The sequence below is a fragment of the Erigeron canadensis genome, chromosome 2 (assembly GCF_010389155.1).
Source record: "Erigeron canadensis isolate Cc75 chromosome 2, C_canadensis_v1, whole genome shotgun sequence".
Lineage (NCBI taxonomy): Eukaryota > Viridiplantae > Streptophyta > Magnoliopsida > Asterales > Asteraceae > Erigeron > Erigeron canadensis.
In genome coordinates, this window is record NC_057762.1 from 20,113,453 (window position 1) to 20,185,541 (window position 72,089).

The following is a 72,089-nucleotide window of genomic DNA, read 5'->3' on the forward strand; positions in this document are numbered from 1 at the left end:
CCATCAATGTTCACCCAGAAACAAACATCATGTGTATATACTTCGTACGATACTACTTTTGAAAGGCCTTTGATGCTTATATATAGGGTCACCCGCAGCCTTTCCACCACATCTCCAACCTTTCGAAGGTATTATCGTCTTCCATATATACACAACTAACCTAAAAGTCAACCAAACATGTACATTCAATAATCATATAACAACCACGTATTTACACGTTAACAATTCCATCAATCAAACAATGTCATCACTCAAAACACTCAACATATGCACAATCAAGTCATGTCATCATCAAGGAAATCAAACGTATGCTCAATTGAATTATGTCATCAATCAAGGCAACACATAATTGCATAAACAACAAGTTAACACACCAAGGTTGTACACTTTTCAGCCCGAATATCAAATGAGTAGGGAGTTACGGAACTCACCTTGATCGGCAATAGCAAGTTAATATCAAGCTACCAATGCCCAATGGTCGTCAAAAGTCCACAATCTAACAATATATGTCACAATACAAGACATGGTCAATACTAGTTATACTATACCACAATTTCCCCTAAAGATATTTTATAAGTCATTCGAGAACTTTTAAATGACAAATGAAGAGTTTTGGTTAGACACAGTTCAATGACTTAGCACCAAAATTCCACTTGAAAATCAAAGTGTTTAGAAATGTGTTTAACCAATTTTGTTAACCTTTGTATGTTAATATAAGACCAATAAAGAAGTTTTGGATCATTAAAAGTCGACCGATAATCGAACCGAAAACGTTGAGGAAGGACCAAAAGAGTGCGGTCGCTTGCATGGTCGGCCGTGTGAGCGTCTGCAGTACGGGAAGAACTGGGCACGTAGCACGACCATAAGCATGGTGCGTCTGTCTGAGCGGTCGTGCTCCAACTAGGCAGATTCTTGACTTCATGATCGACTAAGGAAGCTCCAAGACACATTTTTATGCATAAGTCAACATATTTAAACATCATTACACATAACTCACATCATAATCTTGATTCATAACATCAATCTTGACTCAAATCGTTTGTTTGACCTAATTTATCCACCTCAAAACCCTAATTTCGATCCAAACCGTTTTTGACCCAAAATTTAACCCAATAACACTTATATTTGACTAGGAACATGATTACAAACATAAAATGATGATTATAGGATGAGTTTCACTTACCAATCTTACCCCAAAGCTCAAACCCGAATTTGACCCGATTAGAAGTTTCCTTGCACTTTCAAGACTCAATCTTTTGATATGTTATTAAGATGATGATGATGATGGTGAAAACCTCCAACAAAACTTGCTTAATTTTCCATTAAGAGGTAGAAATCTAGAGGGAGGGAGATATATGTGTTTGTGTGTGTTTTTCCTGGAAGAGAAAAGAAAGAGAGGAAGATAAGAAATGAAATGGGTGGAGGAGTTGGAATGGGCCGGCTTAGATTCCAAAAAGGGTAGGCTCCCGCTCCGCCAAATTCGACAAATAGCTAATCGTTAACCCTTCAAATGCCAAAACAAACCCACAACATAACTTAACTTAACGATCTCGACTAACACATACGTCCCAAATTGCACGACAAATTGATCTATCTGTACCATTGCACTTAATGAACTTCAAATTGCAATTGAACTATATTCGCCAACTCGATAGTTAGTTAAATTGTACATATGGTCAAAAGGTCAGGAACCACGATTGTTACATCATTCCCCCGTTAAAGGAATTTCGTTCCGAAATTCGATAGTACCCTAGTTAATGAACAAATGTGGTTACTTAGATCTCATATGGTCCTCTTGTTCACAACGGAACTCGGTTTCACGTCTTGCACTCCATCTAACTTTGACAATTGTGTGATATTTGTTCTTTAGCCTCTTGGTCCTCGGTCTAAAATCTCTACCGGCTCTTCAACAAAATTGACCTTTTTGTCTACTTGAATCTCGTTCATAAGCACATGTAATGTAGGACCCGTCAAGCACTTCCCTAGGTTACAATTATGGAACACGTCATGCGCACCGTTATGTTCTCGAGGTAGCCACAATTGGTAAGCCACTTGCCCACTCGTTCAATGATCTCAAGGGTCCAATGTACCTTGATCTAAGTTTGCCTCTCTTTACAAAACGAATGACACCTTCCGACGGGAAGACTTTCAAAAGCACATAACCACCCACATTGAACTCCAATGGTCTACGCCTCGCATAGGCGTATTTCCTTTGTCTCTCACAACCAATTGTAATCTCTCTTTGATTTGAGAAATCGCCTTTGTTGTCTCGACTACTATTATTGGCCTGATAAGTTGGCTTCCCTTAATCTCCACTCAAGCAAGTGGAGAACGACACTTTCTACCATAAAGTGCCCTAGATGGAGCCATTTGAACACTCGCATGTTAAATATCATTATACAAGACCCCAATTAAAGTAAATGATCTTCCCAAGTTCCACCAATGTCAATAGTACAAGCCCTCAACATGTCTTCAAGCATTTGAATGGTCCTCTCGGTTTGTCCATCCGTTCGAGAAGGAAATGCCATACTCATGTCAAATTGAGTACCCATTGCTCGTCGAAAGGCTTTCCAAAAATTTGAGTTATACCGGATATTTCCTTCAACAACAATAGGACCCGTACTCCTTACTTAGACACCACTTCTTTAATGTACAAATGCGCCATGGTGTCAAATTTATCGGTCTCGCGAATGGCTAAGAAATGAGCCGACTTCTACAACCGATCCATAATCACCCGAATAGTATCATGAACCTTGCTTGTCTTCGGTAATTTCTTGATGAAGTTCATTGAAATTCTTGCCCATTTTCTCAAACGAGTTTTATGTCATCTCCAAGTATTCATTTTGTTCAACCAGTCATATCGCGGTTAAGTCTTTCCCACTCGGATTAATATTAGGTTCTATTAGTTGTAGACATGTAACACTTATTATGACGATTTGACATATAGTCAGCGCACTCGTGACGTGTTGCACCCGTTGTTTGGCAGCTCATTCACTGAAGCTAACTGTTTGCTCTCATTTCCGGTCTTCCCTTTGACAATGGAAGGGTTCATGTCCACGGCATCCAATCCTGACGGTACCCCATTCGTGTGATAGACAACGATATAGCAATCCATTTAAATTTCGAGAAGTTTTGAGAATCGCACACTATAAGGACTCGAGCTTCCCGCATCTCACGTATGGCTCGCACTATGGCACTTAATTGGCTCATCGTTCCCCTGTTTATGTGCTCTCGATTGCGCATTAAGCTAGGCGTTCAGTTAGATCAACATTAATTCCATCTTTGCTCACCACATGACCGAGGAAATGAGCTTCTTCTAGCCAACTCGCATTTAGAGAACTTCGCCTACAAATTCTCTTTTCTAAGCAATTCTAGCACTTCGCGTAAATGTTCGACAAGATATTCCTTCATCCTCGATTAAACAAGTATATCATTACTAAAGGGCAATGACAAACTTATCCAAGTTGGGCCGCTACACCCACTTCACCAAGCCCATGAACACCGTCGTTGCATTAGTCAACCCAAACGGCACACAACGGTGTATTCTAAATGCACATACCTTGTAGGAAACGTCGTCTTGAGATGTCATCTTTATGGACGCGCAATTGGCTCTAACCTGAACGAAGGTAAATCTTGGAGGAGGGATTAACACCTTCTAGTTGATCAAATAAGTTCTCATTTATCGAAAATGGATACTGGTTCTTCATCGCGAGCATGTTCAATACCCAGTAATCAATACACATCATAAAAGACTCATCCTTCTTCCTGGAAATAGAATAGGGGCTCCTCATGGCGAGTTATAAGGAGCTTTGGCTACCGATGCGACGTTAGGAGTTAGTTCGATATAGACATCGAGTTGTCGAGACGGTGTAAACCAGATAAATCATCTAGAAGCACATCGGGAAGGTCATGAACGATATGAAATGGTCTTCAACTCAACTATTGTAGCGGTAGCACTAAGTACTTTTGAACTAGAAGGATCCGATGTTTCACCTTAAACTCTTAAGACCTTACCATTAGACAATGGTATCTTGACCACTTTTTCATCACAATCAGTAACCGCATTAATCGTCAACATCCAATCTAAACCCGTAATGACGCCGAAACTTCCCATATCGAATGACACAGAATCAATGAATAAATCAAAGTCGTTTAAAGTCAAGATACAATCACGAAGTACTTGACTAAGTCTAGTTAGAGCACCATTGACCATTTCAATATCAAGCACAAGGTTTAAGGCACGAGGATGAATATCTATTGAATGAATGAAGCTATGCCCAACATCAGGAATCAAATAACACCGTGGCGTAATTATTGTTAAGAGTAAATGTACGCGATACCACATTAGGATCGTTGCGAACTTCAGTAGTACCCGCCTCAAAAGTTCACTTAACCCCCTTTCCTCTGGTTTTGTCATTTTGCACAACATGCCGCTTGTCATCATAATTGCTTGGCAACACCCACCGGTACGTTTAATTGTATCCACCATAGTAATGATCTTAAAGTTTATGACCCGAAGGTTAGTCTCAAATCTCTTACATGTTAGTCACACTAGTAGTCAATGCTCTCATACCGACATGTCACACATAAATCATATGTTTACACTAAGGCAAAAGTACTAATGTTCTAGGGGAATCGTTATGTATCATGCCATCATACCAAGTTAACAATAATTGTATCTCATCAAGCCACATACTTATGTTCAATACAGCACACAACTGCACAACTAAAACAAGTGGTCCAAGGTATAATCCGAATTCAATATGCTCTCTAGTTATCGTCCTGGTATGTATACAGGGTGTACCAGCGGCTAACCCTCCACCCATCCAACTCCCATTAAGCATATCGGTTCCTTATTATACTCTAGGCCAACATGTGCAATCCGTGATGTCATTAACTTTTTATAACACCAGGTAACCATAAAATAGTTGATCAGGCTCTTTTAGGGTTGCCACAATGTTACATCAAGTTAACGCCATAACTTCATTTTGCCCTAAATCATCAAACAACATCAATTTAAATCATCTCAATCCAACAATATGCACATGACCTCATTGACTTCAAATAACCACATTGACCTCATGCACTTGACCATCACACAATAAAACATTGTCCGCATCAACCAAGTTGTACCCATGTTATCACATTCATCACACTGTACTTGCCACAACATAACACGTTGTTCATATTGTACCCGTCACAAAACAACACATTGATCACATAGTACTCATCTCAAATCAACACAATGGTCACATAGTATCCATCTCAAAACAACACATTGTCTAATTGTACTCATATCATTACGTATATGATCCTGCCTACGAACTTTTAGTGTACACTTACAAGGTTCATACAATTCACATTGCATTCAAAATTCCTAACCATGCATGCTATATGAAAAGTTTTAACTTAAGCCGTAGTCTAGGTCAAACCGCCTAATTCTCTACGACCTACATGGGCCACCATTCTGTAACACCCCGAGCTAGGCTCGAAATAGTACCGAAAAGATATAGCGTATACATGGATTATCGTAGAACATGAACTATATGAAAATAAAGGGATTCGGTGAATCCATCATCAATAAACAAGTACATAAAGCACAATGCAAATAGGGGCAAATGAATCTTTGATCCATGTAAGACTAAACCCAAACTCTAGCGCAAGCATCCATCAACCATCACGTCTTGGATTCACAAGGTTACCTGAAAAGTGTACTAAACAAGGTCAACACTAGGTTGGTGAGTTCGTAGTGGCGAATGACGAGGATCTAATGCCAAAGCCATTCACAATATGAACAAAGCTAATGAACAAGGAACACACTTACAGTAAGCCCTTAAAAGGCACAAGTACTCAATATAGGTTGGCTCGTAGCGCAACCTGGACCCACATGTATCCATTTCACAATTATACCATAGCTAGAACACATATAATGCACAAGAACACAGAATGTCGACATCAACAAATATCCATCAAGTTCTAAAATGTCAAACGTGTCCATCAATGTCCCTCAATTGTTCTCATGTCATCCAATTGTCATCAAGACGTATAGCACCCGTTTATTGCACATGCACACATTGTCCCTCTATTGTCATCGATATTGTCATCAAGTACATAAGTACCCGTTTAATGTCATCAAGTACGTAAGTACCCGTTTAATGTCATCAAATCCATCATGTCCATCAACTCAACCATGCACAATGCACATACATTTCATACGACTTTACATTTAAGGAATCTTAGATGTTTGTATTCAGGGTCACCCGCAGCCTTCCCACCACATCTGCAACTCATTAAATGTATCATCGTCTTCCATGTATGTACAACTATCCTAATCATAGATAAATCAATCATACTCGAACAATCCATAATCAATCAATGTCCATCAATGACCCTTACATATGTATTCACATAATGAACTACGCAAGGTATTTAGAATACGCCTAGTAAACAAGAACAACTAATAATGATATCGATAAGTATCTAACAAGTTCTATAATGCCAAACATGACTATCAATGTCCCTCAATTTCACTTAATTGCACGTAATGTACCTTATTGCACTCAATTGCACGTAATGTACTTCATTGTACTCAATTGTACATGACCATCAATGTTCACCCAGAAAAAAACATCATGTGTATATACTTCGTACGATACTACTTATTAAAGGCCTTTGATGCTTATATATAGGGTCACCCGCAGCCTTCCCACCACATCTCGAACCTTTCAAAGGTATTATCTTCTTCCATATATACACAACTAACCTAAAAGTCAACCAAACATGTACATACAATAATCATATAACAACCACGTATTTACACATTAACAATTCCATCAATCAAACAATGTCATCACTCAAAACACTCAACATATGCACAATCAAGTCATGTCATCATTAAGGGAATCAAACGTATGCTCAATTGAACTATGTCATCAATCAAGGCAACACATAATTGCATAAACAACAAGTTAACACACCATGGTTGTACACTTTCCAGCCCGAATCTCAAACGAGTAGGGAGTTACGGAACTCACCTTGATCGGCAATAGCAAGTTAATATCAAGCTACCAATTCCCAATGGTCGTCAAAAGTCCTCAATCTAACAATATATGTCACAATACAAGACATGGTCAATACTAGTTGTAACAACCGTCTTAGAAATGTTCTAAATAAGTTCCTTGAATCGTACTTTCGCCATTAGAACGGCTAGACAGTCCAATTTATTTAAGTTCTTGACGTACTTTAGACCCAATTATGTGCTTATATGAAGGTTAATTTGACCTTAAATCTTGATTTATATGACGGGTTTATGATTAAATACGATGAAATACTAAAGTTCGGTTCGTAAACGTTCGTGTTCATATAAGTTCTAGTCCTTGCATTTATTAAGTTCATTTATTATGGGAAGACTATAAATAGAAGAGTTTAGAGAGAGAAAACCCTATTCATCATCTTCTCCATCTCTCCACTCTCTCACTAAAACACACACCAGAACACCATAAAACACAGACTAGAGCATCTCTTGATTTTGAAACGTTTAATCGAAATCGTTTGTACTTTTAGCATCCTTGTGATAATCAAAACACACATTTTTGAATCATTTCTCAGGTATCAACAACATTTGATGGGTTTTTGAGCAAATTAAAAATGTACTTTTTCAAGTTCATGTTCTTGATGATTTGGTTCAATTTTTGAATGAATATCGTGTTAAATGTTAATGGGTTTGGGTCTAAATGTGTTTAATAACAGGTGTATGAACAAATTTGGGTCATAACATGCTTTAATCTACAAAACCCATTTTTGAAAATGAAGGTACAACTTGTTTTTGAAGGTCATGACTTGTTCACGTAATATTTGATCTTGAAATCGTTATAAGTGTTATTAGATAATGTTATTGAGTATAATTGTACTAGTGCTATGTCCAAACAAGTCCTGAAAATCGATCTAGACATTCATTATTGTGCTCGTGCATGTTCAGCTTGTTCTTGGCCTAAAACGATCCTTACAAGATCGTATTGAGGCTGCTAGCTAGGACGATCTCCCCAAGATCGTCTCAGGTTTGTGGTGTTTTTGTTTGTTCATTCGAGGTTGTTGTGATTGGGAATCACACACTTCTTGGGTAGCTAATCTTGTAGATTGGTTTTGCTCAAACAATTGTTCTTGAACTAGAAATGATCGTGTACCCTTTGTTCTTGCTCTTCAACCATGAAGCCATCCTCCCAAAGTCGTCCCATTTCCCTGAGTTCAAAACAACCTTGTCCCTATGACGATCTTGTCCCTAGGACGATCTAGTCCCTGGGACGATCTTGTCCCTAGACGATCTTGTCACTTAAACGATTATGTCATTTGTTCCTAATACGACTATCTCCATATTCGTACCATTTCATGTACTATAATACGATCTTGTGCATTCAGAAAATAAAACGATCATGTTCCTATAATATGGCATACTGGAACTTAAATCGACTAGATCTTGGAATTAACCACTAGACCAGTACATTAAAGTCATGATTCATCTTAACCATTAAAGTGCAAGTTCTATGAACAACCAAGCTAAGTTCTTAAGGCTAAAGATCATTATTAAAGACATGTTCAACTAATTAACATTATAATGACATGTGTGTGAGTTCAAAGACGTTCAGATCGAGTCCAGTTCAAGTACCTAAGTTCATTAAAACTATTTTGAGTCAAAACGTTCAAGGATCATCAAGGGCCAAATCATCAGTTCATCAAGGACATTCCAATTATTAATTAATCACATGAACTAATATGTGTGCTTATTATGATCAATGATTTGTACTTAGGCTTCCATCAAGTCGTGCTTGGATTTAGATAGATATAACTTATCTATCTCAGTGCTTGCCCTCTGTGCTTATAAACTGTGCTTGTACCGAATCACTGTGAGTTCACTAATCCCCCTTTCATACATTATGTTCAAGTTCTTTTATCGGGGACTGAAAAGCATGAAAACTATTTTGTATTCATATATATGTTCTTGAACTATTTTACGTACTAATTTATGATCTTATAAAATACTTATGATATGCTTCTTAATTAATTAAAAAGTGTATTTAAGTCTTGAATGGGCAAGATCCTTAAATACATTTATACTACTATACTTGTTCTTTACCATGTTCTAGTTCTTACTTGTTCTTGTTCAGTTTTTATTCACTGCTATCAATTCATATCCCACAGTTCAGGGATTGAACCGTAGGTAATTATGGACAGCGCTGTTTAGGGTAGGCCCACCCTCATTCTCCGTAGTCCTGGAGGATTCATATTATCTGTTCTTGTTATGATCTAGATCTTACTTGACTTACTTGATTATTATGAGCATATTTCCACATTACAATTCAGTTCTGGCCAATCGGGTTAGCAGTGACTATACATTTACAGCTCATTACTTGTTCTTGTACTGTTCTTACTATTACAAAGTACTTTTGTTAATCGTACAGATCTTATGACCTTGTTCTTACTCTTCATATTATTTATATGTATACTAAATAGTACTTTATGTGAATCTTACCAACTACCTCCGTAGTTGACCTTTTGAACTTGCATGCTTTTCAGGCTAGGCTACTAGAACTCTCATAATAGGAGTCTTCCTCTTTTAAGCTCATCTCATTTGACGACTGTTCAAGCATTCAAGACCAGGAGTTGTAAAGACTTTCCTTTGCTATTTCAATTTAAGACTTCTGTACTTTAAGACAATTGTTCTGTCTTTTGAATATTAACTATTCTGGGTATACCCCATGTTCTGTAATAACCATTATACTTCTCCTCTTATTAATGTTATTGGCTGTGTTGGAACTTGTACTGTGTGTAATTGTGCTTATCTGTACATCCCGTATATTTCGCTTTAGCGGGGTGTTACAGTTGGTATCAGGAGCCATGGTTATAGTGAACACCGAGCTTTTTCCTAAGGAAAACTCGAGCTATAACTTGAATCCACTCTGAGGTGATCCTTTATACGACCGGTTTGAGTAGTATGTACTCTTGCCCTAATTAGATGTAACCTGATCAACTACATCTAATTACGGATGGAGTACCCAGGACTCAAAGTGTGTCATTAAAGGCGTCATCCATTTCTTAGAGCTCTACTAAGAACTTCGTGCAATCTAGTTCTTCGGTCATATTAGTTCACTCGTTCTCTTAAGACATACGTTCTGGTGTTTCGATTATAGGCCTTAGAGCTTATACGACCATAGATCCTTATCGTGCGATCGACGACTGTTCTTGTTCATATATTATGCTAACGACGACCATTTATTAACGTACTACGTACTTGGAGCTATAGACTTGTGCGAAACGTAATCGCGTTCATATTTCTATCTTACTAGGGGCATAAGGAAGAATACCGCCTAAACGTGGACGAAAAGCTAAGGCTGCACCAGCTGTTGAACCTACTGAACCTGGTGCTAATGCTAATGTCAACTTTACCTTGGAAGATGTAGCAAACCTCATCACTGACCGCATGAATGCGATGGTGCCAAATCTTGCTACTCAAGTTGCTCAAATTCTGGAAATCCCACTAACTGAAGGTACTAGAACTACCAGAGCCACCAGAGTCACTCAGAATAGGAGGACTCAAGAAGAACCTGAACAGAACCCAGAAGTGAATAGTGATTCTGATGGAGCTAGTCAGATCAACACTCGAGCTACCACTGAAGGCAGAGTCACCCGAAGCAGAGGGTGTCTATTCAAGACCTTTACTCAGTGCAAACCCCCAATCTACACAGGGGAGAAAGGAGCTGCAGAACTGTTGATGTGGTTCGAGAATATGGAAGAGGCCCTGTACCACACTGAAACTTCTGAAGATAAGATGGTAGAGCACGCGACCAGCCAATTCGATGGAGCTGCTAGGTCCTGGTGGACTGGCATCGTTACCACTATTGGCAGGAAGTTCGCTTATGCTTACACCTGGGAAGAACTTCAGAAAATGATGAGAGCTGAATTCTGTACTAAGGATGCATTGCAAGAATTTGAACAAGAGTTTTGGGATCTGAAAATGGAAGGTTTGGAGATTGAGAAGTATATTTTGAGGTTCAATGAGCTTGCCAGACTTGTACCACATTTGGCTTCTACTGAAGAGAAGAGAATCAATCGTTTCATTTGGGGCTTGATTCCGGAGATTTGCCTTGACCTCACTAGTAAAGGCCCTAAGACCATGTCAAGAGCAACTGTACTGGCTAAGACCTTGACCAAAGATATAATCAAGTCAGGAGGTTTGACTGAAAATGCTAATAAGGGGAAAAGGAAGGCTGAAGAAGAAAATTGAACCCCCAAGCAAGAAGGGGAAGACCTTGAAGAACTATGCGGTGACCACAGCAACTGAACCGATAAGGTACTCTGGAGCTTATCCTAAGTGCACTCGCTGCAATATGCATCACGCTGGTGCTTGTCCTGTCTGCTATAAGTGCCAAGGAATTGGACACATGGCCAAATACTGTAATGCTATCGCAGCAAGTCTGATCAGGAACAACCCACCACCAGTCAACAGGAATCCACCAGTCAGAGATGCCAGACCTCCACTACCACCTACTTCCCCAGTTCAAAGGAACCAGAACCAGAACGCCCAAGTTCAGCGTGTTGCTTATCCACGCGGGCCAAGGAACCAGAACTAGCATAACAATTAGCAACAACAAAACCAGCTATCGCCCGTGTTTTCGCTTTGAATGCTGAGGAAGCTCGTCAGAACCCTCGGGTTGTGACAGGTACTTTTCTTCTGAACGATCATTATGCTTCCATACTATTTGACTCCGGTGCTGAACGTAGCTTTATTGCATTAGACTTTAATGCTAAGACTGACATGATAACTGGTAAACTAAATGACAAATATGTGGTAGAGTATGCAAATGGCCAATGGTACGGTACCAATGAAATTGCTCTAGATTGTCCTTTGACCTTAGCAGACAAGAACTTTACAATTGATCTAATCCTTGTCGAGATTAGTAGCTTTGACGTTATCGTGGGAATGGATTGGCTATCCAAACACCATGCGACTATTTGTTGCCACGAGAAATCAGTTCATATACCGCTCCAGAACGGCGAGATCTTAACTGTGCAAGGCGACAAGTCCACGAACGAACTTAAGATCATCACAGCCATGAAATTCCGTAAGTACTTGGACAAGAAAGATCATCTAGTGTACCTAGCTCACCTCATCGATAATAGTGCTAAAGAAAAGAAAGTTCAAGACATCCCCATTGTACGGGACTTTCCAGATGTCTTTCCTGATGACTTACCAGGTATCCCACCTGTTAGACAAGTTGAGTTCAATATTGATGTAGTTCTCAGTGCAGCACCAGTCGCTAAAGCACCGTATCGTTTAGCTCCTCCTGAACTGCAAGAACTGTCCAATCAATTACAAGAACTTTTGAGCAAAGGCTTTATTCGTCCTAGTTCATCTCCTTGGGGAGCACCAATCTTATTCGTCAAGAAGAAAGATGGCTCCATGAGAATGTGCATAGACTATCGTGAACTAAACAAATTAACCGTTAAGAACCGGTATCCCCTACCTCGCATAGACGATCTGTTTGATCAATTTCAAGGTGCTTCGTACTTCTCTAAAATCGATCTACGTTCGGGTTATCACCAGATCCGTGTTCAGGATGGTGACGTCCCAAAGACAGCTTTTCGTACTCGTTATGGTCATTGCGAATTTCTCGTTATGCCATTTAGACTGACTAATGCTTCAGCGATCTTTATGGACTTAATGAACCGTCTCTGTCGTCCATTCTTAGACAAATTTGTCATAGTGTTCATCGACGACATACTCGTCTACTCTCGAAACAAGACTGATCATGAACAACATTTACGATCCATTTTTCAGCTCCTTCGCGATGAGAAGTTGTACGCTAAGTTCTCTAAGTGCGAGTTCTGGCTTCACCAAGTACAGTTCCTCGGCCACGTCGTAAACGAACAAGGCATTCATGTCGACCCAGCCAAGATTGAAGCAATTAAAAAGTGGGAGGCTCCACAAGCTCCTACTGAAGTTCGTAGTTTCCTTGGACTAGCTGGCTATTATCGTCGTTTTATTGAGAACTTCTCTAAAATCGCACTACCCTTGACTCAACTGACTCAAAAGACCAAAGACTTTAATTGGGGTGAACAACAAGGACGAGCGTTCCAAACCCTAAAGGATAGATTGTGTGAAGCACCCGTTCTAACTTTACCTGAAGGCACCGAAGACTTCGTCGTGTACTGTGACGTTTCACATCAAGGACTAGGCTGTGTACTGATGCAAAGAGGCAAAGTAATCGCCTACGCATCCAGACAACTCAAAGTGCATGAAAAGAATTATACCACCCACGATCTAGAACTTGGAGCAGTTGTTTTTGCCCTAAAGATTTGGAGGCACTACTTGTACGGGACTAAATGTATTATCTTCACCGATCATAAGAGCTTGCAACACGTGTATAATCAGAAAGAGCTGAACATGAGACAAAGGCGTTGGGTGGAGTTTCTAAGTGATTACGATTGTGACATCAAGTACCATCCTAGAAAGGCGAATGTAGTAGTTGATGCTCTAAGCAGAAAAGAATGAGTCAAAATCTTATCTATCCAAGGAACAGATCGTACAGACTTAAGACAACGTGTGATCACAGATCAAGAGATCGGATTGAGGCCAGAAAACCTAAAGGCAGAGCAGTTAGGCCCAATCTCTCAAGAATTTGAAGTTGATGATGAAGGAGTCAAGAAGTTCAAGAACCGAGTTTGGATCCCTGCAGTTAATGGTGTTAGAGAGATCATCATGCAGGAAGCTCACAGTTCAAGGTACTCGATCCATCTGGGTGCAGACAAGATGTACAAGAACCTGAAACTAGACTATTGGTGGCCTGGGATGAAAAGAGAGATCTATGAGTACGTCAGCAAATGCCTGACATGTTCTAAAGTTAAGATCGAACATCATAAACCTTCCGGTTTATTGAAGCAATTAAGAGTCCCGGTGTGGAAGTGGGAAGATATTACCATGGATTTCATCTTGAAACTACCTCGTACAAAAGACAACCATAACTCCATTTTGGTGATAGTAGACAGACTGATGAAATCAGCTCGTTTTCTTCCAATTTGTGATGACTACTCATTGGAGAGACTCGCTGAGATTTACATAAAAGATATTGTTACCAAGTACGGCGTCCCTTTGTTAATCGTGTCAGATCAAGATCCTCGCTTCACTTCTGACTTCTGGCAGTCACTTCATGAAGCTTTAGGTACTAGACTTCACTTGAGCACCGCTTATCATCCTCAGACAGACAGACAAAGCGAACGTACTATCCAGACCTTGGAGGAATGCTCCGTGCTTGTGCATTAGAGTTCAGAGGAATTTGGGATAAACATCTTCCATTGATCGAGTTCTCGTACAACAACAGCTATCACACTAGCATACAGTGTGAACCGTTCGAGGCCTTATATGGGCGTAAGTGCAGATCACCACTTTGTTGGCTAGATGCCAGCGAAAAAAGCTGGATGAAGCTCCCAGTCATGCAGTTCACTATTGACAAAATCGCTGTTATCAAAGAAAAGCTTAAAGCTGCCCAAGACAGACAAAAGTCTTATGCTGACAAACGCCGTAAACCTTTAGAGTTCCAAGTAGGCGATAAAGTCCTATTAAAAGTTTCCCCATGGAAAGGTACTGCCCGTTTTGGCAAGAAAGGCAAATTGGCGTCTCGGTACATCGAACCTTATAAGATCGTTAAACGTATTGGACCAGTTGCGTACAGACTGGAACTACCCCTAGGACTTGGCAATGTTCATGACACATTTCACGTGTCTAATTTAAAGAAGTGCTTGGCTGAGGACCCGACCGTCATTCCTGTTAAGGATGTTCATATTGACGAAGGCCTTGAGTTCACTGAAGAGCCCATCGAGATCATTGACAGAGATGCTAAATAAACTAGACAGAGCAGAGTACCACTAGTTCGTGTACGTTGGAGTGCTAGACATGGATATAATGACACCTGGGAACGCGAGGACTTCATTAAGAAGAAGTACCCTCATCTTCTTGATCGACAAGACTCTTAATTTCGAGGACGAAATCCTCTAAGTAGGGGAGAATGTAACAACCGTCTTAGAAATGTTCTAGATAAGTTCCTCGAATCGTACTTTCGCCATTAGAACGGCTAGACAGTCCAATTTATTTAAGTTCTTGACGTACTTTAGACCCAATTATGTGCTTATATGAAGGTCATTCGCCATTAGAACGGCTAGACAGACCAATTTATTTAAGTTCTTGACGTACTTTAGACCCAATTATGTGCTTATATGATGGTCAATTTGACCTTAAATCTTGATTTATATGACGAGTTTATGATTAATTACGATGAAATACTAAAGTTCGGTTCGTAAACGTTCGTGTTCATATAAGTTCTAGTCCTTGCATTTATTAAGTTCATTTATTATGGGAAGACTATAAATAGAAGAGTTTAGAGAGAGAAAACCCTATTCATCATATTCTCCATCTCTCCACTCTCTTACTAAAACACACACCAAAACACCATAAAACACACACTAGAGCATCTCCTGAATTTGAAACGTTTAATCGAAACCGTTTGTACTTCTAGCATCCTTGTGATAATCAAAACACACTTCTTGAATCATTTCTCAGGTAACAACAACATTTGATGGGTTTTTGAGCAAATTAAAAATGTACTTTTTCAAGTTCATGTTTTTGATGATTTGGTCCAATTTTTGAATGAAAATCGTGTTAAATGTTAATGGGTTTGAGTCTAAATGTGTTTAATAACAGGTGTATGAACAAATTTGGGTCATAACATGCTTTAATCTACAAAACCCATTTTTGAAAATGAAGGTACAACTTGTTCTTGAAGGTCACGACTTGTTCACGTAATATTTGATCTTGAAATCGTTATAAGCGTTATTAGATAATGTTATTGAGTATAATTGTACTAGTGCTATGTCCAAACAAGTCCTGAAAATCGATCTAGACATTCATTATTGTGCTCGTGCGTGTTCAGCTTGTTCTTGGCCTAAAACGATCCTTACAAGATCGTATTGAGGCTGCTAGCTAGGATGATCTCCCCAAGATCGTCTCCGGTTTGTGGTGTGTTTGTTTGTTCATTCGAGGTTGTTGTGATTGGGAATCACACACTTCTTGGGTAGCTAATCTTCTAGATTGGTTTTGCTCAAACAATTGTTCTTGAACTAGAAATGATCGTGTACCCTTTGTTCTTGCTCTTCAACCATGAAGCCATCCTCCCAAAGTCGTCCCATTTCCCTGAGTTCAAAAGGACCTTGTCCCTATGACGATCTTGTCCCTAGGACGATCGAGACCCTAGGACGATCTTGTCCCTAGACGATCTTGTCACTTAGACGATTACGTCATTTGTTCCTAATACGACTATCTCCATATTCGTACCATTTCATGTACTATAATACGATCCTGTGCATTCAGAAAATAAAACGATCATGTTCCTATACTATGGCATACTGGAACTTAAATCGACTAGATCTTAGAATTAACCACTAGACCAGTACATTAAAGTCATGATTCATCTTAACCATTAAAGTGCAAGTTCTATGAACAACCAAGCTAAGTTCTTAAGGCTAAAGATCATTATTAAAGACATGTTCAACTAATTAACATTATAATGACATGTGTGTGAGTTCAAAGACGTTCAGATCGAGTCCAGTTCAAGTACCTAAGTTCATTCAAACTTATTTTGAGTCAAAACGTTCAAGGATCATCAAGGGCCAAATCATCAGTTCATCAAGGGCATTCCAATTATTAATTAATCACATGAACTAATATGTGTGCTTATTATGATCAATGATTTGTACTTAGGCTTCCATCAAGTCGTGCTTGGATTTAGATAGATATAATTTATCTATCTCGGTGCTTGCTCTCTATGCTTATAAACTGTGCTTGTACCGGATCACTGTGAGTTCACTAATCCCCTTTTCGTACATTATGTTCAAGTTCTTTTATCGGGGACTGAAAAGCATGAAAACTATTTTGTATTCATATATATGTTCTTGAACTATTTTACGTACTAATTTATGATCTTATAAAATACTTATGATATGCTTCTTAATTAATTAAAAAGGGTATTTAAGTCTTGAATGGGCAAGATCCTTAAATACATTTATACTACTGTACTTGTTCTTTACCATGTTCTAGTTCTTACTTGTTCTTGTTCAGTTTTTATTCACTGCTATCAATTCATATCCCACAGTTCAGGGATTGAACCGTAGGTAATTTTGGACAGCGTTGTTTAGGGTAGGCCCACCCTCATTCTCCATAGTCCTGGAGGATGCATATTATCTGTTCTTGTTATGATCTAGATCTTACTTGACTTACTTGATTATTATGAGCATATTTCCACATTATAGTTCAGTTCTGGCCAATCGGGTTAGCAGTGATAATACATTTACAGTTCATTACTTGTTCTTGTACTGTTCTTACTATTACAAAGTACTTTTGTTAATCGTACAGATCTTATGACCTTGTTCTTACTCTTCATATTATTTATATATATACTAAATAGTACTTTATGTGAATCTCACCAACTACCTTCGTAGTTGACCTTTTGAACTTGCATGCTTTTCAGGCTAGGCTAGTAGAACTCTTAGCGTAGGAGTCTTCCTCTTTTAAGCTCATCTCATTTGACGACTGTTCGAGCATTCAAGACCAGGAGTTGTAAAGACTTTCCTTTGCTATTTCAATTTAAGACTTCAGTACTTTAAGACAATTGTTCTGTCTTTTGAATATTAACTATTCTGGGTATACCCCATGTTCTGTAATAACCATTATACTTCTCCTCTTATTAATGTTATTGGTTGTGTTGGAACTTGTACTGTGTGCAATTGTGCTTAGCTGTACATCCCGTATATTCCGCTTTAGCGGGGTGTTACACTAGTTATACTATACCACAATTTCCCCTAAATATGTTTTATAAGTCATTCGAGAACTTTTAAATGACAAATGAAGAGTTTTGGTTAGACACGGTTCAATGACTTAGCACCAAAATTCCACTTGAAAATCAAAGTGTTTAGAAATGTGTTTAACCAATTTTGTTAACCTTAGTATGTTAATATAAGATCATTCAACAAGTTTTGGATCATTAAAAGTCGACCGATAATCGAACCAAAAACGTTGAGGAAGGACAGAAAGAGTGCAGCTGCTTGCACGGTCTGCCGTGTGAGCGTCTGCAGTACGGGAAGAACTGGGCACGTAGCACGGCCATAAGCACGGTGCGTCTGTCTGAGCGGCCGTGATCCGACCGTGCTCCATCACTTAGAAATGCCACTTTCATTATGTTGTCATCAATTGTGGGATCCAAGTATATTGCTAATATTCGCATCATTTTGGTTGTAGAGATTGATGGTGTAAAGGTTACTTTCATTATATACGCAGTTATAAATCATTATAATTTCGGTAACTTGGCTTCATTTGTGGTTTCACTTGACGTCTTAGGTTATCTTATATAAATGCCATATTAAGCTATATTATCCTTATTCATAATTTGATGTGTAACCAATTTTAGCACGAATTAGCATTTGTGATATCAATATATAGTTTGGTTAACATAATTACTTATGTCTATCTCACTTAATTATCCTTGTTTTATTTTGATTATACTTATCTTCAATTCGTATATTTCTCGATTTGTCTTGCGATTACTTGGTTCATGAAATTCGTTTAAGTGTTACGGGACATCATCAATTGGGCCAAAGTGTCATGGGCTTTTAAATTTTTTGGGCTTACATTAGTTGTTAGGCTTTACCTTATTTGGGTTATGTGCTTAATGGGTTAAATTGGTTATTGGGCTATATACCTTATTGGGCTAGGTGGGCCTACTGATTTATGGTCTTATGGGTTGGTTATTTGGGCCGGGTTAGCCCATTATGGTTCTTAGTTCATTACATAGCCCATTACACAAACTATCAGTTTACTTCAAAATTTTCTGTTTTAATTCACATTTTTATGAAATATTGGCTACTATTTTGGGGTCAAGACGAATTATTTGGACCTTCATGATTTTTACACAGTGACTTATATGTATCTATTATTTTTGTGAATTTTTGGTGAAGTTTTAAGCATCGTTTACTATTTATAAAAATTCCATGAACTCAACCACTCAAGATTGTTGTTGTTTGCGCAACCAAAAGTTTTATAAAAGTTCAAGGTCTAACATAGCTTTCAAAAATCCCATGATTTTATTTTAGCTTCTCAACACATCAAATATGATCCCCATAAAGTGAAAAGTTCTGAACCTTTACGGATTGAAATCTAAAAATCCATGAACATGACCCATTTTAAAGAATAAAAATCAGTTTGACCACTGTGCACTTAAAAATTCGTAACTTGAGTTTACTTCGTCTTTTAATCTGATTCCAGTGGGAGGTGAAGTTTAACTCAGGAGGCTTCATTTCAAATTTTGAGTTTCACCCAGTTCGTCTTTTTTGAACCACTTTTACACGCTCCAAGTTCAGATACAGATTCTGTGAACTTTCTTGATAACACAAAAGCATATTTGCTTTATTTTAAATTACCCAACCACTTATTTTGGTATCCCCAATGCATTTTATTCATCCTCACTCATCCATTAACATTTCATTAGTGTATTTCCAGATTTTCTTTGTATTTTTCTTGAATAGATTGCTTGATTGATATGGTTGGATGCATATATGTGTTGTTGGTGATTTTCGGTTGTGATTTTGGACATAGTTTTGGTTGAATTCTTATAAAATCCTTATTTCTTGTACTAACTTCATAAATACCAGATTATTAACATGTATTTTAACATCAAAAGATATATGAAATCATTAATTAAAGATCCATCTCAAATCCCAAATCAAAAACAACTTAAACTAGTGCAAATCTAAACATGTATGTAATCATCTCATCATTTTAACAACAAATCTTTATCCATCTTCAATTCAACAACTTAAAAACATATTTTTATGAAAAAACTCCAGAAATATATTCATCAAAATATATAAAAATATGACCATATTTCAAAGGAAAAATCACTTTAAAATCTACTTAATCTATGACAACACCTTTGGGTCTTAAAATATGACCATTTTTCTTCATAGATTTGACATTCATGAGCATAGGAAGAAAGATCCTATCAACTTTGCCCTCATCAAGTGTTTATTTGAAAGAAAACATGAACTTTTGATAAAAATCCTTGAATATATACAAGAACAAGATAGATTAAACTAAGAGATGAAGATTTATACCCTTGATGAACTCGGATTTGAGAGTGGTTTTGGGCAGAAAATTCGTGACCTATTAAGCTTCAAATAAACCTTATTCCAAGCCTTAAACAACCCATAATCCTTGCTTGAATCAACCCTTATTTAATCTTTTGTAAACCCTTATTATTATTATTGTTTAGATTTGATTTACTCTTGTTTTTCTTGGTTATTTGTGGCTGGTCAAAATGGATGAAGGAGGGGAGAAAATGCAGATTTTCTTTCAGAGAAATGAGAGAGAGAAGTGTGTTTTTGAGAGAGAAGTGTGTGTGTGTGTGTTGTGTGGGAAAGTGTAGAGAAAAGATGGTAAAGTGAAAGGTTATAGTGTAGGAGTATCCAATATGCCTTGGAAGTGTAAGAAGCAAGTCTCTAGTTGAATTTTGATTGGACAAATGGTTATGGAGCATGGGGGCCTGAAATTTTGGGTTTAAAATTTGAAAAGTGGGTGATTAATTTTGTTAGTTAATTTGTGTATATGTATTTGTTGTATGCATATGTTCTTGCATAAGTATTTACTAAATATGTAACATTTTTAAGGCAAACATATGAGCTTATATGTATATACGTATGTACACATTTATCTTTTTGTGTTCATATATTTGTTACTTAATTATCAATTATAACTTGTGTACATAAGTATTTATATGTGTGGTCGTGTATATATATGTATGTGTATATAGTTTTTGTGTCTCAAATTTGTTATTTAACTCTTCAGTTATAATCTTGCATTTTTATTAGACATAGATACATTTACTTATTATTATTCAATACTTTTATATCCATAATAGTTTATAAATATGTTTTAAGATGGTCATCGTATATATAGATATATATATATTTGGGTTTACATACACTTTAATTCGCTTGATGATTAATCTGTTGGATATATATATATAAGATTTTTAATTGTTATCACGGCTTGTGAGTCTTACATTATTGATTATATAACTTGATTGATTCACAATAAAATTTTTGTTCCATGGTATTTTATCAAGTTCATTTAGAACTAATTTATTGCTTGAGATTGTCTTGAATGATTAGTTATTGTTTATGGCAAATCTAAGATAGCTAGTCATCTAAGGTATTTTCTAAGGCATTGGGCAATTATCGCTATGCTTTGAATATCTCAAAGGTCAATTCTCTTATCAAACCTCTAGAGATCGATACCTAGATAAATATAAGTAAGTAATCTTAATTGAAAATTGAGGGTTGTTACAATAATAATAAGAGTAACCCTTGCCTCCAAGATTCAAACCTGGTTCTGTCCAGACCCATAACCCTTATGAGAAGATTGAGGTTCCATTAACCTTTTGCCTTATTGATTTAACATACATTGAATAAATAGTAGATGTTTTAATATGTATTATATTTAAAGTTTTTTGAGTTATTTTTAACATTGTGTTTTTTTTAATTTTTTTTTATATATTTTTTTTAACAGCAAGTCAAATTATCCATGAAATAAAACTCAAAATTTTCGAGTACAATCTCTCAATGCGGGCTTTAGTGGTGTACAACAACTAGTTTTTACTCAACTGACTCAAAGCCAACCTGGCTTTTGGTCAACGGGACCTAAACCGGTTTTGACCCGCAACCCAACCCGGTTTGAAACCGGTTTTGGGTCAAACTTTGATCAGGTACTGACCAGGTTTTATTTTACCAAAAACTGAACCCAACTCAATCTCAGGTTTCAACCCGATAAAAAAAACCAAAAACCCAAACCGATTAATAACTGTCAGGTTGGATCAAACCCGAAGAAAGTTGAGTCAAATACAGTTGTTGACCGGTTTCGGGTTCGGGTTCCAACCCGGTTTTCTTTTACACCTCTAGCTGGCCTTGCAAACCTCTTGTTAAAATCACCTCAAAGAGATGTTTTAATCATGTATAGCTGTATTCACTATTTTTTTATTAGATTAATTATTAATATACCTATAATCAGCATAAATGTGTTTAATTTTCTTAAACATTGTTTAACTATGGACACAAAATAGTAGAGTTTAGATCGAAAAGATATTTTGGTGCATGTATGTATTTGTTGACTATGTATGATTATACGGATGGGAATAGTAATTTATGTAACCGAAGGAAGTAGAGAGTGAATCCCAGATGTGTTAGGTTTCATAAAACACGTACCCACATCACATTTCCAAGTGTCACCTTCTGCCTCTTCCCTTTTCTTTAGTTGCCTTCATCCTATTGGCTTTCTTCCACCCTTAAACTACACAAACCACCACTCCACCTCTCACCATTCTTCTTCATAAACCCCCCTCTCACAACACACTTTCACACACACTAATTCACCACAACTACCACCACCGACAAGATGCTTCAAACCTTGAATCATCCCTACACCACCACGGCTAAAACAGCCGAAATCATGGCTAGATATAGGCCAATTGCACCAAGACCACAAACCACTCAAACTTCCAATGGTGCTACCATTGTTATTGATGTTGACAACACGAGTTCTGGCTCGGGTTCTGATCCACCTTCTTTGTCATTGACACCATCTATTCGCCAATCTGCTTACCTTAGGAACGTATGGCCTTACATGCAGTCAAGACCAACACGAACAAGAAAAAGAGGACGGATAGGACCATCACTATCCGCCTTTAAAAGACCAAGAAGTCTTCTTCAAGGCCTGTCTCCGCCGTACAACATCGCCGCTTCACCGCTACAAAGGCTCCAAATTCAAGTGTTTGCACCACCACCGACCACCAGTACCACCTTGGTCACCCTCCCACTACTCCCTGGTTCATCATCCAAGAACATGCAAGTGCAAATTCAACCAAGATCATCAACAGTCATTGATCTCAACAACATTCCTGAAGAGAAAGATCTACTTGCACAACTACAAAATCCACCATCACCAAATATCTTCACACCAACTGCAATGAGGCTCAGACCATCAACTGTCATGATTCGGGCCATTAAAAACAATGCATTTTTAGTCGTTTGCTCAAGAAACATGAGAAAACCAAGCTATATCGAAAAAGATCTAGAGTCACAAGGCCTGCCAGGGTTTGTGACCGATTCGAAAAACCGAGTGAGGCTAGTGAATCCAGCTTATGAGAAAATGGTGGGTCAGCCTGAATGTGCATGGATTGGGTCAATGGTTAATGGTAATGGGTCGGAAGTGGCATGCAAGTCCATTTGTGGTGATGTGGCGTTGAAGTTTGCCGAAGATGGTCAAACCTACATGGTTTCAACGAGTGGGTTCTCGTGTTGGGCTCGGATCGAATGGGAGGTTAATGGAAAGAGGACTTATGTGAATGCTTTTGGTGAAGCAAGGAGGTTGGCTTGTAAAACTACAGATTACAAGTACACTTGGAGGTTTCATACCAAAGAACCCTCAGAAGCTGCTTTAAATGTTTAGGATTTCAAGCTATGCGCTTAAAAAAAAATTTGAAATGTGTCTATGTAGCATGTTAATTAATCATATTGCATGAAAGTAGATACAAGTAATGTAGGAGAAGATGATGGTTTAGTTTCTTTGTTACAAGCAGCATGCATGAACATTAGGAACTTTATGTTTTTTATTTAGATGTATGCCTATCAAAGGCAGTGTTTTTCAAGTTTTTCCATTAATAAAACAAGTGTGCTTTTAGGGTTACAAGAAACCAGAAATGGTGAGTAATTTGATTTGCATGTTTTGGAAACTTAACTTTCTTCAGTCTTTGGTGGCCCTTTCCATTTGAAATTGTCTGCATATGATTTAGCCTACAATTTGAGGATTCAAAATAAAGTAAGCCACTCATCCAATGGTAAGTGAGTAACACATGTGAACCAACAAAAAAAAAAAAGGAAAAAATACAGTCATTATAATAGGCTGAAACTTCATTTACTGCAACACCAATACTGATGAAGAAAGCTGTAACTTTTAGAGGTGGAATTGATACGTGTATCTATATGCTTTATGAGTGGTTTGATTTTGGTAATTTTACTCCCAAATGGGTAGATAGGTCAAGCTATTAAAGAAAGAAACAAAAAAAGAAAAGAAAAGGAGCTACATATGTAACAAGATGGGCCAGATGAGCTTAAAATATACATTTATGCATTTTACCCGAAATGTGTTTTATATGGTTTTAATTTGATTTGCTAATATTTAAGCATAAAGGGATTGGAGCTATGATCAGCAACCTTATAGTTTTCTTAACTATTTTTTTCTTATCTATAGGTCTTAACCATATGATTATTACTCCCATGCATTCTTATCGGAGGTCAATCTGGAAGTGGTGGTTGTGTTTTCGGGCAGGGGTATGAATATCTACATTTTACATCTAATGCCTCGTCCATAGCCGGATTGGATATTATTGTTAACTACGTGCCTTTAGCTTTGGCTTATGATTAACAAAACCATAGTTTTTAACCATAGGCTACAACAGAAGAAAATTGGTCAGGAACAAATAGGTACCTTGAGAATAGGAGTGTGATGCTTCTTGACCTGTGTGAACAATACAAGATATGTCAACAACCAATATAACAATGAATGCATTTACTGTAAAATCATGTACGGGAGATCATATTTTCCCATTTCAACATTTTCCTCAAGCAAAATGTTCATGTCTGTTGCTATCAACAATTTGCTACGTTTCTTAGCAAAAGATTAGTATAGTATGAAATGAACTTGAATCTTAAAAATATGTATCAAAATAAACAATATCCAACCTTTTGATGGAGCTATAGCAACTTCATGTGAAGATCCCATGTTCCCCTCATTTTTATCATATGACTTACCATCTTATATGTGTATGAGAACGCAAAGATGCATGAGCAAACATCATGCAAAATTACAATCACACCATCTAAAACACTGCAACCTTACTGAAAACAAACGGATTGCAGCGATGAACACAATTAAGCATTATGAAATAGTATAATGGTTATTGAGGTTACTTTATGGTCTTCAAAGCTACATCCCCATAAGGTAGCTTGTTACCAAGTTTTCTCAAGGATAAAGTATCACACATGGTTAATCAAGTCAGGATCCACACATGATGATGCTTAAGTAAAGTAGAGAGAGAAAATGAGTCACATCAAAGCAGGCAAGTCAGGTTGACCCGACCCACACACTTACTTTGTCAAAAACATTGTGTAAAACATGTTGATGCGTTAAATATAATTAGAATAACTATTTGATGACAATGATAGTTGCTTTTTGATAAACACAAATTATAACGGCAATAATTATCAAATATTAATAATTTAGGAAAAATTATGCATCGAAATACACCTCAAACGGTGCTTTGCCTGTTTTCCTTGAGCAAAATCTTTTACCCTACCCCTTAGTATCATTAAAGATAATCATACCCAAATCGGCCCATTTGTAAGTAAATGAAACAAAATGGCAACCTCCAGGTTTTAAATATGACAAACTATATTGTAGTGCCTGATACTCAACAAACATCTTTGAAGCAAAACGAAAATGGTAGCAGAATACCTCATATTCCCAGCCATGTTTCTCAGCAAATGCCTTTGCTGCCTCTGCACTATTAAAACTGAGTCCTGCATCACCAACATTAGCATATGGGTCTCCTGTCGATGTCCATCCCATTAATGGATTTTCCCACCTAAAATATCAGGTAAAGCCTAATTATAAACTCAAATTAAAACTTTGTTAAGATTGATTTAAGCCATCAAGTTACCGTATGTCTTACAAGTACCAAATGACCAACAGAAAGAGTAACTTACATGTGTCAAATAAGTAGTGCATTGCATTTGATTATCTCAACTAAGATCGTCAATTGTATTCATCATGAAAACAATATTTCTTTACAATTACAGTTTCTGGATTGTAAATCCCTGAAGAACAGGGATTCACAATTAAGCATTATGAAAACAAGCTAGAAAATGCGATCCAAAAACTTCCAATGGCTTAATCCCTTGGATTATAGGGTTTGGTATGGGATTTCTAGAACTTTTAAAGCAGTTAGCCAATAACCTAGAGTTTTGCCAAATGGTGCTTTATGAAGTTTTGCAGATATGCTATAGGTCTTTCATATATGCTTTGAAGGATTATACTCTTGGTAGGATGGTGTTTTCTCTCTCCTTAATAAACCTTCTCTTTTCTTAATATTCTTCATTATAATATTGGAGTTATTGACATATTATTAATTTGGCAATTAAATTTAAATGGCAATAACCTAGGAATTTAGCTTCTTTACCAGGTAATACACGATAAAAAAAAGTTTCAAAACATAGTTGTAATATTACCATTAGCGGGTATTGTAATGGTGACATTTTATCATACTTACTTGTGTGGCTACAATGCATAACTCCTTAGGAATGTAATGAAGTGAGCTTACAACTGTACGTGTGCAGAGTTTGCAGTGACAACTGAAATGACTCCCAAAGTAGACCCCATGACCTTATCTACAAATACTGTTCTAGTCATAGTTAAGCTTTCATATCTCCTTTCATTAATGGTCCACGTCAAGTCTGGATTAAGAAGCTAAGATTTCTTTACATTGAAAATAAAATACTGAATTCTACCTTAAAAAGTACTCAAAGGAACATGTAACTAATTAAAAGCTAAAAGCTGTATCAGGTAACATATAAAAATGATCTGGTACCTCTATGTTTCCATTCACATTTCTTGATGTAATCTGTAGATAAAGAGATGTGAATGTTGGATGTTAAAGTCAACTGCTAGAAAACTATCTACTAAATTAGAAATAATTTTTTAACCACCATTTACTTCGGTAACAAATTGGTAATTGCACATTAAAAACTGAAATACTATATTATACTTCACATACCTCAGTTACCTTCGTTATTTTCTAAACATAACGATAACCAATAGGATCAAAAATCAGATTACTCACTGAATGCATTAAGTTACATATTTTGACTCTGTTTCGCACCACCTGTTCCCCTCATATTAAATGCAAATTTTATCATCATGTTCAATAAGTCGGTGAAGCAACTTATCTTCTACTCATCACCCCTTTTTATGACGTAATCAGAAGCAAACTTGGCCTACAGATACCTATGAGTTGGTAGAACAAACTCTTGCTACATAGAAGGCTAATGTTTGTGGAAACTCAAAAGAAGTAGATTATGTTCGCATGTTACCAAAATTTTATTCCTAAGAACTTCAATTATTTACAAGGCATAATTGTCATTATTCTTACTGACTGTCAGATCTAACTTGCGCATGCATAGTGAGGCAGGCCAGGGAACATGATTGGTATAGATATGTTTAATCAATTCCAAAGTCCGATAATATAGAGTCAATTTGAAAGTCATGGTATAAATATGTTTAACTTACTCGATAAAGACATCAATTTGATGTTCTATTTGGATCGTGAATCCTGGAAGAGCAGGGAGCCATGATAGTTGTGATTTTGGTAGAAAGGTTTCAATGACAGATTAAAGTCAATGCCATGGAACAATATGCCTACAATCTTAACACTTTCTTTGGGCGATATAGTGTATAATTTATGGAGAGGAAGATAAAGAGATTCCATGTAATCGGAATGACAATTGAGATTGGAGGTTTCAATTAATGCCAATATGGAAGGAAAAAATAAAGAAAAAAATATAGATTGAAAATGATATGTTAACTGATCTGATTCTTTATGTTAATTGGCATTGCCTGTGGCCTACCAATGTTCTCAACTATATTTACTAATCTTTTTGCAATGGGGATTTGGTTAGGCAGATCATGCTTATTAGTTAGACTGGCTGAGGATATGCTTTGTGGCCAGACATGTGTAGATATTTTATTTATGCAAACATCAAGATCTATCACAAAAGAGATTGTTTATTGAGTTATTTGGGAGAGGAATATCTTTACAAATGCCAAAGTTCATATAAAGGTCCAAGTAACATACATTGTCTAAGAACAAGGTAATGTCCAGTATCGGTACTCATAGTTGAAACGGGATGGAGTATTACAACAAAATAGAAAATTCAGTCTTACCAATAGATCTGCAGTTACTATTTTACCAATATTAGTCCCTTTTTAATGCAAATTAATTTTGCATTCAAGGGTCTTAATATAAATATAATTGAGACATGATAACATCTGAAGATAGTGTTCATGTCTTTCCACAGTACGTGGGCCATAAATTCACGAACCTCTCTCCTCCAATAATGCTATAACAACCCCTTTAAAATATCCGTAATCATAGTATCCATTTATCGTTCCCCTTCTTGACAGATTAATCTTACATGTATGTAGTTTAGAGGTACTCTAACATTTTAACTAACTTAAGGGCAGGGCAGGCAAGTCCGTGATAGTTCAAAATGGATTTAGGTTCAAACATGTATATTATAGGAGTCGAAAGAGGTTAACCAGTCTCATATACATAACTATCGCAGCATCCTCCAAATTCTCTCTATATGTATTATTCATCAAACTATTCCTACTTTCAACATGTCCAGCAAAGTCACACTCCATAACCTAAGGGTGCCATACACCTTACAGTGAACCCTTATATGAAAAACCCAAGTAACTAGGAATTAGTATATGAAAAGAGACATAGCTGATGAAGTATTTCCAAGTCATGAACATATGTGTTATATTTCATCTCTCACCATGTTCTACCTAAAGTCCTAATTCGTATAATAAGGTAGTATTACGGAGAAGACTTGTACGAAACACCACAAAAATAGATATATGCACTATAATTTTAGGAGCTAAGAGAGCAAAATGACCACAAATGTTGAACACAAAAAGTATAAACTGAACGCCAAATTCATAATAAAAAGGTGAGGTAAGTATATGCTATAATACATACTTCTGTGTTGATAGAAAGTTGATTTTCCACTTCCCGACTTTTCCAGATCCTTGTTGAGATGCAGTGCGCGCAGGCGAATAAATCAAGACCTGGAATAAATAAGTTGAAAAATCAAACATACATTCATCTATAAATAAATAAATACAGTTTTAGTAGTTTTTAACTGGAACTTTTAACATTTATAACATCCAGAGACTTGTTATGTCCCACAGTCACACTATGCTGGCATATGCTTCACCTTGTCGCTATGATTTAGATACTCATTTATGACCATACTTGTTGCTTAATACACATGCATCTATATTATTATGGTGTTTTAATAGGTAAAAGCAGACTCGAATAAGAGGAGTGAATAAGTAAAAATTAAATCCAAAGCAGGCAAATAAATTAAACATAAAAATCAGTTTTGGTATTTTTTAGGACTTTCCAGTATGACTAAAATGATTCAATAATATTCCTGACAAATATATATAACAAAAATTAGAATCCCATTTGAATAATCATAATATCTGACAACATACTAGGGTTTTTGTTATGACCTACATGGCATGAATATTTTTATATAAATATTTCATTTAGACTGATATTTAGGATTTTTAATTTTAATATAATTAAATTACTTTTAATGAGGATAAGTTGGGATAGGCACCATTTTCTCAGTGCATTATCCTATCAATTAGGAGTAGTTATCTTGTCAGTTGTTTTTATTCCCAATATATGTAACTACTAACTAAGAATGGAGATCTGAATTTTGAAGTCAAGTGAGTGTTTAAGAGATCACTGGGTTTTCTCTATCAAACCTTTTATTTTTATCACATATCAAAAGAGGTCATCAAGGCGAAAATCACAGAAACATCAAACCCATTTTACTCTTAATCACCTTGTAACTCAATCACAAAACAGGACAACAGTTTTACAGCAGAAAGCTAACCCAGGTTTTGCATCGTTACGTTGTGTGTGTGTACTCTTTCGTTTTGTTTTTTTTTTTTTTCCAATTTAGCTGCTCTTTTTCAAGCAAAAAAACTATGATGACCTAGATTAAGATATTTACAGTAGTAATCACAATAATGAAAATTGTGACATGCAATTGCTAATATGCAAAACTTTCAGAATGTTTTAAATGAGACTCAAACAATACTTTGGGGCTGTTGTCCCAGCTTTTCAAGCTATCCCAATTGACAACCATGCAATAGTGCCTTTTATGACATCATTGGGATGTCTATCAAACGCTCTTTATATCATATGAAAATAGGTCATCATGGCCGAAAATCACCGAAACATCAAACCCAATCCATTCTTAATTACCCTGTAACTCGATAACAAATACAGGACCATAACAGTTTTACAGCTGAAAGCTAACCCAGGTTTCACATTAATATTTGTGTGTACCCTTTTGTGCATTTTTTTTACTTTAATTTTTTTGTATCTTAACTTGGCTACTCTTTTTGAAGCAAGAAAGTTACAATGACCTAGATTAACATGTTTAGAGTAGTAATCACAATATTGAAAACTGTGCATGCAATTGCTAATATGCATGACTTTCAAAATGTTTTAAATGAGACTCAAACAATATTTTAAGCTGCCATACTAGCCTTTCAAGCTATCCAATTGACAACCATGCAACAGTGCTTTTTATCATTGGTTACATTTTCCTGGGTGGTAGTGTTGACAATTGTCAAATAAATATCAAGACTAACCATTGGTAATTTTTACCAAAAATGAGATTCCTTATACTCGGCTATGAATATCAACAGAAAAACAAAAACAAAAAACCTAAATACGCGGCTAAATGAATTGAGCATTAAGAAAGATTTTGGATTTGACATTCAACTAAATGCATGAGAAATTCTAGGGATGAATAACCAAATTTCGCCTAGTTGGATACAAAAATGTTGGGTTAGTAAACTTTAGCATCATATATACCAATCTGATAGACTTTGTGGATAAAGGTCAAACACAGTTTGCAAAACGATTTTGGTAACAATAAGCTCATTTTATAGTGACATTAATACAATTGTGCATGTTATGCTAATAATACAGCTAAGTAAACTGCAAATATGTCATGGTATTTATGCACATTACAGGCTGCCCAAGCACTTGTTTTTATGACCAACATATTCGGTAGCTTGAGAGGGACCAATGTATTCATTAGCTAATAGATTTAGATTGATGAGGCTGACGTGTTTAGGAACATGTATTTCCATGGTTTCTTTTAATTTTCTATGAGGTCAACCAAAGTTGTACAAGTAATCACGAGTCCAAACCCACCCAAGATTTCCGCAAATTTCTTTGGCTAAAGATCTTAAATTTTACACCATATAGAATCCACGAAACGAATAGCTACTTGTCCTGTTGGTGTGGGTTTTTGTAAACATTTTTAACAAACATTAATAATGCAAGTAAATAGCAAAGTAAAATAAAAAGAGTGATAGTTTTCTAAGGTATAATTTTTATTGATTAGCTTGAATGACAAATTAGCACTCAACCATAGTTGTCAAAGGCGAAAGCGAACTCAATTCACAATAACCTGAAATGAGACCTAGGCGAGAGGCAAAAAAAAGATCAGGCCTGAACAAAAAAAGCACACTTCGGTTAAAAACAAACCAATGTCATTCAAGTTGCTAAATACCAATATAATAACCCACGATGAATTCAACGAAAAAGTTCAAAAGAAATTGTCCAAAACCATGGACCAAACTTAAGATGAAGAGTCTTAATAATGTATAAATAGAAGAAACCTTACTTTTAGTTAAATGAAAAACTCTGATGAATAATGATATTGATATATATGGAACAAAGACTCTTGTGATCCTCATAATATACGTAAAATTTTCTTTGACATGCATTAAAAGGGTTTAATTATATGGATTAGTGTAAACCAGTGCTTCATACAATAAGACTAGGCCTCGCCTGCGCTTTGCGTTAAGGTGCAAGAGGTGCTCGCCTTTGACGACTATGCTATAGACTACCTAGATGAGAAGCACTTGTACACTAGTGCTTAAGAAAAGACTTAGATCATTTGGATTACTAATGAGTTGTGTGAAGTAAATAATTTTATAATATATATGTATATGTATATATATAGGGGAGGTTACCGTGCGAAATGTCTTTCACTGAGAAATGTGTGAAAAACTATGTCAATGTTAACAAAGATTCATGCATCTTAGTTACCATGTCAATCTTAACAAAGATTCATGCATCTTAGTTACCACTAACATAATAACTAAGACATGCATCTTAGTTACTACTAAGATACATTTTGGATAGGAAAAGAAAGAGTTAATAATGTATGTTTCGTATCGACACTGTATGTTAGTACTATTGAAGCTACATTTTACTACTTTGCAGACTTCACACATTAACTTACAAGTATATATTGATACGATCTGGATTGTTAATAACTTATTAATAGATACAGTTAGTTATTATTTGTATTATTATTATTATTAGGAAAGTATTATAGTAGGAACCTTTCTCCACCAATATAATTAAGGGTATTATAGTACTTTTCTAATCATGCATTAATTAATTGAAAATACATTTTATAAATCCCACAATTGTCTAATTCAGTTACGTAAATTCAGTTTTGAGAGCCCATATCTCCACCCATTTAGGATCGATACATGTTATCTATTATAATCATTGGATTTAATTTTTTTCACATAATATTATGGAATTGCAGTCAACAGATGATTCTAACATTTATCAAATATATATACAAATCATCTACTTTGGATAAGCGTGATATCCTGCCACTCATATGTATATTTATTTGCAACTTAGCTACATACATATGCTTCGAACTTAATTTTATGCTTCTAATCCCATAAAGACTTATGTATATCATAGTTGCATACATATGGTTACCAAACTTATTCTCAACTTTAAATGCATACATATGATCTCAACTCGATTGTATATATGTGATCAATATGCATTCTTAGTCACAGAGACATTGCATACATATGATACATAGCGATTATATGTGATCAACATGCATACGTATTCATATGATTATATGTGATCAACATGCACACTTATTCATATGATTATATGTGATCAACATGCATACTTAGTCACACACAAGTTGCGTACATATGTTACACATGATGATATGTGATTATACCACAGTTGCATACATATGTTCCTACCTAAATTGCATACACATGCTACACATGAACATATATGCTTAATTTATATACACATATTCAGTTATTTTACTTAGAGTTTTACAAAATATGCACCAACAGAAAATCATACACATAATCAATAACATTCCAAAACACCTGGTTACGATAAGTTACATTAGGATTATCGAATCCCAAATCCCAAAAAATTTAATATAACTAATTGAAAAGAATACTTCCTTGGATCACGAGTTCGTTAAATCTAACCAACTAAACCGGTAACCTATGCACATATATAATTCTATTTGCTTGTTTTTTTCTTCGTTGTTGATACATGTTTGCTTTAGCGGTCATCTTCTCAAGGTGCAATTAGTATGCCCATACGTTTAGAACATCTTTGGAGTTTATATACTAAATATATTGTTTTGCTCCATTCACGAATAACCAACTAAAAAATTAACGTAATCCAAGAAAATTGTAAAACACCAACCTACGTCCATCTCCCTAGGCATGTATGCACCTAAACCTATTTGGCGGTTTCAGAAATTATCAAGTCTCTTCGATATCTTGAATAGCCAAAAAAAACACATAAGTGTACCTACCCCTATTTTTATTGGATCAACAATGCTATCGTCTCCATATATTTTTTGACTTACATGCGTACCTCTTAGATTTTATTTTTTGATCAATTTTTGGATATAATTGGATTACACTGATCTTTAATGGCGGCTTTAGGGGAAGGTTGGTGAGAAGTGGTTTCTAATTATCTATATTTGTGGGTTAACTTTGCAATATTAACAAATCTTTGATTTTAATGTCAATATTTTTTAATGACTCTTATGCCCCTGAGCACATGTTCTGCTCCATTTTTTGTTAAACTTATTTACAATGTTGCCATTGTAATTATTGGTCGTAGATCACTAATATTCAATGGCTGAGATTTATTAAGGGGTTCTCAGAGCTTCTTGCTTTTTTAAAGGTTCTCAAAATAACCTTTCCCTATATATATATATATATATAATAGTGAAGTGATCAAGCGAGAACCAAAACAAGAGAAGTGTGAGAACCACTAAAAAAATCATCTCTAAAGACAGAGCCCTTAGAGATAAGGGCTAGGCTTGTACCGTATCCAACCACCACCATCTATTGGATCGCCGCCTCGCACATTAACCTACAACTATATATATATATATATTGGTAACTCTCAACCCTTAGGCCTCCCACATAGCTACGTTTTGAGGACGTCGTCGAGGGTTAGACACAGCCGACGTAGGGGGTTGGATCACGAAGCCTATCTCAACGATCATCTGACGATCTAATTTTTTTTTTAGGAAAGATTATTATTTTTAATCTACAAGTCATAGGAACCGTCATTGACGTTTCCGACGAAGAAGCTGAAAACGAAATCGCTTTAAGTCCAAGGGTGGCAAGGCCCATGGTATTTGTTATTAATAAATGATTTTACTTGAATTTGTGCGTAAGTCATAGTTATCAATAGCGAAATCAAACTCAAAGCTCTATGATCCCAAATGGGGCCTAGGTGAAAGGTGCAAAAAGAGTATATAAATTTTTAGTGTCTCTAACAAATCATAATAAAGTAAATTTCAGCTAAAGATGGTATATGAAATAGCATATTAGTCTTAATAATATAAAAATAAAAAAACCCTACTAATTAATTGAATGAAGAATAATCCGATGAATGATGATCTTGTCATAATGCTATATACCGAGTGGAACAAAAATTATGTTGTGATATTCCAATAATATACGTGATTTTTTCTCTCATACAAAGGGTCTATTTATATTGAAAATTGTAAACTTCACTTCATACTGTTAATTGGCCTTGGGCCTAGGGTTTCAAGCGCTAGCCTGCTTTTTGCGCCTAGGCGCAAGGAGCGCACGCCTGTGGCAAGGGTCATGGTTCAAATAATAAGAAAAATTAAAATAACTAAGGATGAGGTAAAGAAGGCTTATTGGTAAGGGTACTCTTGGGAAGGGGAGAGTGTATTCACAAATTTTTTTTTGTGGGGGGGGGGGGGGGGGGGGGGGGGGGGTGGTGTTAAGGGACATTTCTAATCTCTAACATGGTCGAGATTACAATGTTGGGTTTGAAGTCCTACCTATATGGCCTTGTTTATTGGATGATTAGTAGGCCCGTTTAAGCCTAACTTGCTCACCAAACTATTAACCCTAATATGTCATATATATTTATACTACTATACAAAATTTATATCCCCATGTTGAAAATTTAGAAAATGAGACATGTGAATTGATCAAACTACCCTTAATAATTAAATCACCACTAATCTTTAAATTATACCATTCGTCCCTTATATTTTAAATTGATCAAACATTTCTACGTCACACCGCCGCATTGCGCGAGTTCAATGCTCGTATATATATCATATGTAAGTGTAATCTAATGGTTCAAAGCTTAATAAATTAACCTAGTTGTGGCCAGTGGATTAGGCTCCCCACTGGGACGAACCACGTTACATCTCGTGTCGGTTATCTATTTTCTTGTTTTTATCTTTTTGTTTAATTGCTTCCGTTGTGTTAAGGCTAAGGTTGTTAATTAAAGCATTCCCATAAGCATCCATATCGACACCAATAAATATTATATATCAAAGTAGAAAATTGTTGGTGTTTAAACTTCCAACTTTTGAAGACAAGCACACGAGAGTTTTCCACTAGATTTAATATTTTTTTTTAATAGCAATCTATCCTACTCCTAAACTAGACTAACGCCTAAGAGGCAACCTAGGGCTCCCCGAAAACCCTAATAACCCACACCCCCAAAAATGTGGAGAATGGAACTCGAACCTAGGTGACTCCTCCCAGGGTCACAGACCTTACCTATGGGCTACCAACCCCATTGCCATTAGAATTAATATTTTAATGTTAACAAACATATAAACCATTAAATACCAAGTGTTCATTTTAATCATCAAAATAAACATTATTAAATGAATTAATTATTAAATTACTTAAATAATTTATTACCTATGGATGTAACTCACTATGACCAAATTTCTATGTTATGTAAAGATTTCATAAAATGTCCCTTCCATACAATGAACTTTCATATCCCGATTATTGGCCATACCAATCAAAAAGTTGCAAGTGCTAGCTTATATGGTTGCCACATATACCCGCCTACATCTTGTTAACAGGATTGGAAAGCTTATCACATGGCATTGACATTATACAAGATCTTTATATAAGATACACAATTTGTCATAGTTGATTACATTCACATGTAATAATCCCTTAATTAAATCATTTCATAAGCTCAAAGTGTATGTCTAAATTCAAATTTTAACTCTTCTTAATACTAATATATATATATTATATGACAAGAGTTACGACTACTATTTCAATGATTTCGGTGATAATGTATGAGATGTATTCAATTTTACTTTTTACTTTACAAAAAAAAATGTATTTATTTCTAGAGTAAATTACATAAATGATACATTTGGTATGTGATTTGTTCAAAATTACTGGTGTTAAGCCTGCAAGTTTGAAATTACGCTAACGATACTCAAGGTTTTTAGCTCTCCCTAACATATAACTTTTTATTCTATGACTATCATTCTTGTGAACTCTCTTAATATACGATATATATATATATAATTAAGATTCATATTTTTTTTTTAAATTGCAAATATTTTGCATTTACATTTTAAAATTTTCATATAAAAGTTAAGACGTTGATTTTCTATTTTTTTCAATTCACTTTGTTTTGTTTGCTCTTATTACTTTTATGATGATTAGTGTTGATAAAATTATGAGATAAGATTATATTATTCATGTTTTTTTAAAAATAATATACGTTTATGTTTTTTGAAAGTCTTTTTTGTCCCTCATACTTTTTTGGTGAAAAGAGGTTATGTAAGCATTCTTACACAACTGCCCCTACTACAAAGACTATGTCTAATACATGTTATTGCATACTTGTCAATCTTTTCTTTTCTCTCTCTTTTTTTTTAACGGAAAGTGTTAGATGTTATTGATTCGAACCCCAAGACTCACATCCAAGGTGGGTATTATGCTCGAAGTTGAAACCTGTGCACTCCTGCAGAACAGGAGTGATAACACGTATGTCCATATGCTCAAGAGGTAAATGCCATAAACCATGGGGAATCAAGATTCAATCCTAGATCTCTAAGCCAGCATCCCCTCCGCCACGTCCCTCGAAGAGGTTCTAAAATTCAAAAGATATTTTCTATCTTTCAAAGAAAATAGTTCTCAAAAAAAAATCAAGATCTGTAGGTCGATCATTGGTCCTACCGCACCGAGTCAATCAATTTCTTTGGCTTTAATCGAATGTTTTCAGTATTCGATAATCATATATTACTTAGTTTTTCATGGTCATACGCTACCACAAAAATGATTAGAAACCCCCTATCAAAACGGGTTTTCACATAAAAGATAAAAACAAGTTTCTACAACCCTAAAAAGAATAAATACCGCCTATGAGAACCGGTTTTCACATAAATACACCCCTATTCAAAACCGGGTCAAAAACAGGTGTATATATCCCTTGTATATATCCCTTGAAACGGATTTCCTTTCTTTTGTAGGTTTCTATATCCCTTAAAGACAGTTTTATTTCTTTGTTCCGTTAAAAGCCTTACACATTAACGACTTGGGCTTAAGGTAGATATCTAAGCAACCTTGGAGGCCCTTGCTTACTTATTACGCCAAGGCGCATGGTGCGCACACTATTAACAATTATGTCATGGATGACATACATCAACGATTGATTACTATCAGCCAATCCTAGTCCTAAACTTGGGAGTGACAATCTTCTCATAAAAATCTATTGTTAAACGTGTTTAGTCAAGTGTTTAGTTAATTGTTATTTGTTTGAAATTATGAAATGTAACAAACACATTAATTAGGTGCTTATAAACGTAATATTTTTATCAAGTAATTATGAAGATGAGAACCCATCCGAAGCTCAAGTAATTATCATATGATGGCAATGCAAATGTTAGCTCAAGAACAAATTAAGAGTAGCGAATGCGCTTTGAGCCTTCAATAACTCTAGTTTTGTTATAGTAATTACAGTATCATGCATGTGAATAATAGGTGACTAAATAACAAACTCGTAAAAACCAAATAATACATTTGAGTAAAGCGAATAAAATTAAAAAGAGTTTAACAACGTTAAAAATGTTTTGGAAACTAATTACTAATATGATAAATAATAAATTTACTAAAATTTAATTGTCTCATAAAACAAAAGCAACTACACCGAGAAAGACCAACTAAACAACCTAAATGATGATAACTTTCTCACCTAGTATCATGCATTAAGAGAGATACCTACATATGAGAAAGAGATACACTTCAAAAGGTTGGATAATGTCTAGGAGCAGGCAAATTAGGGATGTTAAGACCTATTGAAGGGGGGGAAAAATGAAGGACACAAATTTATACTTTCAAAATATAATTATAGTATTCTAGGGTTTATCATTTAACTTTTTTAAGACATAAATATATATCTACCACGCTCAGACGACCAAATTCAAGGGTTAAACAAGTCGTTTTCTTGTTTTATACTTGTTTAATCGCAGAGCTCTAGTCCAAACCACTTCCTACTCCTAGTGTCATGAAAGAGGTTCGAATAACAAACCAAGAGCAAGTGACTTACTTGGTGGATAATGTCCGAACTAGTGCAGGCAAATTAGGTATGTTAAGACCTATTTAACGGGGGAACATGATGCAAATTTATACTATTTAAAATATGATCATTTTTAGTATTCTAGGGTTCATCATTCAACTTTTTTTAATACATAGAACATCTAATTGTCACGCTCAAACCACCAAAGCCAAGGGTTAAACAAGTCGTTTTAATGTTTTATACTTGTTTAATCGCACGCTTCTTTTTTAAGACCCGATTTGTCGGCTCTAGTCCAGACCATTTCTTACTGCTAGTACCATAAAAGAGGTTCGAACTATTAACGAAGAGTGAATTACCGACCAGGAGCATGACAGAGAAAGACCATAGTAACGTTTACTTTATATTGACTAATTCACCTTCGACAAAGTAAGAATTATGGCAAGTACATGGAACGCGTCGAAGCCGGAATCCTTTTACATTTATCCTCAAAAGATATGCATATAAGTTGACATGCTAACTTTCAGGCTACTAATGATTCGTAAATGCAAATAAAAGGATGCCACACTTTGGATGATCACCTAAAAAAGATAGAAGATGGGAAGCTTCACATATTAGATAGAAGTGCTTAGAAATGAAAAAGAAAAGCATATCTTTGGTCTTTAGTTCTCAAAGTAAATTTATTAAAGCTTTAAAAAAAACCTTGTTTTGAATTCTAGAGACCAAGGGATCCTAAAGCTTTTCTTACATGCTTATTGAAGTGGAAATAGATATATACTTCCCTAAGATGGTAAACCTTGTGGTGTTTCATAAAAAAACATCATTTGCATCATTTAAGAAAGGGTAATGATATTCGTACTACATAGTTGGATAAATTTACCACACAGTACAACTTACTTCCTTCTTGAACATACCCTACAAGTTACTAAAAGACGTGTGGTAGATTTATCACATCTTGTGGTACGAATATCACTTCCCTTTAAGAAAGGATAGTCATTTGAGAAGATATCACCCTAGCTATCTTGATTTGAACATGAGGCAAAATCCAGTTGAGCCAATAAACAAGGTACATGTATATAAAGGGGTACATAGGCAATACAGAAATTATTCTTGGCCCCTTCATGAAATGAACCATGGAAAGAGAGACACCACTCACCAAAACAGTTTAGAATATCGCATATCGACATCAAGAAACATAATAGTTGAACCAATAAGAATGATTTGCTTCATGTCTCGGGTTAACACGATACATAATTAGTTGGTAGTTATATACAAAAGGAGCTAAGATTGGAAAATTTTGAAAGTGGGCTAATGATTGATGCAATAAAAAGAAACAAACCCAAGGGCTCAAAGTGATGGCATAGGCCAAAATATTATAGAAATGGAAACCCGAAACGAAAATAACCATCAAACAGTTGGAAACCATTCGTCCGATTACCTTGTGACAACCCCATTTTAGTTAGTAACCCAAGCATACCTTTTCCTCGAAAAGAATACTCACATGTTGGTAATATGAATGACTTTCTCTTTTCGATGGAACGAGAATATATATAAGCAACATCCCTCACGATTAAAGCATGACAGCAATAAGAAGATGCATAACAAAATTGAATGCACAAAACAATTACCCTCTCATCCACGTAACAATACCAATTCCATTAGTTTCTTGCGGTTTGAGGAAACAATGTTTCCACCAAACCCGAATTATGTGTATTTCAATCTTTAAACCATCCTTCAAGGGGTTTGATTTCTTAAATAAAACCGACTTCATATAATTTATTCAATTTCCTAGCCACCATAGCCGAATTATGTGAATTTCATTCAATAATCAATCTTTAAATCATCTCTTAAGGGGGTTAATTTCACGAATAAAATCAAGTTCAAAGAATGTGATCAATCTCTTAGCCACTATGTCCCCATTTTTCTAACAAAATCGCGTACGATTTCATAAGTAATTCGTTTACATAATTACATCTCTAAGTTACACATTAGTTGGATGCCTATCCTCTATAAATATTTCAATCTTAAATTTCTAACATAATTAGTACACCTGATAACTATTACACAGATCCCAATTTAATAATCATCTCACATAACCAGACATCTAATCATATGTGTGTGTGTATATATATGTATAATATACGAGTAATAAATAGAATCATATAAAATAAATATATATTTAAATGATATATAATAAAATAATGATACGAAAGAAATGTAAGAGGGAGCTAACCCTACGACGAAGCTGTTGCTGAGGGATGCCGGAGATGATCCCAACCTCGCCGGGATTCACTTCCACCAAAGCACCATCAGTTGTGCCGCTGCTAAATGATTTCTTTCCGATCAATGATCCATGATCCCGCCGGAAAATACCAGCGGCGATATGTCGTCGGAGAATTCTCGACATGACAAGCCAGATGTTTTCTTTTTATTAGTTTAGTTGTGACTGTTACAACTTACAAAACGTGAAAAAGCGGCTTTTTATGGAAACGGAACTTTCTAGTTTAGTGTTCTAGTTTATAATGTAATAATGTAATGTAATAAAAATTAATCTATTATATTAATAAAACAAAATTATTTTTAAAAGTTATTTTTAGAAAAAGAATGAAATGACAAGCACTCATCATTTGCTTAGCACAATTTTTAAAAAGATGACATTATATTTTTTGTATTTTTATTTTCTTATTACTATTTTTTTTACCATAAATTCTATGTTTACTTTCTTTAGCTATCCCAAAATCTCATCTATTTTTCTATCCTCATATAAATAATTTTTAAAATATATATACAATGATAAATGAATAACCATCAACATTAATTATTATTTTTTTGTTAAAATTTTAAAGTTTTCAAGTTTTTTTTTCTAATATTGATCCGATTTTTTTTCCAATAAATTAACGGTAAATGTCCGGGTTATAACCGATTTTACTTCAAAAACCCGGGTTGAACCCGGGTTTGATTAGCTAGTAATATAAAGTTAATAATAAATTTGTTTGTTGCGAGAACGAGACTATGTGGCTGTTATATATTTAAATTTGGGTATAAAATTATTTATATCTTAATATTTTAATTCATAAAAAAACATGAGACTCAATCATTTTTTGTATTATGTATATAATCTTAGATTTTTTTTTAAAAGGTGAATTTCGCTTGAATCTTAGTGTCGCTATTCGACAGCGAGAGGTCTAGCATACGTTGTCTAAACCGGGTCCGCACTAAAGAGCTCACTCGAAGTAGAAATGTCTATTTCAAATACCTAATGGGGGGAAACTCTCTATTAATCCGCCTGAAAGCAGACGATTAATAAGGGTAAACTCTGCCCTCCAAACTTGAACTTGGATATACCCAAGTCAAGTCCTCATATAAGAACTACATATATCTCAAAGTTGGCTGAATGAGGATTCGAACTTGAGACTTAGAAGTCACCAGAGAAATTCCTAACCACTATAACAACTTATCATTGATATATAGTCTTAGATATCTGACCGTCATGGATTCACTTTTCTCTCGTCATAATTAGTGTATTATAAAAATAACTAATCACATGTCTACGTGATGTGGGAAAGTGATGATGTGGCGGTGGCGGTGGCGACGGTGGGGGTAGTAGTGTGATTATTAACGTAGAAGAAGGTAATGTAGTTTTTGATCGTTGAATAATGTATGTCGTAATTAATTTAATAATGAGTATTAGATAGTACGAGAGTAAGTACCCGCGCGTTATGGCGGTGAGATGGTTGGGGTGATAGCTAGGTCATAGAGTGTGATATGTCACAAAGTGTGATAAGTCATAGGAGTTGACATATCATAGAGTATGATACTCAAATTTCTTAGCCGTACGAGCTCCGTCAATGGATTTAAAAATTCATCGAAAGTATATCGAATGACATCTCTAATGAAAGAGCATGAAATTTTAAGAACACCCATAAAACTTTTATGATTTATCGATGTACGGTTTTCGAGATAAAAGATTTTGAATGAATTGGAGGAATAAATGATTTATGAAAGAAAGAGAAAAAAAATAATTGGTTGAAATTTGATGAGAGAAAAGGGTATTATAGTTATTTTAGATAAATATAGAATAGATAGGATGAACATTTTAGGGAAATACTTAAAATCAATATTGAAAATATATATATATATAATGACGATATATAAATTCTTTAACAATATACCAGATTGTTTCTTGTGTAATATGTGGTTTAGTTTTCGTTATAACTTGTAATATAACCAAGAGTTATAGAGAAGATATATTGAAATTTGATGATATTATTATATTAAAAGTTGGTTTGTATCAAAAACTATTAGTAAGATATATATTTTGATTATAACTTTGTAAAAATGATAGTATAAAGTTAAATACTTAAATATAACAAACTATATTTTCTTATTAAAAAATTATTAGTAGGATATGTTGTATAGGATTTTTTTGACAATCAAAATTAGGGATGTGCACGGGTCGAAAACCGGCCCGAGCTGCGACCCGCGAGAGCATGAAAACGTGACCCGTGACCCGGCCCGTGAAGGTTCGGTTCGGTTCAGTTCGGGTCGGGTCACGGGTGGGTCGCGGGTTTCCTTCACGATTTTTCGGTTTTTGCCTTCACCCGACCCGGCCCGGGCCGACCCGTTGAATCCGTGACCCGCGAAAGCACCAAAAACGTAACCCGTGACCCGACCCGTTAGGGTTTTGGACGGGTCGGTTCGGGCCGGTTTCGGGTCGGGCGCGAGTCATCGGGTCTTTTGCTCATCCCTAATCAAAATTAATCACTTATAACAACCAATTTTATCAATAAATATAACAAACTTTATTCTCATATTTGAAAAAAAAAATTAAAATCTTACATCGAATACACTTTAAGTTTATAACTATATACCAAGATATCATAATAATTACTGGTATAACTCGAATCCCGCGTTGCGAGACCTTAGTTTTCGTTTTGAAATGGCTGTTTTGTTTTTGAGTAATTGTGTTGAACCTTTAACCGCCTAATTAACAATCATTGTGTCATAGATAAGTTTGTTTCATATGCATATATATTTATTTAATGGCAAAACCACATTAGTTTCCGTCTGAGTGTCATGCAGTGTCAATTATTATGATTATATTTTGTTACCTATGATGTGTCGCTATATATATGTTAGCTTAACACTTTTACCATATGAAATATATATTTATTTAAAGCAATAAAAGTTTACAGTAATGCATCTTTCTAATATGCACAAAGAAAAAAGTCGAATGAAAGTTTTCAATATATTAGTTAAAACCACAAAGAAGAAAGTATGCAAAAACCAAATAATGTACATAACGTTACGGGATATGACCGTAAAAAAGTTGCAATATAGTATTTGAAAACCCAAACAAAAAATAAATGTGAAAAAAACCAATAAGTAACCCATAATAGAAAGGCCAAATGGGATGCGATGTGACAAAATCCGAATAATGATAATGGTACGGGATATAAGCATAAAATAGTTGCAATATATTGTTTGAAAACCAAAAGGAAAAAGAGTGTGCAAAAAACCAATAAATAACCCGTAGTAAAAAAATCAAACAAGATGCGATTTGGTAAAATTTTACTGGACGTTACGTGGACGAACCGTTCATGCTTTCATTTCGCTTTATAGTATGTATAATTAGCATAAGCATGTTAGATTTTTGCTTATGTAAGGAGGGTAAATGGGTGGGAACCCTCAGGTCCCATGTATCGTTTTTGGTACTCAAAGCACACACCGAATAAAACTCATACCCGGTGAGTCACCATCCTCACACATGGGATCACAAGATATAGTTTCTACACTTGCCTTTGGCAAGTTTTGAATCTGTGAGTAAGTGAATAAAGTCACGTCTAATGTGACTTGTCACCTTTATTCTCAATCACCTTGACATAATCTTGTGCCTGAGGCAAAAAACTTGATATTATCTGAATATATAAAAGTGTAAAGGTAAAAATCTTCTCGTAATCAGTATAATGTATTGTAACTACTTTACATAGCCACTAATATGATCTTGACTGAAATGAAGCTCAAGCGAACATTTTGAATCTTAAGAGCCACCAAAATCCTATACAAAAAATCGATTACTAGCTTCAACTATTTTTAAACAAAGGTCCAATTGGTCCTTTTCAACCCAACTATATATATATAATTGGTCCTTTTCAACCCAACTATATATATATATATGGGCTGTTATGCATCAAACTTGGGTGAAAAACCACTCACATACCAATATTTTAATACTTTGAATAAATGTTTGGCCCTCTATGATTTTTATGGTTTAAAAAAAGGTAAGTGATGGGTTTTTCACCCAACTTAAGTGCCTAACAGCTTTATATTCCCTTTCCCCATATATATATATATATATACTTACATAAATTTGTATATTTTATTTTAGAAAAGTGTGAATTATTTGCAAATGATAAGAGATCTAGCATAAGATATATAACGGGGTTCTCGCTATAAGGTATCTCGCACAATTGATTTTCAATTTTCAAAAAAGTTAAATAAAATAAACACCACTATCACCTACTGATATAAAGAGAAAACTCACCTAAGCTCATTATAGATATAAATAGACTAAATACATATGTCTACCCAAATATACTTAAAATTGAACTCAACCTTGTGACCTCTTATAAGGGAACGGACGTACTTCTACTAAACCATGCCCAAAATATACAAATACATATCATACATGTGTGTACCTATCTACCAATATAATAAAACAGGATTAATATATTTATTGATAAACATGTGACGCTTTCTTTAAACGACACATGTCATATTAAGTTTATCTAAATTATAGTATCTAATTTATAATTACTAAAATAAAGAACTTTAATGCACATGATGTAGTAGTTGCCTTAAATAATAAATTATGTTGTAATTTAATTGTAATACATCTATATCTAAAAGATCCATAATTTAATCTCTCTAAACAAGATCCATGAAAACTTTTTAAAGATTATGATTATCTTGGAGGGATCCTATCTAAAAGACCCAAACTATAGCTACTACATACTTTTTTTTATCATTGAAACGGAGCGGAGGAAAAAGAACATAGGTAGATATATGCTATAATTGTTCATAAAAGAATTTGAATTCGATTAGTAAGAATTTTTAAAATATCATTAATATATTTTTAAATATATTATTATTATTAATTATTGTTATTAAAATACAAATAGGTTTTTTTTATTAATGAATTTATAGAGTCACGTGTCAATCAAAGAAGATTGCAATCATGTTTTAGTTTATCTACGACTAGAGGATATACTGGTGAGTTCTTTCTATTCTATATCTACTGTTACAGGATGTATTGATGAGATCTTTCTATTTTTTCTCTTTGTTATTATTATTGGTATTAGTATTAGTATACAATATATACTATTATAACGTTTACTTATTTTAGATCTATTGTTAGAAAATATCATTGTTAAACTTTTTCAAATCTTTTTTCTTGGTTATTATTATTGGTAAATTGGTTATTATAAGTATAATATTGTAATTATGCGAAAGTTTGATCTGCGTTTCCTTCGGAATCATATTGGTTTTCATGAATTAATATCTTCTTTGTGTTTCTTTGAAACAATATTGTGGATTTTCATAAAATACAAATTTTTTCAGTCTTTTTTATAACAGCTGTGTTTTATTTATTGCTAATAATTGTATCCATAAAACTCAATTATACATATAGATATGTTATGACTTTGTAGGTTCGGATTCAGTAAATAGGTTTTTATAGATTTATTTAATAGTAGATGACTAGATGGGTTCAGTTGTTTACATAATCAAAAGCATGTTTAATCTAAATCTCATGTTATATGCTGGTTATATGTTATGAGTATAATTTTTTGATGGTACTGATCAAATATAATGGATACATACCGTATACATGTTTCAACTTGCATTTCAATTGTAAATAAGATAATGAACATTTAAATATAAATAGTTATGAGTCAACTGTATTATTACTAGTATATATATACACACTCATATTTATGAAGATGAAAAATGTGGAGTAGAGGAAATATAGGATAGTATGTGAATATACATACAAACGTATGGACATCCCCAAGTAGTCCCCATATTCGGACTCCGACCTTTTCATTGGTCAAATTTTGTTGGGTAACGTATTTTTAATTTCAAATTACCCATGCTTGGATCGAGGTAAGACATGAAGATTTCTTGAATCGAATTAATATGATCAGTCTTTATCCGAAACAAGTTTTTGATAAATTTATAGTAAGTTTAACATCAAATTAACCCGACCGAAAGAAAGCTTACATGTTTCATAGCCTTCTTCGATCCCTTCCAAGGTAATTTCCTCATTGGAAATTAGGAGAGGTACCTAATTGTTTGTATCAATATATATATATGCATATAGCATCATAATATGATGAATCATCCGGCCAGAGGGCGAGGCAATCCAAATGAAAGCAATGCCTATCATGTCCATAACAATAGCAACGAAAGCTCGTCATCTGCAAACAATACACCGGCCTTGAGGCCCCATACAGGAGGGGATATCCGATGGGAAGCAATACATTCCATTATTGCAAGGGATCGACAAATAGGGATTAGCCATTTCAGACTATTGAAGAGACTCGGGTATGGAGATATAGGGAGCGTGTATCTTGTTGAACTTAATGGGACAAACACCTTCTTTGCCATGAAAATTATGGACAAGGCTTCATTAGCTAGTCGAAACAAGATTTTACGAGCTCAAACTGAAAGGGAGATTCTTGGTCTTCTTGATCACCCATTTTTGCCTACTCTTTATTCTTACTTTGAGACGGACAAACACTATTGCTTGGTTATGGAATTCTGCAGCGGTGGAAACCTCCATGCGCTTAGACAAAAGCAACCCACAAAGCATTTTACAGAAGAAGCAACAAGGTTTGTATCACAGTGGTGGAACCAGGATTCGAAGTGACCCGTAACACAAATTTTTTTTACCACTAGCCTTGTATTGTCGTAAAGTACCAACAAGGCTAGATTATTATAATTTTTAGCAATTTTAAGATTTTTTTGGTTGTTTTTAACGGTTTTTAAGAGTTTTATTTTGGCATTTTCATACTTTCCATTTCTTATTTAGATGCACAAGTATGTATTTATAAGTTTTATTGTTAGAAAAATCTTTTTAAAGTTTAGAGTTAATTAGTTATATTGACCGGCATATTACTTTGACCTATAGCACTCATAAAGATTACATCACTTTCAAAAACAAATTACACTACGTCAATTTAGCGGACCCGTAGCCCGGGCTACCCCTAATTATAATGTGGTTCCGCCTATGCTGTATCACATTTTTGCTAATTTTCTTGGTGAAATATGATTTATTCAATCTCTCGATTCGTTTTCAGGTTCTTTGCATCACAAGTATTATTGGCACTTGAATACCTACACATGTTAGGGATCGTATACCGGGATCTAAAACCAGAAAATGTACTTGTTAGAGATGAAGGTCATATCATGCTCTCGGATTTTGACCTTTCCCTTCGTTGCTCCGTCAACCCAACTCTAGTCAAGTCATCGTCAACACACAGTATCAACAATCTAGGTGCCAATGGTGGAGGCGGTAATGGAGGGAGTGGGCATGGTGGTACTCATACGGATGATGACAATGTCGTGCATACTAGTAGTAATCAAGCATCAAACTTTTTCCCAAGAATCTTGCCTTCAAAGAAAAACCGAAAATCAAAATCAGATTTTGGCGTTCTCGTTGGAGGACCACTGCCTGAGCTAATGGCTGAACCGACTAACGTGAAGTCAATGTCATTTGTTGGCACCCATGAGTATTTAGCCCCTGAAATCATACGTGGAGAAGGTCATGGGAGCGCAGTAGATTGGTGGACATTTGGTATATTTTTATACGAGTTATTACATGGGACTACACCATTCAAAGGACAAGGGAATAAGGCTACATTATTTAACGTAGTTGGGCAACCATTAAGGTTTCCTGAAAGTCCCCAAATAAGCCACAACGCTCGTGATCTGATAAAGGGTTTGTTGGTAAAGGAACCTCAGAAGAGAATTGCATATAGAAGAGGTGCAACGGAGATTAAGCAACATCCGTTTTTTGAAGGTGTGAACTGGGCACTTGTAAGGAGTGCTCATCCACCACATGTACCTGAACCTATTGATTTCAGCCAATTCGCAAGTAAAGACAGAAGCCATTCAGCTGAAAAGAAGGTGTCTGGGAATAAAAAGAGTAGTTCTAATGATCCTTATGGAAACTTTGAGTATTTCTAGTAATCGCTACAAGAGGATTATACAAATGAATACCAACTTCAGCCATTGATCGGTGGAAAAGAATATATATACATACATACACATACATATGTAGTACCTTTTCTTCATTTTGTTTTTGACCCGGAATCTGTATCAAACACAAAGATTAGTGCCTTGTTAAGTTGTATATCAAATTATCAACTTTAGATGATTTTGTTAAGTTTACAATCACCCCTCTTCATACTTTAGGATAACCTCCTCTACCTCTAATCGCAAGCACAGTCACTATCACTACAAGAATTTTGGCTTTAGGAGACCAACAAGTTATTGTCGTCTCCAAAAGTCACTAAAAGACAAAAAAAAGTTGCTTTTTGACTTTTTTGGTCAAAAAAATTTTCGATACGACAATGTCGTCCTTAAGTCGTCTCCAAAGAAAATATATAATTACATTTTTATCTACTTTTAATGCCAAAAAAGAATAAAAAAATATTAACCTTTTATTGTCGTCTCCAAATGTTTTTTCAGAATAATTTTGATTTTTTTTGGTTCCCTTCAACGAAAAAAATTTCCCTCTAAACTTTTGGAGACGACATTGTCGTCTCCAAATATTTTCCCCAAATATTTTTTTTCTTTGCTTCCCGCCGGATTGAATAAATGTCCCGCCAAACATTTCGAGACGACAATGTCGTCTCCAAAAAAAATTCCCCTTAAATTTTTTAATTTATCTTTTGCCTCCATACTTAAAAAAATTCCTCCAAACTTTTGGAGACGACATTGCGTCTCCAAAGAAAGTTTTCAAAAAATAAGTCTTTTTGATTACTTTTAAATGTGAAAAAGAATATCACAATTAATTAAAAATCCATGTGAAATCATTTGGAGACGACAATGTCGTTGCCAAAAGTTTTACACACATATTATACATATATTTTCTGTATATCCATAATATATCGTTAAACACTTAATAGTATTTATATATTATACATAGAATTTTAATTTATATATATTGATTAACCTCTTTAAACAATGTTATTAATATACTATATCATATTTAATTATATAAAATCTAATATGCTATATATGTTTATATATAGATATCTTTCTTGTTATATATACATGTATACATATAATTCATTCATATAAGTCATGTATACATTAACATATACTAAATGTGTGTACGTAGGTAGTATATATGTAGCGGGCATGAGTTTTTTGTGATATATATGTGAAAATGATGACTTATTGAGGATGAGTTCTATATAATGTGAGCTATAAATACTAAGACAATTCATGAGCCATATATAAAAATACCTATAAGTCCTAAATATATGTACGTAGTGTAACACTATCTATTTAGGGCAAGAGGCCAATTGACTTTGAGCTAAACCGAATCTAAGTTGTGTGGGTCAGTAAGCCCATACGAGACATTAAACGAGGCTTAAGACGCAATAGACTCACTCAACGGAAAGACGAACACATATGACCCATCGACACAATTGATGAACGTATTGGGCTAAATAGACCCAAGTACACATACATTTAGATGCACTACATATATGTACGTATGTAGTTATATTATATTTACAAACATACGATTAAGGGGCAAAGGGCCTAATAGGTTCAAGTGAAAGAAGAACACATATGGGTCGTTTGACCGTTGATACAATTGGTGAATGCATTGGACCAATAGGGCTAAATACACAAGTTATATACATACTTGAACCGTTAGGTTTAAATGAACACATAATTGACCCAATATGACCATTCGAGCGAAAGAAGAACACATATTGGCCGTTTGGCCTGTTTATATAATTGGTGAACGTATTGGGCCAATAGGCCCAAAAACACAAGTTATATACATAATTGAGTCGTTAGGTCTAAACGATTACATAATTGGCCTAATAGGTCATTCGAGTGAGTGACGAACATATACGGCTCATCTGGTCTATCTATACACAATTAGACATAACAAATATTTTGTTTAATAAGCCAAATAATAAAATGAACATTAGAAATAATACTGGTGAAAGGTAAACGACAACATCTATATATGTATACATACATTCATACTTATTGATGAATCGAGTTGTGGTGACATACTTGACTCGTTAGACCAAACATATAATTGAGAAATATTTTATAGATACACAAGATCGGCCTTTTAGTTTTCATTTTTCTTTTCAAATGAGTATTGTAATTAACAATGACAATAATAAACATAAATATAACTACTAGCAATTTTTATAGAAAAATAAAGATATTAATAAATCTATACTATATTATAATAAAATAGCCCCTTTTATTTTTAGAAGTGTTGAAAATATGTAATATTTTGACTTAGCACCCCGTAAAATATTTCAACATACACTACCCCATAACATTAATGATTAATTTACACTACAAATCCTTTATTCTTTAATATATTTTCGTTAACCATTTACATCAATTATCCACACCACTCGACGCCGTCTCCGCCACCAACACTCGGCCCCCTACTACAACGGCATTGTCATAACAAATATTTTTTAAATAACTTAAATATTAAATATAAACATAAGATAACATTAATAACTATAACTATTATTGATATCAAAATAAAATATTAATAATAAACTATTAATATAGATATATTAATAATAATTAAAAGTGGTGAGAAATAAAGGAAAGAAAGTGGCGGCAGATCTAGATCTCCATCTTCATTACCATCAAAACTTTGTTTCACCCCAAATAAACCCTCTCCTGCAATTCAATGCAAGGAACCTAATAAACGACCGTTCCACCACCTATCTTCGGTTACAACCCTCCAACCACCACTTCTTCTTCCTCTTCCTTCTTCCGTCATTTGCCGCTGCAACCCACCATAGTATCCACCGCCGCCGCCGCCGCCGTTTGTTTACCTTTTTCTTGTAAGGTTTTTATATTTAGTGGTATAAATAAGAATTTTCTTTGTTATTGTTGTTATTAACTTTGTTATCCTTTTTCTTCATAAGCTTCCTTTATTTACATCTTATGTGTATGAGTATGTATATATCATTGTTCATATATAATGTATGTATGCCTTGTATAAATGATTATATGCCTTGTATCCATGTATTGATTAACGAGTTGCATATGTACATTAATATGATTTTGAATGCTAATTAATCTGATATGATTTTGAATGCTAATTAATTTGTATGTACACACTACATAGTAATGTCAATTGATAAGAGTTGGACTACTTCAATTGATCGCGAGTCTGATGAATTTTGGTATGGTCTCACCGCATTTATCGAGAGGTGTAAAGACTACATAAATGACTACGGTAGATGTAGATGCCCATGTAATGACTGTGATAACCTTACTTGGCTGGAGTTACCAGACATAGAAAGGCACATACAAGAATTTGGTTGGTGCAGAACATACACGACTTGGACGTGGCATGGCGAACCACTGGTTCTGCCAAGACAACCCGTCATACCTCAAACAACAAACCAATTACATGATTTTCTCGCCGATGTTAGCCAGGAGACTGCTCACGTGACAGATAACACGAATACTACGGACACTGATGAGCCAACGACAAATGACGAACTTGCTGAGTTACTTACACTTGCTGGTACCGACTTATACCCTGGTAGTAAATGGGTGTCTTCGTTGGACTTTTTGGCAAAGTTGAGTCATGCAAAAGCAATTCATAAATGGACCGATACATCGTTTGACCATCTGTTAGGAATTCTTCGTTTTTCATTTCCTCATGCTGATATCCCTGTGTCACACTATGAGGCTAGGAAGACAATGAGAAAGGTTGGATTAGGATATGAAATGATCGATGTTTGTAAGAACGATTGTTATATATTCTGGGGCGAGGACAAAAAAAAGGAAACTTGTCCGACATGTTCTGAAAGTAGATGAAAAGACAAAAACACCAAAGGGAAAAAAATTCCTCACAAGGTGATGCGTTATTTTCCATTGACTCCACAGCTAAAGCGTGTGTATAACTCAAGACACACTGCACCGTTTATGACTTGGCATGCGACTGGACAATGTACGGAAGCTGGTAAGATGCGTCATCCGGTGGATGGTACCGCATGGAAAGATTTCGATGCAAGGTATCCAGATTTTGCCAGTGAACCTAGAAATGTTAGATTAGGGTTGGCTGCTGATGGTTTCAATCCATTTGGCAACATGAGTGTATCTTATAGTATGTGGCCAGTCATATTGACCACATATAATACGCCACCCTGGTTGTGCATGAAAGAGTCTTCATTCATGCTGACATTGTTAATTCCTGGCCCTAAATCACTTGGGAGGGCTATGGATGTTTTTTTTGCAGTCATTGATTGATGAATTGAAAAGTCTATGGTCAGTAGGAGTCGAAACAAATGACGCTACTACAAACAGTTCTTTCACAATGCGTGCCATGCTTTTATGGACCATCAATGATTTTCCTGCTCGTAGTAGTTTGTCTGGTTGGAGTGGCCAAGGTTACAAAGCATGCCCGACATGTAATGTTGACACTCCATCTTGTCATGTGCATGGGAAACAGCTTATGTGGGTCATAGAATATGGCTACCCGAGGGTCACAAATGGAGAATAGACAAGTTATTCAATGGTATGATAGATACTAGACCACCTCCTAAAAGAAAAACCAATGCCCAAATCTTAGAACAAGTTAATAAGTTGCCGTGTAATATTCCGGGGAAACATCCTCTCTTCGGGGGTAAGAAGAGAAAACGTGATCCAGAAGTTGAATTGAACTGGACTAAGCGTTCTATTTTCTTCGAGCTTGAATATTGGCCTTTTCTTCAGTTGAAACATAACTTGGATGTAATGCATATCGAGAAAAATGTATGTGAGAGTTTGTTGAATACCTTGTTAATGCATAAGGAAAAATCAAAAGACACTAATAAAGAAAGAATGGTGTTAAAAGAGTGGAATATCCGACCTGAATTGTGGCTTCGTACTTCCAACGACGACAAGGTCGAGAAACCTCATCCCCAATACTCTTTCTCAGTTCCTGACAGAAAGCTTTTTTGTCAATTCATTAAGGGAGTCAAATTGCCGGATGGCTTTGGCTCTAACTTTAAACATAAAGTAATCGATAATGATAGCAAATTAGCTGGGTTGAAGTCTCATGACCATCATATAATGATAGCAAATTAGCTCGGTGTTCAAGCGTACTTAGATCCACAAATAGCAACACCAATAATTGAGCTTTGTTTTTTCTTTAAGCAACTTTGTGCTCGAACCTTGATGAAATCTGACATGGAAAAAGCTCAAGCCAAAGTGATTAAAATATTGTGCTCTTTTGAGAGAATTTTTCCTCCTTCATTTCTTGACATAATGATTCATTTGGTTATGCATTTGCCTGAAGAGGCTATTCAAGGTGGGCCTATTTACATGAGGTGGATGTATCCATTTGAAAGATACATGAAAAAGTTGAAGAATTATGTCAGAAATAAAGCTAGGCCCGAAGGTTCTATTGCCGAGGGGTATGTTGCAGACGAAGCCTTGACTTTTTGTTCAAGGTATCTTGAAGGTGTCGAAACAAGATTTAACCGGCCAGAGAGAAATGAGGATGCTCCGGTTCCTGCACGGGAGTTTTACGTCTTCAAATCAGTATGTACACCTATCAGTAAAGGTGATGAAACGCAGTTAGATTACACACTTCAAACAAAGATAAATTGGTTTGTACTTAACAACAGTTCTGAGATCGACAATTACAAGACGTGAGTGTTTCTTTTATCCTTCTTTTCGTGCTTTATCTTTTATAGGATTATACTCGTATCTTTCCTCCATTTATAGTGAATTTACCAATGAAATGCCACCTCGGACTAACTTACCAACAAAATTTCCTTGCTGGTTTAAGGAAAGGGTAAGTGTATGCACACATTAGGTGACCCTGTCTAATAACGTTGTATTATGTCTAATCTTGTATAGCCTTGTTTTTTATAGATCAAACGTTTGCGAGTTGCTGACAAATCTCGTTGTAGTGATGAGTTACTTGCTTTGGCAAATGGACCATTACATATATACTCTTACGCTGCATGCATAGTTAACGGTGTGAGATTTGTGGTTCATAGTCGAGATTTACGTCGAACAACTCAAAACAGTGGAGTTTCAACAATTGATTCAAATGGAGTACAATACTATGGTGTTTTGGAAGAAATTCTAGAGTTATGTTATATTAGTGACTGCAAGGTTGTTTTGTTTCGATGTAAATGGTACAAAACCGATACACGAGGTTGTGTCACTAAGGATAACATAACTAGTATTTGTACTCGATCCGAATGGTATAAAGACGACCAATACATTCTTGCATCACAGGCAAATCAAGTCTTCTACATCGATGACCCAGTCAAAAGAAGAGGTGATTCAGGCAAATATTGGAAGGTCGTCCAAGAATTTCATCATCGTAAAATTTGGGAGCTAGATATCGCGGGAGATAACGAAATGAATTTTATACATGACAGCACTTCATCTGATATTTCGTTATTTGCAAACTTAGATAATTTAACACATACGAATTTGAGTCGAGGTGAAGTAATGGATGCTGAACAAACTTCTGCCATGGATGATTTGACACATACGAATTTGAGTCGAGGTGAAGCAATGGAAGTTGACCAAGCTTCTGCCATGGATGATGATGATGATGTAGACAACACAGATGCCGACACAGATGATGATGTGGATGATGAAGGCGAAATGCACCCTAATATTAGTGATGAATCAGATTGATCTTAATGCTTGTATTTTTCTTTTAGTTATCTAATGTGTTAAATCGTTAATGCTTGTATTTTTCTTTCAATCATGTATTAAATGGATACATTAATGCTTGTTAATTGTGTGATGATTCTTTTAAATATTGATGCTTGTTTTGGGTGTATGTCCATATACGTGTATTTTTTCTGTAGATAGCAGGAGTGGCACATATGTCACATGCAGGGGATTGTGGTGGCGATCCTTTGAATGGTGGTAATAGTGGTTCACAACTTCGAGCTGCATGCCAGGCGAGCGGTATGACAAATAATTCTATATTTTGTTTACCTGAATTTGATTGCTTGCAATACTAATCTGTTTAACTTAAATTTGCAGCTCAAAAAAAGGGTCGAGGTCGGACCCGAAACAAGGGTTTGAAGGCAAAAGTGGGCGGCTTGCCGAAAGGAACCAAGTTAGAGATCCATTTTGAAAAGAATGGGAGAGGGACTCTAATTCCTGTTGGTGATAGCTCAAACCAATTTAACACCCTGCTGGGGACCATCGTATCTCGGATCCCATATCACTATGCTTCATGGAGGGAGATACCAGAGGAGCACAAGAGCACCATGTGGCTTGAACTGGAGGTTAAGTGTTTTTAGTTTAATGTTGTAAATTTATTAAAAATATATACAATAATCTAATCGTGTCTTTTTTACGTACAGACATACTTTGATGTCAGTGACTACCTTCACCATGAGCCACCCACAGACGTCGAGGTGGGATATTAATAAGCTGTTCCAGGTTGTACAAGTGCCAGAAGCATCGTTTTGGCAAAACTTGGTTTGATAAAAGAGGAGGAATGACAAAGCTTGAGGAGCTGAAGGTCACTCCACCGCCTAACATGCCATTGACTAAATGGGAAAAGTAAAATTTCACACATACATACTTTCATACTTATACAATTTTACTTTTTCATGGCTAACTTATCTAAATGGCACATGTTCATAAAGTTCAGGACATCAGATGCATTTCAGTCATGCTCTCGTGCCAACATAGGTTGTCGTGCTAAGCAAAAGATCAAAGTACGCCATGGTCGAAATTATATGGCTCAGATAAGATTCAAGAATGTAAGTTCTAACATTGAAGTATGGTTGTGACATAGACTTGTATGAAAAAATAAATATATTTACATTAGATTAATTTCATGTGTTACAGCGGGCATCACCAATTGCTGAGTATCGTCGATTGCGAGCCAAAAAAGGCGTGTTTACTGAGCGTGAGGCTGAGGAGTTTTACGCAAGTAATTAGTTATACTTGTATCAATGTTGAGACCCTGTCAATCAGAGCCTTTTTTTTAATCAACAAAAATAGATATAGGGGAATCAACAAAAATAGATATAGGGGCTGTTCATAAAGGTAAAAAAACTAGATTCATGATTAAGCATCTAACAAAGCTTCACAGGTAGGAAGCTTTGTTTACCCTTTCTCTTTTTTTACAATCATAGGTTCCCTTTCTCTTTTTTTACCCTGTAGTCGATTTATTAGTTTTAATAAAACCTTTCCCCTGTTCAAACGAATTTATTCTGTAATGAAATAGTAGTAGATTTACCTCCTTACATGATTAGGGTTGTACAGTTGTCTATGTGTTTTCTTTTATCATTGATGATAATCTGATTTTTTTATTTTTAATTTAAGTACTTATAAACTTTATATAAAAATCTAATTTGGGATGAATTCTTGAACGTTAACAACTTTAAAGAGTTGTTTTTGCAAAATTAAAAACTTACCATCTTGTATGTTTTGTTTAGATTTGTCTTTATAGTAATAATATATATGTTAGTATGTTAATCGGTTTTTATGTAGTACTATAGTATAATGTAAGCCCCCCTCAACTTAAAATTCTAGCTCCGCCTTTGTTATATACATATATATATATATATATATGTATACATATATATATATATATATATAGAACACTCTTGTAATTACTATTGTGTTGTAACTATGCTGAACAAAATGACTGAAATGAGAAAAGATCCACAAAATGCGAGTTTGACTGATTTTGACATTGTGACGGAAGTTCTTGGAGACCGTCGTGGCTGGTCTCGTGGGATAGGCCAGAAGCTGCCCAAATCTGGATATATATCTTCGTCAAGCTCCCCGACCACTAAGAAGACATACACACAAGCACAAGTTGATGAGATGTTGGCAAAGGTGAGGGCTGAAGTGAGTTCTGAAATTAGACCAATATACCAAGCTCTATGTAATGCAGGTATCCAGATTCCTCCTCGTGTGGACAAGGAGGTAGACCAGGCTGAGGACGAGGAAGAGGAACAAGGTGAGGACATGGACGAGGACGAAGGAGACCAGCACTCGGAGGATGAGGATGACGACTCGGAGGATGAGGATGACGATGAATTTTAGGAATGAAAATAGGTTATGAAATGTTTAACTTCTTAGAACTACTTGTTATAACTTGCACATACGGTGCGTGTTTTTAGGCTTTTGTTGATGTTAGATCTGATCAGGTTAGTCTTTTGTAAGTGGGCTTCATCTTAGGCTTTTGTTGGTAGACTTGATGACTTTAGGCTTTTGTTGGATGGTATTAAACTTATGTTTCATGTTTGGATTAATTAGGTAATTTGTGTTGATTTTGGGTTTGTTTGTGATATTGTTGATAACAGATGGTAGAATACAGGTGTAAGAAACAGGTTCAGTTAATGGCAAATTGCCCGGAAAAACTGGGTGGAAATTGGCAAAAACAGCAAAAACCTGGCCAAATATTTTACTTTTGGAGACGACAATGTCGTCTCCAAAGACTTTTCGAGACGACATTGGTAAAAACTTTATGACGTCATTATTCAACATCTGGTGACGACAAAGTCGTCTCTAAATGTATTTTATATTTTATAATTAAATTATATTATAATTTTAACTTAAAATATTTAAAACTTTCGGAGACGACATTGTCGTCTCCAAAGGTTTTTCAAATTCAATTTTCTATTTTCTTTTCTCCGTGTGGGGGCCATTTTTTGTCGTCACAATGTCGTCTCCAAAAACTTTAGGAGACCAGGATTTGGAGACGACATATGTCGTCTCAAATGTCATCTCCATATGTATTTGGAGACGACTTATGTCGTCTCGAAATGCTGAATTTCTTGTAGTGTATGCTCAGAAGATGATTATATTGTGATTTGAGAGGCGTAAGTAGCTTTGTTTAGGTACTTCAGATTTCGTGCTCCTAGTTTATAAGACAACAATTTTGGGCCATGCACCAAAGAGTTTCTACGTGTTAGTGTATGATCATGTAAAATGAACGTATGTCCGGAAATGATTTAAGCCTTTGGGGTCACACAAAATGACACGGTAACTCTATATTATTAATATATATATATATATATATATTAAAGTAATATATTAATTAGTTTGATCACGAAATGATTAAATTAAATAAGTTAAAGGGTTAATTGTATTTAAAATTAATTAAAGAGGAAGATTAAATGTGAAATTAGGAAATTAGTGTTGGACCCTAATTCCCTAAAGAGGGCCCGGGTTTGAGAAGCCTTTTAAGGCTTTGATTAAACTTGGTCACCAAGTTATTAAACCCAAAATGTATCCCTATATATAGAGGGCTAACATCAAAGGGTTAAATATAATTAACACACATAAGAAAATATCCTCTTCTCTTTATTCTTTTGTTCGGCCGTAAGATACAATCAAAAGGGGTTTTAATTGTTTGGTTTATAACATTCAAAATCCGTGTACATAATTAATGCTTGGAATTATTTATGGGATTTTGGTTTAGTCGACTTCTATAGATTTCGACTAATGGGTTTTCAAATGAAGGAAGTTATACAAAGGGTTGTGAAATTCGTGATCGGGTATTAGCATATGATATAAGAGGTGTCTAGTGTGCAATCGTAGAGAGATTTACTTCAAATCCTTTTAAAGTTTCTTCACTTTATTCATATGTATTAAGAGGTATTCCTTAATCCTATTTCAAGGTTAAGTATTTCAATACATGGATTTATTTGCTTCCGTTGCGTACTCGTGAATAATGATATTTGTTATATATTCCAACAGTGGTATCGCGAGCCACCCATGTGATTTTTAATTACCTAAAAATCAAAACTTAAAGTGGGGTTGGGGTTTCATATTTTTCGAGAATTTTATATAATTATCTTGGTTATTTTATTAATTAATTGATTTAATTGTAATAAAATAATGAAATAAAAAATAAAAAATTATTTTTTGATAAACCCTAATTTCGAAAATCTGAAAAATAAAAAAAATGTTTTTTGGAAACCCTAATTGCAAGTTTTGATTTAGTGCACGATTAATGTGTTAATTGCATGCATTTATGGATTATCTTTATTTTAATTGTTAAATAGAAGTAATAATCATGAGTTTTTACATGCAATTAATTCATGATTATTACTTAGTTATAATGATAAAATTACTTGATCACTAGGTCTATTTAGATGGATAATTAAAATAATTAATTGTTTGACAATGTGATAATTATTTGTTAATGTTGTTGCATGACACCAGTCCACTAAAACGACCATATCTTTTAATCCGTGAGGAGTTAGAAGTCGTCCTTTGAACTGTAGATACTAGACTCATGGGGATACAACTTTGTAGTTCTGTGCTAAGCCTATTTCGGCCATCCTCTAGTCCTAAATGGGTTGTGAAGCTGCTGGAATTTTCCAATCAGCATCTTGTGTGTTTATGTGATAAATTTGTTATTAAATTTTGGCTTACGCAATCAAGTATACTTGATGTATGTGGTCCTTTTCCTTGAGAAAGGGGAGCCAATCTTAAACCATAGTGACCTAACCAAGGATGGATACCTAATTGTTACGTGTTTATGTTTAGTAAGTTTAGTTTTGCCCTTTAAGAAAATTGTGTACAAAATTGTTGTTGGAAAATTAAACTTGACTAAATTATATTGAAATAATGATTTTGTTTATAAAATTGGTGCCCTAAAATAAAAAGATACACCGACTCACCCATTTGAACAAACTCTAAGAGAGGTATAAGTCGGAGTGCGCCTTCTAAAAGGGCGGGTTTTTAATTGCGTCCATCGCAAACCTTTGCCCTTGCGCTTCTTTGTGCATTCAAATGAGCTACCGAGCTCTTTTGCATTTAAAGGCAATAAAAATGATTTTTATAAACATATTATGTTTAGAAGATATGCATGAATGTTTAAACATAACTTTTTGATCACACATCAAATTGATTGATCCAATAAACTTAAGTCATTGTCATCCAACTCGTAAAGGACACTTGTGGCTGTTGGTTTACTCACTGGTACACAATGGTGAAATGGCAGTTGCATGGTGAATCCCACTCGCTGATACATAGTGGTGGACAAATCTGCGCGTTCTTGGTTGGACGACTTAAAGCGAGTTAAGGGATGAGACCTTGACCCGTGACAAAAGATGGGACAAAACATGACTACAAATCACTTGAGGAATCAAGTGTCATTTGTAAGTCCCATTCCTACTAGGAATTGCACTTGAAATGCAATTACTACTCATCACTTACCTTTTGAGTGAAATCATTTCTAGCAGATCAACCGATGAAATGATTGTATATCAATTGGATCCTAGCCTTAATGAAATTAATTGTTTATTTTATAAACATTGGGTAATTAATTTCTCAAGGATTTATTATCGAAAATACCGATAATTGAACTTGAATCTGTTTTGTAAAAGGCAACAAATCCTTCACAAAACATACACCAATCGGCTTTCAGGTCGATGCTAGAAAGGGAAAAATTTTCTAAAACCAATTTCAATGGCTGTTTTGTCAATAGAGAATTGTTCTAAAAGTTGATGTCATTGAAACTCAGATATCGCTATTCCTAATGCGAGTGCCACTGCTTTGCAGTTGGAAGCATAAAATACTCGGTACAATAGACATATTGAGGTTTCTTATTTGATGCTAGAAGCATGTCTCCTGAGCTTCAAAAAGCAATTCAGAATGCAAAATCCATGTGATATGATCAAATAAATAAAGTCTATATACGGAAAACAAGTTGGAGTTGAATTACTTAATTTGAACACGAGTATGGGAACCGGTGAGTGCTCGTGTACTCAAGATGAAGAGTTACTTTGAGCATTTTGGAAAGTTTAAACTATGCATATCTTCTACCGATTGTTATTAGCATAAGAGACAATTTGCATAGCATAATTGGACTTCATATCAAGTTGATTGAGTATGAGGAAAACCTTCCAAGAAATCTGAGATACCCCAAGTTCTTATGATCAAGGGGGGAATGGCTTAGAAAGCAAAACAACCGTAAAGCTAAAGGCAAGAACTTTGGTAAGAGAAAACAAAGTGTTTAGTCTCAAAACCTTAAAAGACCCTTTAGAAAAAGGAGCATACGGCTAAAGACCAGTCTTGTTATCACTATGCTAAAGTGAGACACTGGAAATGAATTGTCCTAAGTATCTAGCTGAGTTGAACAAGAAGAAGAAGCAAGTTGGTTTAACCAGTTCTTCAAATATCTTCTTAACTGAATTATAAATGTTGATTCAAATGATAATTCAATAAGAGTCAAGTTAACTTGGACTCTATCTATCTTTGACATTGTCATCTTGTTTAATTTTTGTCAGGAAACGCATTTAAAGACTTCAATGTGAAGATATCTTACAAATCAAATGATGAATTGTTTGATAAATGCGTGGTTTTGGCAAGAAACGCATTAAAAGTCTTCAATGTGAAGATATCTTAAAAATCAAATGATGAATCGTTTGATAAATGCGTGTCTTTTGAAATGTCGTTAGCAAGAAAAGCATTGAAAGACTTCAACGTAAAGGGATCTTACAATCAAATGATGAAGCATTTGAAAAATGCATGTCTTGTGTTTTCTGCAAGATGACAAGAATACCTTTTTGCATAAAACCGGAAAGGGCTAAAGATCTTCTTGGACTCATTCATACCGATGTTTGCGGCCCATTTAGACATGTGTCAAGAAAATGTGTGATGTGTAAAATCTAATCTTAAATTTATAAACAAGAAAATACTAATAGTTAGACTTCTACACATAGGTAGTGTACCTTATCATGTATAGTAAAGCTATCAGTAAGTCCAGGATCGAACACAGGGACTGATTTAGAGCAAACGAGTTTAATGTAGTTTAGAAAAGTTTTGGATTTTAAGGACTCCCGTCACCTTGGCTTTGAAAACAGTTAGTTAATTTGAAAAATAGTTAGTAATTTCGTAGAATTAAGCAAAAAGATTTTGTTAAAAAAACAATAATAATTAAAAAGCCATCTACTTAGACTTCGATCAACAACTAGTTCCGGTTGCACATAAATTAAGCTCAAATTAATACATGTTAAAAACAATAATCGGGACCCAAATAAATCACTAGACTTGTGTAACAACCCTCAATTTCCAATTAGGACTACTTACTTTTATTTATCTAGGTGTCGATCCCTAGAGGTTTGTTAAGAGAATTGACCTTCTAGATATTCGAAGCATAGTGATAATTGCCCTTTAGTAAAGTGAAATGCCTTAGAAATACCATAGATGACTAGCTATCTTAAAAATGCCATAACCAATAACTATAATCAATGAAGCCGATCTCAAGCTACATATAATAGTTCTAATCTAACTTGACAAAATGAAAATGAATCAAAAATTTTATTTCGAGAAGTTAAGTTATATAAATAATAAGGTAAGACTCACAAGTTGTGATAACAATCATAAATCTTAGGAAATGTCCAACAATCTAAATCACCAAGCTAATTAAAGTACATTTGAATATATAAAAATATAATTACCATCTTACAATACATACTTATAAACTATTGTGTACATAAAATGAGTTTAAATAATAATGAGTATATATACGTCTAACATGAGTACATCTCGGGCTTGATTCCTCAGATTAGACTGACTATGGCAGGGACAACTCCTGCTACTATGAATGAAGCAGTGTTGAGATCAGAGGCTATTACTATCGAGTTGGTTCAAAGTGGAGTCTTGAGTAAGTCAAGTGAGAAGAGGAAAGATTGGGGGGAGACCAGCAAATGGAGGGGTGACAAGAAGGATAAGAGGGCCAAGACGGGGAAAGTGTATGCCGCGACTAAGATGGTTCAAAAGGGTTATGTGGGCCCGCACCTCCTATGCGGCAAGTGTAATCTGCACCATTTGCCAACATCACCATATAAGACTTGTTTCAACTGTTAGAGGTTTGGTCATCTTGCTAGAGATTGTAGAGCACCACGAGTACAAGCAGCCCCACTGAATGTTGCACCGTTGAATGCCATCCCACCCAATGCCAGAAATCTTCAAGGTAACCGAGGAACTTGTTATGAATGTGGGAGCGTTGACCACTACCATAACACATGCCCCCGACTTAACCGACAGCCAGCCCCAGCAACAGTGAACCGTAACCAGCTGCAGATTGCCGGTCCACCTCAACCAAGAGCAAACCAAGGTCAGCAAGCCAGAGGTCGAGTCTTTTCCCTAAATGCTGTGGAAGCTGCAAATGATCCCAACGTCGTCGCTGGTACATTTCTTCTGAACGATCATGTTGCTACTGTGTTATTCGATTCTGGAGCCGACTATAGCTTTATGTCCACTAACTTTCTGTGTATCTTAAATGTGCCAACCTGTTACTTGCATGCTTGTTACGAGATTGAGGTAGCCAGTGGTAAACTAGCTAGGCTAGACAGGGTAGTGCCTAAGTGTGTACTTACTTTAGAGGGCAACTCGTTCTATATTGATCTGATTCCTTTCGGAATGGGTAGTTTTGACGTTATCGAAGGGATGGATTGGTTGTCCCGTGTGGATGCATCCATCGTATGCCGCGCTAAAATCCTTAGGATACCTATGAGCGACGGTCATGTGTTAGAAATTCATGGCGAACGAACAGAAACTATTGGCCGACACCTTAAGAGTGCTACCGATAAGGTAGCCAAGATTACTGACATACCTATCGTATGCGACTTCCCTGATGTTTTTCCTGATGATGTGGTGGGATTACCCCCACCTCGGCAAGTCGAGTTTCACATTGATCTAGTACCCGACGCTATGCCAATAGCGAAAACACCATACCGTTTGGCTCCTTCAGAATTGCAAGAACTAGCAGCACAATTGCAAGAATTACAAAATAAGGGATTCATTCGATCGAGTTCTTCACCTTGGGGTGCACCGATATTATTTGTTAAAAAGAAGGATGGGTCGTTTTGCATGTGCGTTCATTACCGCGAGTTGAACAAATTAACCGTTAAGAACCGTTATCCTTTGCCACATATTGATGATTTGTTCTATCAGTTGCAAGGCGCTAAGTACTTCTCTAAGATCGACCTTCGTTCTGGCTTTCATCAGTTGAGAGTACGCGAAGAAGACATACCAAAAACGGCTTTTAGCACGAGATATGGGCATTTAGAGTTTTTGGTGATGCCATTTGGATTAACAAACGCGCCTGCTGTTTTCATGGATCTCATGAACCATCTGAGGCAAGCATTGGAGCTTCTGAGAACTGAAAAATTGTATGGAAAATTCTCAAAATGTGAATTTTGGTTGGAAGAGGTGAAGTTTTTGGGTCATGTAGTTAACAAGGATAGAATAAAGGTTGACCCCAGCAAGATAGAAGCGGTGGAGAAATGGAGAAGGCCAGAGACACCGACAGAGATCCGACAGTTCCTTGGATTAGCAGGCTACTATCGACGATTCATAGAAAACTTCTCAAGGATCGCACAACCCTTAACGTTGTTGACACACAAGGATAGAAGTTTTGATTGGGGCGAGAAACAAACAGAAGCTTTCAGACTACTGAAGGAGAAGTTATGTAACGCGCCGATCTTAAGTCTCCCTAATGGATCTGATGACTTTATCGTTTATTGTGACGCATCGGGTCAAGGCTTAGGGTGTGTATTGATGCAGAAAGGCAAGGTTATTGTGTATGCTTCTCGACAGCTGAAGATCCACGAGAAAAATTATCCGACACGCGATTTGGAGTTAGGGGCTATTGTTTTTGCGCTGAAGTGTTGGAGACATTACCTGTATGGGACGAAGAGTGTGATATACACAGAACATAAGAGCCTTCAGCACATCTTTAACCAAAAAGATCTTAATATGCGCCTGAGGCGATGGTTGGAGTTGTTTAGCGACTATGACTGCGAGATCCGTTATCATTCGGGAAAGACAAACGTGGTAGCTGACGCCTTAAGTAGGAAGGAAAGAGTTAGACCAAGACGAATTAGAGCTATGAGCATTACTATACACAACGGTCTGAAAGATAGAGTGATTGGGGCACAAGTAGAAGCAAACAAGAAAGAAAATATTGATAGAGAAGGGTTGGGAGGTATGATAGAACAATTTGCTCAAAAAGAAGATGGAGGACTGTATTTTTGCGACCGATTATGGATACCAATGTATGGGGGACTAAGGAAGCTGATAATGGATGAAGCGCACCAAGCAAGATATTCTATTCACCTAGGGATAGATAAGATGTATCAAGACTTGCGAGATCTATTTTGGTAGCCAGGAATGAAAAACGATGTGGCTGTTTATGTAAGCAAGTGTCTAACGTGTTTGAAGGTTAAGGCAGAACATAAGAAACCAGGAGGACTACTGACGCAGCCAGAGCTTCCCACGTGGAAGTGGGAAATGATTACCATGGATTTTGTCACGAAGTTACCAAGAACAAGTAGTGGTAAAGATACAATATGGGTGGTAGTAGATCGACTAACCAAGTCAGCGCACTTCATACCTATAAGGGAAGATTATAGTATGGAACAGTATGCGCGTCTGTATCTTAAGGAGATTGTAGCTAAGCACGACGTTCGAGTATCAATCATTTGTGATAGAGATAGTCGGTTTACATCCGGATTTTGGAAATCGATGCAACGAGCCTTGGGAACGCGAATCGATATGAGCACGGGTTACCATCCACAGACAGACGGTCAGAGTGAGAGGACGATTCAGACTCTAGAGGACATGCTAAGAGCTTGTGTCATCGATTTTGGTGGTAGTTGGGATACTCACCTCCCACTAGTCGAGTTCTCTTATAACAATAGTTATCATTCGACCATTGGATGTCCACCTTTTGAGGTTTTGTATGGAAGAAAATGTCGGTCTCCACTTGCATGGCACGAAGTGGGAGACATGCAGTTAATAGGACCAGAAATCATTGTGGAAACTACTGAAAGGGTTGCTCAGATCAAGGAGAACCTCATGAAGGCAAGAGATAGACAGAAGAAATATGCTGACCATCGACGAAAACCCTTAGAATTTCAGGTGGGCGATCGGGTAATGCTTAAAGTGTCACCTTGGAAAGGTGTAGTTAGATTCATTAAGAGAGGGAAGCTGGCTCCGAGATACGTTGGACCTTTCGAGATCATTGAACGTGTGGGTGTAGTAGCTTACCGTTTGAAACTTCCTCTAGAGATGAGCAACGTGCACGATGTCTTTCACAATGTGCACGATGTCTTTCACGTGTCAAACCTCAAGAAGTGTCTAACTAATGAAGCAACATATGTACCCTTGAACGAGATACGAGTAGATAGTGATTTAAGTTTCAAAGAAGAACCTGTTGAAATTATGGATCGAGAAGTCAAGAAGCTCAAGAAACATAAGTATACCATTGTGAAAGTTCGTTGGAACTCCCGTAGAGGCCCAGAGTTCACTTGGGAATGAGAAGATCAAATGAAACTTAAGTATCCTCACTTATTCGCTTAACCCAGTATAACAAACTAGTAAGTAACTTAAGAACTTAGTGCCTAACTTGACATTTAATGCTTGCTATGCGATGTGATGCTTGAAGCTCAATGTGAATTATACTACTTACTGCTTATTGTGTGATTACATACTTGAGACTTAACGTGCAACTTGATGCTTGTAAACTTGGTGTGCAATCGAAACATGAAGCATGATGTGTAATTCGAATTTCGGGACGAAATTCCTTTAAGTAGGGGAGAATGTAACAACCAACTTAGAAATGTACTAAATAAGTTCCTCGAATCGTACATTCGCCATTAGAACAATTAGACAGTTCTATTTAATTTAAGTTCTTGATATATTTGGACCCAATTATGTGTTTACATGAAGGTCAATTTGATCTTAAATCTTGATTTAAATGACAAATTTATGATTTAATACGATAGAATACTAAAGCTCGGGTCGTAAACGTTCGTGTTCATAAAAGTTCTAGTCCAAAATGTTCACAAATAGTCCCTACATTTATTAAGTTCATTTAATATTGGAAAACTATAAATAGAGGGTTTAGAGAGAGAAAGCACCAACCTTCATCTTCTTCTTCTTCCACTTCTCTCACTAAAAACACACACTGCAGCCACCAAAAACACACACAAAAGCATCTCTTGATTTTGGATTGTTAAATCAAAATTGTTTGTACTTTTAGCATCCTCGTGATAATCAAAACACACTTCTTGAATCATTTTACAGGTAACAACAACATTTGATGAGCTTTTGATCAAATTAAAAATGTACTTTTTCAAGTTTATGTTCTTGATATTTTGGTCTAATTTTTGAATGAAAATCGTGTTAATAGTTAATGGGTTTGTGTCTAAATGTGTTTAGTAACATTTTTATTAACAAATTTGAGTCATAACATGCTTTAATCTACAAAACCCATTTTTTTTGAAAGTGAAAGTACAACTTGTTCTTGAGGTCACAATTTGTTCATAGCATGTTTTGATCTTATAATTAGTATGGGTGTTATGAGACGATGATATTGTGTGAATATGTGCTAGGTTTATGACCCAACAGCCCGCTTGGTGAATGGGACGGTCATGATGGGACGATCTTGGTCCCAAGATCGTCCTAGGGCAGCCTGTTCGTTCTTGTGCATCCTCGTTTGGTCTCATGTGAAAGTTGTGATGTGTTGTGGTGTTGGAACACTCCTGGGTAACTGGTTTTCTAAGATTGGTTTTGCTCAAACAATTGTTCTTGGCGCTAGGAAGATCTTGCAAGGAAGATCTTGCCAGGAAGATCTTGCCAGGACGATCTTTCCAGGAAGATCTTGCCAGGAAGATCTTGCCAGGAAGATCTTGCCAAGAAGATCTTGACAGAAAGATCTTGACACAAAACGATCTTGTTTTGTAACTTGGCATGCTTGAACTTAAATCAACTAGATCTTGTACTTAACCACTAGACCAGTACATTAAAACTCATAATTCATCTAAATCATTTAAAGCACAAGTTCTATGGTCGATCAAACTAAGTTCTTAAGACAAGAAAATCATTAGTAACGACATGTGCAACACATTACCATTTATCAAAAATCATGTTTTTCTTTGATTTTTTTCTTGAAAACACACTTGATGAAGGCAAGTTGATAGAATCTTCTTCCTCATGCCCATGCATGTCAAAATCTAGAAAAAATGATTCAAGGATTCAACAAGTTAAAGACCCAAAAGTGTTGTGTTATGTTAATAACTAGTAAAAATGACTTTTGCTTGAAAAATGAGGACATATTTGCATATATTTATTTATATAATTCTGTATATTTTCATGGATAAACTCATTTTGATGTTAAAAGTAAGATTTAATAAAGGTTTTGTTGTTAAAAATTGTTAGATCTTGACATGGATGTACATAAGTTGTGTTAAATAGGTTGTAAGAGCTTGGATTTTAGATGGATCTTTGAATGATGAGTGATGATTTCGAAATTTGTTAATAATCAGTAAACATTGATGTTAAAATCATACAAAAATAACCAACAAACATGTTAGAAGTGAAATAAAGAGTAAATAAAGCAAGAAAGCCTATTGGTGAGTTGTTTTAATCAAGAACAAATCTGATAGAAACAATCTTCTGTCTTGTAACGGGTAAACTGGGCATGTGAGGGCATTTTTAAGAAAAACTTTCAAAATAAAAGTTGTAGAGGAACGAGTTAAGAATAAGCACCAACTGGAATTACTCAAAAATATTGAACTAAATGAAACTGATATTAAATTATGCCCTCGTGGCTAAATGAAACTGATATTAAATTATGCCCTTGTGGTTAAATGAAATTGATATTAAATTATGCCCGTGTGGCTAAATGAAATTGATATTAATATGTTTGGATATATTGATTTGAACATACGGTTTGGGTATCGTCCCTCATATGAAATCTTGAAAGTCGTTGAAATGTTGATAACAATTATCTAGTAAGAGATGGATCCAAGTGGCAAAACGGTAAGGAGTATGGTCATCCATAAGAACACGAAGGAGAAATGGAGAAAACTAGATGGTTGAGAGAAGGATGAGGCATGAAGCTTCACCTAAATTATGTTACATCGCGATTCCTACAAGCATTAGGCTAGTGTACTTGAAAAGAAACTTAGCTTAGAAAACTAAAGGTAGATATGAGGCTTTAGAGAGCAAGGTCATTGGAAGTTTTGTGTAGGCCTGAAAGGACCTAAGAAAAATTGTCCTTGAGAAGGGATCCATACTAATAAGGGTTTGAAGTGTCCGTCTTACCAAGATGGTGAGGATTTGATATGATTAGTTGTAAGCACAAGGATTGTGTAAACTCTACCGTGAGGATTGCGTAGGAATAGAGTAGAAATGAAAGAGGTTATATGTGCAATGTTGAAAAGGAGATAGCCGGAAATATGTCATAAAGGGTAATACTTCTACATTATCAGAGGTGCCATAAAATGATTTGAAAGCCAATATCAGCCAAAGCAAGATAGAAGTGAGTAACGATGTGACTGGCGAATAACGAAAGAGGTTCCAAAAAGGGGACCAAGTCGAAGGACAAAGGCTAGCATGAGGAGTAAAATGGAACATTACATGACCAATTTCCCTTGCACGCCATGAGACAATAAAGACGAACTGAAAACCCTAGAATGAGGTATTATGGAGATGTACCGTTGCAAATTTTAATACAACTCGGTATCCCGGATTAGCATTACCCTTGTTAAGGGGGTAATCCCTTAACAAGTGATTAGTCACAAACGAAGTCAATATATTTTCTAGTAGCGGCAAGCGTGTCCAACATTAAACCAAAGAAAGATAAAAGTAGGCGAGGAGCCAGTAGAGGATACTTTATTTGGGAAAGTAAACGATAAAGGAAAGTGTACAAAGTGAGAATAAAGAATGAGTGGCCACCAACGATCGATATTCCAAGTCTCTTACTATTTTTGTTATAACTCACGTTGCAAACCATTTGCTCATTTTACACCTCCGTATTAATATTCTTGTCATCATCCCATTACTTAACATTGATTTAGGCAAGATGGACAGCCCATAAAGATTTCTTATAATTAATATCAAGTCGTCTCAAGAAGTGAGCGACATTTATAACTCTTTCAAAGCTTCTAATCAAGTGATATTTAGGGCACCAAGCAAGAGATGCCCCCAACTACGGAGATCAAAAGTTTGTAAGTAACAAAAAGGGTCATGATGAAACCTATATGAACTCTCACATTTTGTACGTCTCCGTGAAGCTATTCTTATTGTCAATCTATTCCATTTATCACCGTGTGAACGAGCGAACTTCGAGGACGAAGTTGATGTTAAGAGGGTAATGATGTAACAACCCTCAATTTCCAATTAGGACTACTTACTTTTATTTATCTAGGTGTCGATCCCTAAAGGTTTGTTAAGAGAATTGACCTTCTAGATATTTGAAGCATAGTGATAATTGCCCTTTAGTAAAGTGAAATGCCTTAGAAATACCATAGATGACTAGCTATCTTAGAAATGCCATAACCAATAACTATAATCAATCAAGCCGATCTCAAACTACATATAATAGTTCTAATCTAACTTGACAAAATGCCAATGAATCAAAAATTTTATTTCGAGAAGTTAAGTTATATAAATAATAAGGTAAGACTCACAAGTTGATGTCCAACAATCTAAATCACCAAGCTAATTAAAGTACATTTGAATATAGAAATATAATGACCATCTTACAATACATACTTATAAACTATTGTGTACATAAAATGAGTCTAAATAATAATGAGTATATATACGTCAAACATGAGTAACGGTTTATAATAAAGAGCGAAGTAACAAATTAAAATACAAACATATATGCATATGTATATACACGGCATGCATACATACATACAAACACAACTTAACAAAAATATATACAAGCACTTAACTAAATTTACATCCATCCATACAAAATATATTTATACACTAAGGAAAAATAACTACAAAATTAAAAATACAAACTTATATCCATACATACACTCCATACATCAAAAAAAATTCAAAATCCCCTCCAAAACACTACCCCAAAACCGGCCTCCCCCTTCCCAAAACACCTCACCTTATCAAATATTAACTAGTCTCTTTATTCTTACACTTCCAATGCATGCTACACCCATACTTACACTCCAACTCACACTTTACACTCCCTAAACACTCCAACACTTCCCAACACACTTAATCTCTCATTTCTCTCTCATTTTTCTCTCAAAAATCTGCACATTATCATCTTTCTCTCTTCATCATTTTCGGTTCAAAGAAAGC

General features: G+C 35.5%; 3 protein-coding genes and 1 long non-coding RNA gene across 4 annotated transcripts; 2 read left to right on the forward strand and 2 right to left on the reverse strand.

The window, feature by feature from the left end:
- Nucleotides 1-5,536: 5,536 nt before the first annotated feature.
- Nucleotides 5,537-20,494, reverse strand: LOC122586409. The gene is made up of 3 exons (XR_006321984.1): nucleotides 20,209-20,494; nucleotides 7,035-7,099; nucleotides 5,537-5,702 (listed from the first exon to the last, which is right to left on the reverse strand). It is a non-coding gene; the product is annotated as an uncharacterized LOC122586409 (long non-coding RNA).
- A 2,049-nt stretch (nucleotides 20,495-22,543) lies between these two features.
- LOC122587833 lies at nucleotides 22,544-23,722 on the forward strand. The gene has a single exon (XM_043759998.1). It carries the CDS (start codon nucleotides 22,544-22,546, stop codon nucleotides 23,594-23,596), a length of 1,053 nt encoding a protein of 350 aa, XP_043615933.1. The 3' UTR covers nucleotides 23,597-23,722.
- Nucleotides 23,723-23,738: 16 nt separating this feature from the next.
- Nucleotides 23,739-41,190, reverse strand: LOC122586323 (NADH dehydrogenase [ubiquinone] iron-sulfur protein 4, mitochondrial-like). Its single transcript, XM_043758321.1, has 5 exons — nucleotides 40,954-41,190; nucleotides 28,965-29,053; nucleotides 25,661-25,790; nucleotides 24,635-24,664; nucleotides 23,739-23,940 (listed from the first exon to the last, which is right to left on the reverse strand). Exons 1-5 carry the CDS (start codon nucleotides 41,125-41,127, stop codon nucleotides 23,881-23,883), a joined length of 483 nt encoding a protein of 160 aa, XP_043614256.1. The 5' UTR covers nucleotides 41,128-41,190; the 3' UTR covers nucleotides 23,739-23,880.
- Nucleotides 41,191-47,097: 5,907 nt separating this feature from the next.
- LOC122589247 (serine/threonine-protein kinase AGC1-7-like) lies at nucleotides 47,098-49,004 on the forward strand. Its single transcript, XM_043761513.1, has 2 exons — nucleotides 47,098-47,612; nucleotides 48,080-49,004. Exons 1-2 carry the CDS (start codon nucleotides 47,110-47,112, stop codon nucleotides 48,966-48,968), a joined length of 1,392 nt encoding a protein of 463 aa, XP_043617448.1. The 5' UTR covers nucleotides 47,098-47,109; the 3' UTR covers nucleotides 48,969-49,004.
- Nucleotides 49,005-72,089: the final 23,085 nt, after the last annotated feature.

What these genes read in the sequence shown, in the direction of transcription:
- LOC122587833 (XM_043759998.1), top strand. Translation starts at nt 22,544, where the DNA reads ATGCTTCAAACCTTGAATCATCCCTACACCACCACGGCTAAAACAGCC.
- LOC122586323 (XM_043758321.1), bottom strand. Translation starts at nt 41,127, where the DNA reads ATGTCGAGAATTCTCCGACGACATATCGCCGCTGGTATTTTCCGGCGG. An exon ending in AACTTTCTATCAACACAGAA is followed by an intron (nt 25,791 to 28,964) that starts GTATGTATTATA and finishes CTGATATTTTAG; the next exon opens with GTGGGAAAATCCATTAATGG. An exon ending in AACATGGCTGGGAATATGAG is followed by an intron (nt 24,665 to 25,660) that starts GTATTCTGCTAC and finishes TTGTTCACACAG; the next exon opens with GTCAAGAAGCATCACACTCC.
- LOC122589247 (XM_043761513.1), top strand. Translation starts at nt 47,110, where the DNA reads ATGATGAATCATCCGGCCAGAGGGCGAGGCAATCCAAATGAAAGCAAT. An exon ending in TTTACAGAAGAAGCAACAAG is followed by an intron (nt 47,613 to 48,079) that starts GTTTGTATCACA and finishes ATTCGTTTTCAG; the next exon opens with GTTCTTTGCATCACAAGTAT.